General features: G+C 38.9%; 3 protein-coding genes across 3 annotated transcripts; 1 reads left to right on the top strand and 2 right to left on the bottom strand.

Annotated features, from left to right (window-relative positions):
* The first annotated feature begins 29294 nt into the window (after positions 1–29294).
* LOC143615644 (protein CURVATURE THYLAKOID 1A, chloroplastic-like) lies at positions 29295–30959 on the top strand. Its single transcript, XM_077088723.1, has 5 exons — positions 29295–29388; positions 30150–30244; positions 30337–30444; positions 30535–30606; positions 30717–30959. Exons 1-5 carry the CDS (start codon positions 29295–29297, stop codon positions 30771–30773), a joined length of 426 nt encoding a protein of 141 aa, XP_076944838.1. The 3' UTR covers positions 30774–30959.
* Positions 30960–31047: 88 nt separating this feature from the next.
* Positions 31048–34925, bottom strand: LOC143615643 (BTB/POZ domain-containing protein POB1-like). The gene is made up of 6 exons (XM_077088722.1): positions 34660–34925; positions 33644–33778; positions 33473–33579; positions 33313–33376; positions 32948–33227; positions 31048–32038 (listed from the first exon to the last, which is right to left on the bottom strand). The coding sequence occupies exons 1-6, from the start codon at positions 34862–34864 to the stop codon at positions 31225–31227; spliced, it is 1605 nt and encodes a 534-aa protein (XP_076944837.1). The 5' UTR covers positions 34865–34925; the 3' UTR covers positions 31048–31224.
* A 21623-nt stretch (positions 34926–56548) lies between these two features.
* Positions 56549–71292, bottom strand: LOC143615642 (transcription factor TRY-like). Its single transcript, XM_077088721.1, has 3 exons — positions 71165–71292; positions 70872–70959; positions 56549–56766 (listed from the first exon to the last, which is right to left on the bottom strand). Exons 1-3 carry the CDS (start codon positions 71223–71225, stop codon positions 56649–56651), a joined length of 267 nt encoding a protein of 88 aa, XP_076944836.1. The 5' UTR covers positions 71226–71292; the 3' UTR covers positions 56549–56648.
* Positions 71293–72089: the final 797 nt, after the last annotated feature.

Raw genomic sequence — 72089 nt, 5'->3', positions numbered from 1 at the left:
TTGTGTGAAGCTCCTGTTCTTGCGCTACCTGAGGGTAATGAAGATTTTGTCGTATATTGCGATGCATCCAACCAAGGTCTCGGTTGTGTTCTTATGCAACGAGGCAAGGTTATCGCTTACGCATCAAGGCAACTTAAGGTTCATGAAAAGAATTATACAACTCACGACCTCGAACTAGGAGCAGTTGTTTTTGCCTTGAAGATCTGGAGACACTACCTTTATGGTACTAAGTGTATCCTCTACACTGACCATAAAAGCCTTCAGCATATCTTTGATCAAAAGGAACTCAACATGAAGCAACGCCGATGGAACGAACTCATCAGCGATTACGATTGTGAGATCCGGTATCATCCTGGTAAGGCTAATGTGGTAGCCGATGCGCTCAGCCGAAAACCCTGCCAGCTTAACTGTATTCTGCCGCGCACGCAGCTTCACTTTGCGCCGATTCAGAGGAATCTTGAATCACGCATTCGCGACGCGCAGCGCGCATCCATCAGTAATGGTAACCTTCGCGCCGAGTTAGCGTGTGGCGCGGAAGCGTACTTTGTCCCTAATCTGAGTGGAATTCTCTGTTATCTTAATCGCATCTGGATTCCCTTTGATGAGAATCTTCGCGCTGATATCCTGAGTGAAGCGCACAAATCTCGGTATTCCGTTCATCCTGGCGCCGATAAAATGTACAAGGATTTGCGCATTACTTATTGGTGGCCCGGTATGAAGAAGGATATTGCTGTGTTCGTAGCTAGATGCCTGACTTGTTCTAAAGTAAAAGCTGAACACCAACGCCCATCTGGTTTGCTCGAACAACCAGAAATTCCTACGTGGAAATGGGAAGGTATAGCGATGGACTTTATTACCAAGTTACCTTTGACAGCAAGCAAACATGATAGCATTTGGGTAATAGTGGATCGTTTGACTAAGTCTGCTCACTTTCTACCCATTCGTGAAAACTACCGTGTTGAGCAACTCGCGCAGCTTTATGTCAAAGAGATTGTCTGCCGTCATGGTACTCCTTTGAGCATCATATCCGATCGCGATGGCCGTTTTATATCTCGCTTTTGGAAATCTCTCCAATCTGCACTAGGAACTCGCTTGGACATGAGTACGGCATATCATCCTCAGACTGACGGTCAGTCTGAGCGAACTATTCAAACTCTTGAGGATATGCTCCGATCTTGTGTTCTTGATTTTGGAGGTAATTGGGATTCACACCTGCCTTTGATCGAGTTCTCTTATAATAACAGCTATCATTCCAGTATTGGTATGGCCCCATTTGAAGCACTTTACGGTCGTAAGTGCCGCTCCCCGATTTGTTGGAGCGAAGTGGGTGAAACTCAAATCACAGGACCCGAACTTGTTCAAGAGACAACCGATAAAATCGCCAAGATCCGTGATCATCTGCTAACTGCCAGAAGCCGACAGAAGAGTTACGCAGATCGCAGGCGAAAGCCTCTCGAATTTCAAGTTGGTGATCTTGTTCTCCTCAAAGTGTCGCCTTGGAAAGGTGTTGTCCGCTTTGGGAAGAAAGGTAAGCTTGCTCCTCGATATGTTGGACCATTTAAGATTCTCGCGCGTGTAGGGAAAGTTGCCTACAGACTTGACCTGCCGCCCGCGCTCAGTAATGTGCATCCAACGTTCCATGTATCCAATCTCAAGAAGTGTTTAGCTGACGAGAACCTTCACATTCCACTTGATGAAGTTCAAGTTGATGAATCTATGCATTTCGTTGAGAAGCCTGTTGAGATTATGGATCGCGATGTTAAGCAAACCAAGCGCAGTCGCATCCCTATCGTGAAAATTCGCTGGGAGTCCAAGCGCGGAGCCGAGTTTACATGGGAAAGGGAAGATCAGATGAAGATCAAGTACCCGCACCTGTTCTCTGCGCAACCTACTTCGAGATAAATTTCGGGACGAAATTTCTTAAAGTAGGGGAGACTGTGACATCTGACCCGATCCGACCCGACCCAGGTACCCGTTTCCCTTATCTGATCTCTTTCTTTTATGATTTAATATTTATTCGTACTTATACTTTATTTTTAATAATAATAATATTTACCTTCCCGCCTCTTCCTCTCTTTTCCTTTCCTCCGTCCCGTCCCTCTTCTTCTCTCCGCCTTCTCTCTCTTGTCGCCGTCCCGCCCTTAAGCCTTGAACCCCTTCTCTTATTTTTTTGTGTCCTTTGTTTCTTCCCGCCTAAGGTTGTCTGCGCAGCTCCACGCGCCAGACTCCTTGCAAGGAAGCCTGCGCGAAGACCAGTTGTTCCTGCGATACGCGAGGCGAACTGTTCTCGCAGCGCGCTAAGAATTGTAGTTCTTCTCGCGACGCGCTAAGAACGGTAGTTCTTCCCGCGACGCGCTAAGAATTGTAGTTCTTCTCGCAGCGCGCTAAGAACGGAAGTTCTTCCCGCGGCGCGCTAAGAATGGTAATTCTTCCCGCGGCGCGATAAGGATATTAGTTCTTCCCGCGGCGCGCTAAGGTTTGTTCTGTCAGCCTTCGCCCTCGCGCGTGCGCTCGAGCCTTCTCGCGCTAAACCCTTTGAGTTTCCTTCTGTTTAATCTAGCCGTTTGCTTTTATGTTGTCCTATCTTCTGTGCTGTTGACCTGACCTATCTTATGTCTGAAAAGTTACTTTCGGCGTAGCATGCGCGCCAACCCCATTGGTTGACAGAAAAAGTGACTGACATTATCTTTGGAAATCTGCTTTTCCATGCTTGACCAGTACCTTTTCTGACACCTCCCATGCCTGTTTACTGTTCCCTGTCAGTCTTCCCTTTTTGCTTTTTCTCTTTTCCTGCAGCCGTCATATCTTTTGTTATCTTTTGGTTTGTCTTGTTCTGTTTGCCTTGGAGATCTTTTCCCCTTTTCTAGGGATTGTGTTCCCTAGGGTTTCCCTATAAATAATAATGTTATTTTCCTAACACTTCACACACAAACACTTATTTTAACCTCCTCCTTGATCTCTCTGCCGCCTCCCTCTCTGCCTCCGTCTTCCTCCCTGTTCTGCCCTGCTTTTCCGGTAATATATATCATATATAATAACTTACTTATTAATTATGCTAACTTATAATCAAGACTTAAATCAAATCATTAAAACAATAATCTTTAATTATAGGTTAACTTGTGCTTGTTTAAAGTTGGTTCTTGCTTTATCTTACACCGCACCGTTTATCAAGTGAGTAATCTCGTACCTAATCCCTTTTTATTTTTAATGTTTTGGGATGTTCATGTGTTCATACAAACTTAGAGTCTTAAACTTGTTTATGAACTTTAGTCGCGCAGTATCCCATGTGTTGAGGACGTTTACTTGGCTGTTTATTTGTATGTGTGTATCATTAACCGCTTTGTTCGGCCTATTCCGAAGTTTTCATGGATCCATTAGATGAACACGGGAGACCTATCGTTTACGGTTTTCTTTGTTTACACTTGCACAGATGTTTTCTCGTTTTTGTGCTCATTTGGGAGCACGGATTGAACTATGAACTATGAGCTATGATCTATTTAGGCTTGATCACAATCTGATTGCACCCTTGTTAAACACCAGACATACACGTGTTGCGCGCAGATTTATTGTTATCTATGTATTGTATTAAACTTGATTTCTCACCAACACGCAAGTGTTTGACGTTTTATTTTAACACATGTTCAGGTTTGCTGTAGCTACATTTGGAGCTTGTGGACACGTAGGACGTTTTTACTTTTGGACCTAGATTAAAATGTATCAAGACAAGTTATTGTTGTTCGAATATTCTGCCTTATAATATATTGATTATTGTTGTTTTATGTTATCTTCTGTCTACTTTGCGTGTGCGCGAATGAATGTATTTATTAAATATTGACACCCAATAGTGTCACGAGTAATGAAACAATATGTGGCGCCCCGATGTATAATCCGCCTTTGGTCGGGGTGTTACAACAATAACCGGAAGAAAATATGATGTTGCTGGAAAAATATATAACCTTGCCGGAAAATCATATAACATTGTTGGCCATTAGAGTATAATATATAACCTTACCAGAAAACGATTAATCTCGATCTACATTACCGGAATATAGAAGATGGTGGATGGTGGAGTTAGTAAGCCGAGAGAGATGGAGATTAATTAAAAACAAAAACGGAAAACAAAAATCTTACCGGAAAACCGTAATAACTTCAAAATATCAATTCAATCTTGGATTTTGATATACAACCTAAAGAGATTATTACAAAATCATATAACAATTAAAATAAATATAAAACCATATCGGAAAACCTTACCGGAAAAAGATATTACCTCGCCGGAAAATCAAATAACATTGTTGGCCATTAGAGTATAATATATAACTTTACCGGAAAACGATTAATCGTGATCTACATTACCGGAATATAGAAGATGGTGGATGGTGGAGTTAGTAAGTCGAGAGAGAGAGAGAGAGAGATTAAAATGATTTTGATGGAAAATATTAAGGTTTAAATAAGTTTTTTGGTGTTTGGTCAACATGACACATGACACAATATTAGAGCTTCTGAAAATGGTAATTTGATGACTGGATTGCACATGTGGACAGCCTAGTTGAAGGCCATGTGTCCACATTGTATTGCTTTAATAGTATTTAAAGATGTTTATAAAATTATACTAAAAATATTATGTTTTTCTCTCTTTTATAATTAAAAAATATTTTTATAATAGATTGATTATTATCTTCCCATCTTCATCTATTCTCAACAGTTTTTAGAAAATATTAAAAAATCATAAAATATGAATAGTGTAACTCAAATTTAACTTTCTCACAAAAATAGTTTCTCTCTCTTGACCTATAACCACTTATTATCATACTATATAATTCACAAAACGCACTCACATATTCATAAATATTTATAAGAAACAAGTTGGGAATGATTAATTTGTCATTGACAAAAGATAATTAAATAAGAAAGCTAAAAATACTAGTAGTTATAAACTTATAATCTAAAATAATTATCAACTAAACTTGTGATCTAATGGTAGGAGGTTTGGATTTTCCAATAGAGACAAATTCGAATCTCACTTGTGTCACTTTGTGTGGATATTGGCAATGAAGGATTTGAGTTAGACCTTGTGCAAATGTAGTTGGTTTGAACTCCGAGCCCACCCGGGGTTTCGTCCTACCGTGTGTTACGCCAGAGAGTTTTGCTCTTGTGATGGCACAACGATTATTAAGTGGCAGTCGATGGTATAGTTTCCCAGTGTACGCCCAAGCTAAACTCTGAAAGCCAGTGTGAGCTTGGTTAAGACAACATAGTCTGACCAGAGTAAAGAAAACGAGACTCTCTAAATTTAGATAATGCGATAGCCTAAATAAAAGAATTTTGTTCTTTGGAAAAAAAAAAGCTGACAAAAACAAAAGTCAAAGGAGGTTGTATTATAGAGACACGTGGAAGAGCCGTGTACAATGTGCTAACTGAGTTGGCCCATATGATACCATGCTGCCATTGTGTACTATCATGATGTCAACAATTACACTTTGCTCCTTCTTACATTTTATTTTCATTTCATTGCATTCTGATTTTTGAATATATTTTTGTGAGATTGAAACACAAACTGAGCATCAGATTTAAATGTAAAGTTCAAAACAAGCTAAAACTATAACTCTCTTAAACTAAATAATATTTTATAAACTATACTGATAAATATTTATTCATATGTGTGTGTTATTGAAAATAGTTAAATAGATTCAAAATAAGTTTAGTTTATAAAACTACTAACCACCAAACTAAACTTGAAACTCTCTTAACTTTGTGTAACTAGAGTTCAAGTTTAGTCTACCGCGGCTGATTCGGCTCGTATTTATAAAAAAGTTAGATGATTGTCTTAAAACAGTGTGTTAACAAGGGGACCACTTATGATTATATGTAGAGTTAGAGAGAGAAAGTGTATATATTGTTAAACTATGAGGTTGGTTTTGGAACAATAATGGGATCAAATGACGATTACACGTGTACGTTTGAGGATCAATCTACTAGTTATCAAATCTGGCCAGTCCATCCTCATGTGGCTTACCTGGCAATATTTCTTTTAATTTTATATTACTCACTTTTATTTATATAATTTATTATGTTTTTTTAACTACGAATTTTTTTTTAAATTTTTGTCGTTAATAGGACTTTAACACAAGATCTTGTAACCGTGTTTAAAAACATTGTTTTTGCCAATAGATCATCAACCCATCGTTTATGTATATAATTAGTACTTATAGAATTTAAATTACTTATTTAATACTATAAAAGGATAACATAATTCCTATTTATTTAAAATCTTTAAAATCCATCTTTATATATTAAAATCTACAAAAGTTTCTATAATATACTTTTTTTTAAAATAATAATTATACAATTAACTTTTATTACCTTAAAGAAATCAAAATTTTAGGAAGCGACATAGAATTCTATTTATTTAAAGTTACAAACTTTTATGAGTAAGAGTTTCACATCAATAAAATATTCTATATGACGGGTATGTTTGGCAAAACTAGCTGGTGACTGTTAGTTAAAAGCTGAAAGCTGAAGGCTGGAAGTTGGTAGCTGTAGCCACCTATAGCTTTTTAAATATATTAAGGTGTTTTACCGATCCTAACCGATAATCACGTAGTATGTTAATTTGTTAAAGTTAAAGAAGTATAACAATATCATACTCAAATTAAGAGAATAAAATGCTCGTCTTTATGATGTAATTTGTTTAAAAAAAATTTAGCGTTCGAAAAGTTAGGGCCCCTAAAAAAGTCGTGGAGGTAGTTAGTTTTGATTTTTGAATAAGGGTTAAATGTGAAACTATTATATAAATTAACAAAAGTTTATAGAAGTTCAAGTACCAAACTTGTAAATTCAAATGTAAAAGCTTGTAGCTAGCTTTTTCTCAAACGCTAGTTATAGTAGCGTTCAAATATGAAGCTTTTGCTACCAACCTAAAAACTTGAAGCTACTTAAACCAAACAAAACTTTTTATTAAATATGAGTTTTTTTTAAGAAAAGCTTGAAGCTATAAATTCTTAAAAAGACTTTAAAAGCTCATTGTCAAACATACCCGACATCCAATGTACATTTTATTTAAAGAATATTTTACATTGAAATGATGTGCTTTCTAATTATATTCAGCTTTAGAAAAAAATAACAGTTTTGTATCAAACAAATGAATTTTGAATGTTCTACACATGATTGATTCCTTTAGTGGCATATCACGTAACACAGACAAACTCTAGTGCATTTAGCATTAACTTTATTAACACACTAGTGATAAAGAACAGTACTGCTTGAATAAAGATACCACAAATAAAATAATTTCTATACAACAAATAAAACTATAATAAACTTTTAACTATTTACGAAATTCAGACTAGTATATATAGTTCTAGCTAACATATATTCTATTTAATGCTTTATTCATAATGTAAATATGTATTTGAGTTCATGTACAAGAGCGTCGGTTTTCGAATACAATATTACACACTAATTTGTTGCAAGGAGTGATGGGTTAAGCCAACATATGTCTCCAGTGAGTATCGTACCATCCTTAAGTATCTCCTTATAATTTCTCTATTCCCAGTTGATGAGATATGCTTTATTTGTCGCACGGCGTGTTTGGACTTGTATAGGGAGCGCGCGGTGCGTTGTAAAGAGCTCCTTGGGCTCAAATACCAACATGATTTGGTTATGGATGTGCTCTTTGACATATTCAGGCGTGACGGGAATTCTGTTAGAAGAAGCACATGTGAATTTCTCGATTGACCCAATGGACGGATGTTTAACTCTTCGACCGACTGACATTTTGATATTGGGATGGATTGTATGAAAACACGCGTGTGTGGATCTAACAGGGGTTTCCCCTTTGGTGGGTTTGAGGAGTAGTGGTTTCACGACCGTCCATGCTGCTCTAAAAAGCTGCTTCATGTAAGGTGACTAAACATGAGAAGACGTGTCTTGACAACCCATATGTATTTATATATTTTGCATTTGACACTTTTGGTATCCTCGTGCCTGAAGCGGTTGAGTTACTTACTCGAGTTCAATGGCTGCATAGTAATATTTCAACCCCAAGATCCATGAATGTAGTTTTTAAAGGATTGGGGGTGAGTTCAACGGGTAATAATATTTCGACCCCAAGATCTATGAGTGTAGTTTTTAAAATATTAGGGTTTTCAATTTAAAATAGGCTAGCGCTCGCAACTTGCTGCTCGTTTGTCTTCTGTATTGATTGTTACGCACAAATTATTTTATGATAATTCTTGTTTTAATGTGGCAATCTTAAATCTATATAAACGAAACATCCATACTTCTCTCAAGTCGCCAGATTGCTTTATTTGTAAATGAAGGCTTCTTATGCATTTAACTCGAATTCACAGGTATGGTTATAACATCTAATTAGATTAAAAATTAATCACATAAAATATTTGATATGAAAATCCTAGAAAATAGGGGATATACTAAAAATAAATATCTATTTTTTAAGATATTATTTATAATTAAGAAACAATTTTATAGTATAAAAAACGGGTCATGGGTCTCACCATACCCAGATAGCTTTTAAACCGTGTTATAACATCTCATTTATTTATGAAACTCTTTTATCATCTAAGTATATTATTAACTTCCTTACAGTAAATAAAATTAACATTCAAATAAATAAATAAATATTAGAAACGAATAATGTAAAATAACTCCGTAATACAGGGGGCTAAAAGCTAGTTGTATATATTATTAACCTTTCATGTGGGTAGGAATAGTGAAATCTTATTTAATGTAAGGCCCCGTTATCGGTGCCTCACATTTGGACGTTGGATTTACTCATCAACATAGTTCAAATCATCAGAGTTAATAAAAACATTCGCGGAATATAAAATTTTCATAAAACATTTCATAACAATCAATAACTTGTCTTAAACAAACATCTTGTCTTTCAAAACCTAAGTAATTAAACATAAAACGTTTTAAGTCTTCCGATGCCAGCATCTTATTCAATGCCACGTGTTCCCCTCAAGCGAGCTGCCTCATCCTACTCACCTGCGTGCATACTAAAAGTCAGCTACGCTGAGTGAGTTCTAGTTAATCATACAACATACAATACATACATACTTACATACTTCATTCATACTTTCATGTTTTTATCTTTACTTACTTACCTTCATTTCTTACGTTATAAAGAGCATTGCGCCCTACTTTCCTCGAGTATTATTAGGGTCCGGTTCCCTCTTACCTCGAGTATTGTTAGGGATCGGTCCCTCTTTCCTCGAATATTATTAGGGCTCGGTCCCTCATTCCTCAAGTATTATTAGGGCTCGGTCCCTCTTTCCTCGAGTATTATTAGGGCTCGGTCCCTCTTTCCTCGAATATTAGTAGGGTTTGATTCCCTCTTCGTTACCATGCAACCATACATCATTTACATTCATTCGTATATCATACATATCATATCATCATTTAACATAACATTACAACTTGGCAATACGTGCAATATCCGAAGATCGTTCACGTGCTGACAAGCAATCATTCATACTTTTCACATAATCACGTAAGGCATACATTTATCACTTAGGATAAATGTATTAACAAACACATCGAGTATGTACACAACCCCGAAAACATAACAAGGAAGTGGGGCTAGAAACTCACATGGATCCTGTTCCTTTCTCAGTTAATCGTTAATCCTTTCTTTTGTTGAGCTCTGCTAACTGTATATAAGTTACACGTATCAATACTCGTCTGATCTAATCTAGTGGCCTAGTATTAGCTTACTTTTACTTAGCATTTTTTTATGGTTTTCCTTTATTTTAACTCTCTTGTATTATGATCTCATAAGTCCTTACAATGCATGTCATCACGTGTGTACACATATATGTCTACATATACACCAGGTATCCGGGTCTTAATATAAGAAAAATTAAATATAAACGGACTTAGATATAAGCGAACTTAGATATCAGGCGAACTTATATATAAACGAACTTAGATATAAGCGAACTTAGATATCAGGCGAACTAATATATAAGCGAACTTAGATATAAGCGAACTTAGATGTCAGGCGAAATTATATATAAACGAACTTAGATATAAGCAAACTTAGATATCGGGCAAATTTATATGCGGCGAAGCTTACAGTAGGAGAACTTGTATACATGCGAACTTATGCGTGAGCGAACTTGCTCAGCGAACTTGTAGCAGCAGCTACGGATTCGTTCTTAACCCCCATAATCATCTCCGTTTCAACGTGTAACCCGTTGATATGATACTAACCAATCCCGTGAACATTCCCATGATCATTTTCGGTTAAAACTCGGCCCAGAAAAGCATAAAGTTTGGACCTTTAGGCTTAAAACGTTTAAAACTAGATCTAGGGGTTTTCTTTAACAAACCGTTCATAACCGCAGGTCCGTTAAGTTCATTTTTAACATGAAGTTTGCTACTTTATGGTTCGTTTTTATTCGATCTACCCTACGTTTAAGTTTCAAGGCTAACCGTTCTTAAAAACGTAAACTTTAATATGAAGAACATACCGTTATGCGGTCGTTTGGTCTTGGCTAGCTTGATTATGAACTTTAGATCTTGTATCTATCTTGTATAATGAAGATCTATCAAGAATCAACGTTGTTTGGCCTTGGATCTCTCTCTCACCCTCACGACCGAAAGTGGCTATGTGTGTGTGTTTGGAGTGTGTAGGCAAATATGGAATGATGGAATGAGGATTTAGGGTTTTACGGTGGGTTAAGGGTGTATTTAAACTCCTTTAAACCCATGGACCTAAGGCCCATCACCCATTGATCCATCTTTTAATATTCCAAGTCCATACTTCTTTCTTTATATTTAATGATTAAATATTTAACACACGTTTAACAAACGTAACTTTCTTTTATTTAATTATTATGAACTTTAGGATGTTACAAGTCTTCCCTCCTTAAAGAGGTTTCGTCCCCGAAACCTAACTATTACTTAAACAGATTAGGGTAAAACTTGTGCATCTCATCCTCAGCTTCCCAAGTAGCATCTGATCCCTTGCGGTGCTTCCATATAACTTTCACTAATGGTATAACCTTGTGACGAAGCTGCTTCTCCTTGCGATCAACAATCTCTGTCGGTTGCTCAATGTAGTTCAGCTGTTCATCAACCTCGATGTCCAGCAATGGCACGTGAGACGTGTCATCAGCTAGACATTTTCTCAGATGAGAAACATGGAAGGTTGAATGAATTCCTTCTAACTGATTGGGTAAATCCAGCTTATAAGCTACTTCACCCACACGATCTAAATTCTTAAACGGTCCAATGTATCTTGGACTCAACTTTCCTCTCTTTCTTAATCGAATGATTCCTTTCCAATGAGAGACCTTAAGCATCACATTGTCACCAACGTTAAACTCAATCGGTCGTCGCCGCTTATCAGCATACGACTTCTGTCTGTCTTGAGCAGCTTTCATTCTAGCCTTAATCTGATCGAACTTTGAAGATGTCTCTTGAACCACTTCCAAAATTCCCATTTCTTTCTGACCAATCTCTCCCCAACATACCGGAGTTTTACATCGTCTACCATAGAGTATTTCAAATGGTGGCATACCAATACTCGAATGGTAACTATTGTTATAGGAGAACACTGCTAGATGCAGATCATCATCCTAACTTCCACCAAAATCTAAAACACAAGCACGTAACATATCCTCAAGGGTTTGGATCGTCCTTTCAGACTGTCCATCTGTTTGAGGATGATACGCCGTACTGATGTTCAATCTCGTTCGCATAGCTTCATGGAACTTCTTCCAAAATCTCGAAGTAAACCGAGTATCCCTGTCAGACACGATTGATAACGACACTCCATGCTTGGTCACAACCTCTTTTATGAACAAACTTGCTAACTTTTCTGACGAGATAGCCTCTCGTATAGACAGAAAGTGAGCACTCTTGGTCAAACGGTCCACAATCACCCAGATGGTATCATGTTGCTTAGCTGTACGAGGTAGCTTAGTTATGAAATCCACGGTGATGTGTTCCCATTTCCATTCCGGTATCTCAAACGGTTGCAGTTTCCCATAAGGCTTTTGATGTTCGGCTTTGATTGTAAACAAGTTAAGCACTTACTAACATAATCCACCACATCATTTTTCATTCCTGGCCACCAGCAATCTCTTTTCAAATCTTGATACATCTTTGTAGCTCCAGGATGAATCGAGTATCTTGACTTATGAGCTTCATATAAGATTCGACCTCTAAGATCTCCATGAAGGGGAATCCACATACAGTCAAACCTAGTCTTAACACCATGCGTATTTTCTATCAATTCACCTTGCTGATCGAAAATCCTTTCTTTCTTCATTAGACCTTCATCTACTAACACCTCTGACTGTACTTTGATGATTTCTTCAAAAAGACTTGAATTCATAATCAGCTGGTATGACTTCACTGTTGCAATGACTTCCTCATTCTTACGACTTAGAGCGTCGGCGACCACATTAGCTTTACCAGGATAGTATTTTATATCACACTCTAAATCCTTTATCAACTCTAACCATCTTCTCTGCCTCATGTTTAGCTCTTTCTGCTCGAAGAATTACTTTAAACTTTTATAATCCGTGTAAATAGTACACTTGGTACCATACAAATAATGTCTCCATATCTTGAGAGCATGCACTACAACTGCTAGATCTAAATCATGCGTCGGATAAGTACTCTCATGGACTTTCAACTGTCTAGACGCGTAAGCTATTACTTTACCTCGTTGCATCAACACATAACCTAACCCACGATACGAAGCATCGGTACAAACGACCAAATCCTCGTGACCATCGGGTAAGGCAAGGATTGGAGATTGCGTGAGTCTCTTCTTTAATTCCTCAAAAGCTTCTTCCTGGAACTTACCCCAACTGAATACTACCGACTTTCGGGTCATACCGGTCAACGGTGCGACTATCTTGGAGAAACCTTCGATGAATCTCCTATAGTAGCCAGCTAACCCTAAAAAGCTTCGTATATCAGTCGGATTCTGTGGAGTCTTCCAATTCGTTATCGCTTCAATCTTAGCTGGGTCCACAGTAATCCCTTCAGGATTAATCATGTGACCTACAAATTGCACTTCTTGTAACAAAATCGCGCATTTCAAAAACTTAGCATACAACTTTTCTTCCTTCAGAGTCTCCAATACCTCTCTCAAATGCTCAGCATGATCAGTCTCGTTCTTCGAATAAATCAATATGTCATTAATAAAGACGATTACCGATTTATCCAACATAGGCCGACACACCCTATTCATCACGTTAATAAATGTTGCGGGAGCATTCGTTAGACCGAATGACATTACGAGGAACTCGTAGTGTCCATACCGCGTCCAAAACGTTGTTTTAGGGATGCCTGCCTCTTTCACTTTTAACTGATGATAGCCTGATCTGAGATCTATTCGTGAGAACCAACTTGAACCTTGCAGTTGATCAAACAGATCATCAATCCTTGGCAAAGGATATATATTCTTTACCGTAAGTTTGTTCAACTAGCGATAATCTATGCACATTCTCATGATTTCATCCTTCTTCTTCATGAATAATACTGGCGCGCCCCACGGGGAAACACTTGGTCTAATAAAACCCTTTTCGAGGAGTTCCTGCAGTTGGGACATTAATTCTTTCATCTCGGACGGCGCTAGACGGTAAGGCACTTTTGCGACGGGTTGGGCTCCTGGTACTAAATCTATCTGGAATTCTATCTCTCGCTCCGTTGCCAACCCCGGAAGATCCTCAGGGAATACTTCTGGGTAGTCACGCATGATAGAAACATCTTTCAATTCTTTTGCCTCGGTCGTAGCGTTGACAACATACGCTAGGTAGACACCGATCCATCGCCTTAACAATCCCTCGGCTTTTATCATCGAAATGACATTAAGCCCAGAACTTTCCTTATCACCATAAACTGTCACCACACTACTATCCAAGGACTTTAACCTTATCATCATACTCTTACACACTATCTGAGCCTCATAATCAGACAACCAATCCATTCCCAAAATCACATCGAACCCTCCCAAGGTCATAACATACAAGGTAACAGGTAACTCATGTCCCTCTAACTCTATCTTACAGTCCTTAACCATTTTCATTATTTTAACCGAAGTTTCACTAGCGGTTTCTACTATAAAAGTTTCAGACACTCGGCAACATTTCATTTTAGCATATTTACTAAATGGTGTGGCTACGAAACTTTTGTTCGCACCTGAATTAAATAATACTGAAGCGGAAATACCGTTTACTAGAAACGTACCTGTGACGACATCGGGAATCTGCTTGGCTTGTTCTTGGGTCAGCATGTAGGCTCTGGTCTTCGGCCTTGTTGGTTCAACATCTTTCTTTCCATGTCCTCCAGCTTCACCCCCAGTGCATTCCCTAGCAAAGTGACCTATCTTACCGCACTTGTAACACGCGAGCTTAGCATTGCACTCATGAGCATAATGACCGGCCTTTCCATATTTATAGCAAACATTCGATCCAACTCTGCATTCCCCAGCATGCATCTTTCCACACTTATAACAAACGTCAGAACCTTTACCCCATCTGCACTCACCACCGTATGCTTTGCCACAAGTTTTGTACGACCATTTCTCCCACACCTTCTGTTTCTTATCTTTTGAGTTCCACATCTGAGTACCGGGCAGTTTAACAGAAGCGAACCACTTCTTACCTTTCTTCTCTTCTCTCACCACAACATCATCCACAGCCAGGTCCTCATAAACCATCTCTGCGAGTTCAACAGCAGAGTCAAAAGTACCAGGTTTATTCGCCCTGACTAGTATGTGAGCATTCTGTGGCAATCCCCTCACATAACACTTGATTCTCTTAGCTTCGGTGTTGACCATATCGGGTACCAACCTAGACATTCGGTTGAACTCGGTGGTATACTCACGATGTGTCATCGTTCCAGCTTTCAAGTTTAGGAACTTCATCTCCGCCTTCTCAACCTCGGTGTCAGCACAGAATCTCTTCATAACCAATTCTTTCAGATCCTCCCATTTCATAGCCTTAATCTCCTCTGGACTCTTCCTTTGCTCAATAGATTCCCACCAATACATCGCCTCATCACCGAAAGACTGGGTGGCATAACCGACAGCTTGGTCGAGACGACACTCGCTAATGCGGATAACCTTGTCCATGGTGGTTATCCATTGAAGAGTAGCGATCGCGTATCCCAAACCAGTCAGCTTCAGCGGGTCACATCCCTTGAAGGACTTATAGTTGCACCCACCTCGGCCCCTCCTCTGATTATCAACCTTCACAGACTTAACTACACTCGAGGCCTCCCTCTCTCTTTCATCATCTTTCTAACCACCTCCACCAGCCCCTTCAGCAGTTCTTTCACGGATTCGAGCAGTCCCTTCAGGAGTCAGGTTCTTTACGAAAATAGCTACAGCTTGAACAATAGCTGCTTGGATTGCGGGGTCCAGTTGAACCCCTTCGTTTTTGCTCAGGTTTCTTCTAGTTGTGCTTCCTTCATCTCCGGTGTTGGAAGCTGTTTCAACCAAAGATTGTTGGACACGACGAAGCCTGCCACGACGTCCCGTGCAACCTCCAGCTCTCACGATTCCTCCAGTTCCATCCATTGTATTCTAAAAGGGTAAACACAAATGTCATCACTCAAGGAACTATTTAGTACAAGGATAGTAAGGCTAACAGGTAATAACAGTGGCCAACTGTGATTAGCTGATCATGTTACTTTCCGTGTCTTATACACTTCCTCTTATGAGTCTATTTGTGCTGATTCTAATCTTAAACAGTTAATCAATCAAACAATCAAGAAATCCTATCCATATCAATAACATATCCCTTCTTAAGTAATCAAGATATCTTTAACATTTATCATTTAACCATACGCTTTACCTTTACTGAGCTTGCTTGAGTGACACATGCCATTCTTGAACTGGCATCTTCTTACTTAAATCCCATTCTTTGTTCGAGTCTAAGCATGTAGGATTCTTAAATCTCTCGAACTTTGCTCTAATACCAACTTGTAAGGCCCCGTTATTGGTGCCTCACATTTGGACGTTGGATTTACTCATCAACATAGTTCTAATCATCAGAGTTAATAAAAACATTCGCGGAATATAAAAACTTTCATAAAACATTTCATAACAATCCATAATTCTTGTCTTTCAAAAACTAAGTAATTAAACATAAAACGTCTTGAGTCTTCCGATGTCAGCCTCTTATTCAATGCCACGTGTTCCCCTCAAGCAAGCTGCCTCATCCTACTCACCTGCGTACATACTAAAAGTCAGCTACACTGAGTGAGTTCTAGTTAATCATACAACATACAATACATACATACTTACATACTTCATTCATACTTGCATATTTTTATCTTTACTTACTTACCTTCATTTCTTACGTTATAAAGAGCATTGTGCCCTACTTTCCTCGAGTATTATTAGGGCCCGGTTCCCTCTTACCTCGAGTATTGTTAGGGCTCGGTCCCTCTTTCCTCGAGTATTATTAGGGCTCGGTCCCTCTTTCCTCGAATATTAGTAGGGTTCGATTCCCTCTTCGTTACCATGCAACCATAAATCATTTACATTCATTCGTATATCATACATATTATATCATCATTTAACATAACGTTACAACTTGACAATACGTGCAATATCCGAAGATCGTTCACGTGCTGACAAGCAATCATTCATACTTTTCACATAATCACGTAAGGCATACATTTATCACGTAGTATAAATGTATTAACAAACACATCGAGTATGCACACAGCCCCGAAAACATAACAAGGAAGTGGGGCTAGAAACTCACATGGATCCTGTTCCTTTCTCCGTTAATCGTTAATCCTTTCTTTAGTTGAGCTCTGCTAACTGTATATAAGTTACACGTATCAATACTCGTCTGATCTAATTTAGTGGCCTAGTATTAACTTACTTTTACTTAGCATTTTTTATGGTTTTCCTTTATTTTAACTCTCTTGTATTATGATCTCATAAGTCCTTACAATGCATGCCATCACGTGTGTACACATATATGTCTACATATACAGGTCGCCAGGTATCCGGTCTTAATATAAGCGAAGTTAAATATAAACGGACTTAGATATAAGCGAACTTAGATATCAGGCGAGCTTATATATAAACGAACTTAGATATAAGCGAACTTAGATATCAGGCGAACTTATATATAAGCGAACTTAGATATAAGCAGACTTAGATATCAGGCGAAATTATATATAAACGAACTTAGATATAAGCAAACTTAAATATCGGGCGAATTTATATGTGGCGAAGATTACAGTAGGCGAACTTGTATACATGCGAACTTATGCGTGAGCGAACTTGTAGCAGCAGCTACGGGTTCGTTCTTAACCCCCATAATCATCTTCGTTTCAACGTGTAACCTTTTGATATGATACTAACCAATCCCGTGAACATTCCCATGATCATTTTCGGTTAAAACTTGGCCCAGAAAAGCATAAAGTTTGGACCTTTAACCTTAAAACGTTTAAAACTAGATCTAGGGTTTTTCTTTAACAAACCGTTCATAACCGCAGGTCCGTTAAGTTCATTTTTAACATTAAGTTTGCTACTTTATGGTTCGTTTCTATCCGATCTACTCTACGTTTAAGTTTCAAGGCTAACCGTTCTTAAAAACGTAAACTTTAATATGAAGAAAATACCTTTATGCGGTCGTTTGGTCTTGGCTAGCTTGATTATGAACTTGAGATCTTGTATCTATCTTGTATAATGAAGATCTATCAAGAATCAATGTTGTTTGGCCTTGGATCTCTCTCTCACCCTCGCGGCCGAAAGTGGCTATGTGTGTGTGTTTGGAGTGTGTAGGCAAATATGGATAGATGAAATGAGGATTTAGGGTTTTAGGGTGGGTTAAGGGTGTATTTATTCTCCTTTAAACCCATGGACCTAAGGCCCATCACCAATTGATCAATCTTTTAATATTCCAAATCCATACTTCTTTCTTTATATTTAATATTAATTAAATATTTAACACACGTTTCACAAACGTAACTTTCTTTTATTTAATTTTTATGAACTTTAGGATGTTACATTTAACGCTTTTACCTTTCTTTCTTTCTTTACGGATGTCATGCTTGATTTATACTTACCGTTTGCAGCCCACTATTTGGAACCCATGGCCCATGAGTAATACTTTTGTTATGGGTTAATTACAAAAGTTGGTAGTTTGAGAGCATTCTTATTCAATTCCCTACCATATAGCCATATCTATCTATAATAATATATATAAACGAAAACATAAAAATCATATGTGTCACGATGTGGTCGTTCCCTCTTTTTTTGGAGTCATCAGATTTGCTTGATTTTTAAATGAAGGCTTTTCATGCATTTTACCCGAATTCACGGGTATGGGTCTCAACAAACCCAAATATTTTCTTAAACGGATTATAACATCTCATTAAATTAAAAACTAATCTCACCAAATATTTGATGTAAAATTCTATAAAAAAGTGAATGAAAACTTAAAAATCCTATGTGTCGCGATGTGGTCGCTCCCCCCTTTTTTGAAGTTACCAGGTTTATTTGATTTTTAAATGGAGGCTTCTCATGCATTTGACCCGAATTCATGGGTATGGGTCTCATTAAACCCAAATATTTCTTAAACGGGTTATAACATCTCATTAAATTAAAAACTAATCTCACCAAATATTTGATATAAAAATCCTATAAAGTAGTGATATACTAAAAAGTAATATATTTGCCCTTTATTTATGTATTATATATAGTATAGATATGAATATTATATTAAGTATATTATGCTTTAAATGTAAACATATATTAGTAATTGTTGTTATAACAAGATATACAATATATAATTGTTATACGTAAACTATGAAAACCAAGATTGTATAAATTACTTGCAAATTCATATAATTTCATTATAAAATTAATTTATTTATAGTTTAGCTTTTATGTTATTATTATTATTATTATTATTATTATTATTATTATTATGTGTATCAATCTATTTTTCTTTGTTCACGGGTCATGTTTATGGTGTTGAATTTCGACACTACAATAGACTGAAATTTAATTAATTAACATCTACATATACTGAACATTTGAATATATAAAGATTATTAATATATCCATCTATAATATATATAAACGAAACCTTTGAAAGTTCTCTGGTTGCTCCCTAAATTCTCTCAAGCCATCAGATTGCATTATTTGTAAATTGAGGCTTCTCATGCATTTGACCCCAATTTTACGGGTATGGGTCTCACCAAACCCAGATATTCCTTAAACGGGTTATAGCATCTCATTAAATTAACAATTAATCACACCAAATATTTGATATTTTAATTATATAAAATAGGGATATATTAAAAAATAATATTTGATATATTTAAAAAAAAGATATACATTATTTATAACTAAAAAACAATTTTATAGTTAAAAAAGCGGGGTCATGGGTCTCAACAAACCCAGATAGCTTTTAAACTGGGTTATAACATCTTATTTATTTGTGAAACCATTGTATCATAAGTATATTATTAACTTATATACAATAAATAAAATTAAAATCCAAAAAATATATAAATATTATAAACGAATATGAAAAACAACCCCCGTAATACGGGGGATAAAAAATAGTGTGTATATATATATAGTGAAAAGATCCAATACACTAATCCTTAACGTACATTAACGTACGCGAATCCCGTTTTTCACGAATCGATCCATGAAATCACATCCCAACATCTTGGAATCGTCAATACATATCCAATTAATCATTGGTTAACCGAAAAAAACAGTTTTGGATCGTTAATCGATCAATTTTTTACTTTTTTCACGAAGACCGTTTTTTGAGCATTTTCTGAACGTTTTAGGTTTTTGGCTGAGTGTTTAAGTTTTTGTGTGCGTTTTCTAGAGCGTTTTAGGTTTTTGCCTTTAAGCGACTCGCGTACCTCTCGTACGTTAAGGAATTAGCGTACAATATCTCTGCCCTATATGTATATATATATATATATAACTAGTTTGAGGCCCGTGTATTACACGGGTATTTGATGAATATTTAAATTTTAACCATTAAGTGAATACAGTCAACAAAATAATCATATATTGTTAATACAATTACAATTTACATTAAAATTACAGAATTTGCATAACTAAGACTACACAAATATGTTACAATTACAACTAAGTAAAAACTTCTTTGTATACTACATTTGTGATTGTATTGGTCGGTATACACTGTTTATCAAAAATCATAATCTTTAGTCCATGTCTGCTTGTAACTCTTAAAAAGGTAACATATAGGTTTGCTTATAACTCTTGATAAAACAACATATAGTTATCCGTGTGACAAATAAGGTTCTTCAAGCACATACCAACTCTAGTGTGACATCCCACATCGGTTGGGGAGGAGAACTAAGCCTTCTTTATTAGGAGGTGGATACCTTCGCCATCATAACGCGTTTTGGGCGCTTAATGGTAGTGGATGAGAGGAGAATTCCACAGTTAAGCGTGCTAAGGTGGGAGAAGTATGAGGATGGGTGACCACCTAGGCAACCAAAGCAAATCCGTAAGGCGATGGTGGTACGTCCCATGATGTGTTGTAAAATAAACTTACTTTCCTTATCGTTTTATCATGATTTGAGTATGTTATTAGTTTAATTATTAAGTTTTACGGCTTGTTTATGCTTAATTTTACAAAGATGAATGTTTACTTGTAGGTTATGAGATTTGGTGAAAAAAAGAGTGAAATTTGAAGACTTTAGGGGCTTATTTGGTCAAGTTTTAAATCTACAAGTCTAGGCTCGGCCCAAGCCCATAAATTAAAGCCTTTCTTGCTTATTATATTAATTAAAAAAAATAACAAAACCCTAACTCTAGGGCAGATTCTGATCGGACAGAAGAGAATGAAAGAAAAAAAGAGGTGGCGGCTTGTGGTGGCTGTTTGGACGGCTAGGGAAGAAGAAGGAAGGCTCGGATTAACTTGGTACAGCTTCTAGGTGCTTTATACACTCATAAACTCAGCATATAATCCTAAGTAATTCATTCATAAACTTTGTCTTTTGTTCAAGAACCCTAACTTATTAAGTTTAAGCTTTTTGTTAGATTGTTTTGCAAGTAATTTGAAGTTTGACTTGTGTTTGATTGTTCTTGATCATTGAATGAGTTTTATTATGTTTATGTTGATGTTTATGATGTTTATCTTAACTATATGTTGCTGTCCAAACTTAATGTGTAGCTAAGCTTGTTAGTTCTACCTAGGTTAGATGATTATTGTTAGGTTTTAGTAAGTAGTTTGGATTGTTGATGATCATGGCTTGAATTGTTAATGTAAAGTTTTTTTTAACATTGAATTATGTTGTGTTTAGTGGTTGTGAATTTGTTAATTACACTCATATACCTTTTGCTTTGATTAATTGAATGAGTTTTGATTGATTGTTGCTTATTAGGACTCTTTACTTAGTGTTTAGGGTTTGTTTGAGGGAAGTACAACCGTAGGGTTTAAGTGAGTGTATTAATTGAATATAATCAGCGGGTAGACACCTTCTTAGAGACCGAGAGGTGATAGGAAGTAAACTCGTCTCATGGCTTTTATTTGTTAGGATTAGGATCGCGCGAGAGCGGGTTCGGTTCTTGTCGGGTTTGGGTTTGTGAGCGATTAGTTGACCTAGTTTAAGTTGAAATAAATTATTCCTCTATCCTTGGTTGCGTAGTATTCGTCTCCATTAGGGTAGTGTGTTGGTGAGACCGAGAAGAGAGTCGGCATTAGAGCACATTAACAATACGTCACCCGGTTTGTTCTTAAAATCAACTAAGTGTAGGTTAGGGTTTGTTAGTGAGACCGAGAGGTAATCTAGCTTCCTGAGTGAACCTTAGTTGTGTCATCCTTAGGAACCGATGTCGTGAGATTTTACAATCCATTAGCTTACTATACCTTCAATAGGGTTCTTACCTAGGTAGACGTTTTTCCCATTGATAAATCGTATTCTCACAGTTTCGTCTAGTTTTTTTAATTTAAGTCTTTTAAGTTAAAGTAGGTTAGGTTAAATAGTTAATAATATAAAAATCATTTAAAAAAATATTATTCTTAGGTGAGTCTTATTTAGGGTTAAGTATTAAGTACATTTTCTCGTGTCCTTGTGTTCGACACTCGGACTTCCTTAGTGCTATACTATTAGTGATCGGTACACTTGCCGGTTTTGTGTGGCTTCTTTAGGAATTTCGTTTAATAAATTTAAAGCTTAGTTGTGAGAGCATCATTATACACACATCATCCAAGCCAAAGCGGACAATATTATGGTGCGGTGGTAACTGGGCTGTTACAGTTTAAAACCAATTTCTTTCGCAATGATGCACCTTTATTTTCTTTAATTTGCAATTACATATGAATTTAAAATTTTATTCTAACATGTCTGCAACTTCAATTTTGATATTTCTTTATTTCTTTATTTTATTATTTCACCAGTAATGTTAATGGATGAATCGGTTTGGATTTACATTTGACTAAAATAAACTTTAATTCATATATTGAAATGACTTAAAAGATAATAACCATATATTGAAATAAGTTGAGAAAAAGATGAGGAGGGCTATGAGATTGACAAGTGACAAAAATGGTAGTATTTTATTAGAGTAGATAGATATAACTACACAAAAACTCATTACATTTTCTCTCTTGTTCAATTAAATAATATTTTTTATATTTTTATCATCATCTTTCTCTCTCATTCACTCACAACCACTTACAAAAAAATATTAAAATATTATAAAGTATGAACAGAGAAACCATAAATTTAACTTTTTCATATAACATTTTCACTCTTATCTACTCACAATCACTCATAACCATACAATATAATTTACAAAACTCTCTCTCTCATAAATATAAGGAATATGCTTAGAATAAACATGATAATACAAACATCAAAATCATATAACTTAAGTATTTAAAATTAATATAATTATTGGACGAAAATGACAAATATTTAATTAGGATATGAGTCTTTTCAACGAATTAGACAATTAGTGATGTTGTTAGTTAAATGTTACAAACATTCCCATCTTCTATTTGAACAAAATGTCAAATGATGTGAATCTGTGATACATTGATAGAAACCAGAAATCTAAAGTATTGAAATTAAGATAATAGCCACATTTGAGATAGGCTTGATTCCAATTACAAGGCTAAAGACCCCTAATTATGATAAACATAAACATCCATGACTAATGAAACAGAGATAACCCCTATTAATACTAAACCTAATTAACGGTTCTAGAACATAACTGCCCCACTAATTTCTGCTTAAACTGTTCCCGCTTGTTTGGTAACATGGGTTTAGGCAAGAATAGATTCTATGGGTCCATGTACGTATCAATACTTCATGCCCGGTAAAACGACTTGTCCTTAAGTCAGGGGAAAAAATGACGCACCAAGCAATGAGCCATTCAATGGTTGCCAAGATTTGTGCCTCCAATAATCTTCGAACAATATGCTTCAAGAAATCACGAACTGTGGTCGAGATGAGACATATATTGAACCAATTAGTAACTTTGTTGTGTGCAAGTGGGCCAACCCACACTTGATAATGGGAAATGTAGCCCTCGTTTCCTTTCTTTAACACATCTGGATCATTCCAGCCACCAACTTTAGCTCATTCGTGAGTTTCATCAACCCATGAAGTCATGTGAGGAAGAGATAACTTCACGTGAGTTTGATTTTCTTCCAAATCCTCCAAATGTAAATTGGTATGCGATAACTTCACTGTATTTTGGTCTCTTTCCAAATCTTTGACCCGCAATTGAACATCCAAAACATTCTCAAATCGGTTTTCGGTCTTCAACTTAACAGCGTTTTATATATTCAATTGAGCATTATCTTCAATTTACAATTGAACATCGAAAGCAGGTTTTAGCCAATCTTCGTCTGGGGCCTCTTCTTTAGCCATATCCAGTAGTGGGCTGTGAGATTACTCGTTGACATTTATCCAAACTTCCTTGATCTCTACGATATCCTCCTTTAAGGCTATCAATGAGTCTGCAATGGCTGCTAACTGAGTAGCAAGAACAAACTGATTTGGTGATGGTAAAATTGAACGGTTGTTGGCAGCCATCTTCGATTTCCTGAAAATGGAACCAATGATAGAAACTGGAAACCTAAAGTACTGAAATTAAGATAATAGCCACATTCGAGATAGGCTTGATCTCCAATTACAAGGTTAAAGAACCCTAATTCTGATAAACATAAACATCCATAACTAATAAAACAAAGATAACCCTATTAATACTAAACCTAACTGACGGTTCTAGAACATAACCGTCCCACTAATTTTTGCTTAAACTGTTCCCGCTTGTTTGGTAAAATGAATTTAGGCGGGTAATATGAATTTAGGCGGGAATAGATTCTAAGGGACCATGTACATATCATACATCCTTTTCATAAAGGGTCTCTATACTTAAAACTCTTCCATACGATAATACCTTATTCAAAAAGAATAAAAATATATATATAAAAACCTAAAAAATTGGGTTGTCCAAAGTTATATCTACGTGGATTTGGAAATATGTTTAAAAAATATCTATACTTTAGTCCTTAGGCTATGTGTAGTGGAGGGGCTACAAAATAGGGCGACTTGTGACACGTAGCGCCCAGTCAGCAAATGGTGAGTTTTTGTTTTACAGGTGTAGTGGGGTGTGTGTGTATGTATATATATATATATATGTATAGATATGCTACACACAAAATAATATAATAATATTCTCAAACAAAGCACAACAACAAAAACTCATCCCCCTTATCACCCCTCTTATCGCCGGGGGGGGGGGGGGGGTTCTCCTTGAAATTGCCCCTTTACCGCTCGTATTGCCACCCACTACGTATTGCCTTATTAAGTACCTATAATATTATTGATTTTCGTCAAATCCTTATCATTGGGATATATATAGGAGTGGTGCATACTTTTTTTTCTTTAAGCGTAAGCAACAACTCTTTCATATATAGCATAACCTTTTTTGTACAACATGACATACATGATCAAGTCGGTTGTTAATGCAATACATATGTGACATTCGTGATTTCCGGTTCGCATTTGAACTCGTTTTTGTATTGTAAACCCGACTCGTTTTGGATTTTGGATCATTGAATATTAATAAAACAACAAACTTTTATGTTATAATCATGTTTCATACTTGTCGTTTTGTTCCAAAGTCTTTAACGGTGTTTAAAATATTTATTTTGTGCTCAAAACGACCTAAAACGAACTACAAGGACTAAAGTTGCCAAAAAAAACAAAGTTTAGCCAAGAACCCCCACCTCACGTGGCGCATAGGGCAGGTCTCAGCCTACGGTGTAGTAGCCCCCAGTGTAGTCAGCAAAACGAATTAGTTTTTTTAACGTTTTTGGTTCGTTTAAGCTCGTTTAAGGCCTGAACTCGTATTCTAACCAACCAAACCGACCAAGACTCAACCCATAATTATTCTAGAACCCTCCAAACATATTTTTATACCTGGTCATAATTTATTTAAATAAAAACCCATTTTAAATAAAAGAATCAAAGTGTACCGGTTATCCACCAGACAAAGCTTTTATCCAATCCTTTAAACCCTAATCTGTCCCCATAAATATCAACTCATCTAAGCCATTTTTCCGTGCATATTTTCATCTTCTTCTCCCAAAGTGTTTAAACTTGCAAGTTGTTCTAGCTAGTTTTGCTTAAGTTTGACTTTAAAAGTCGACTGAATCGAATCTTACATTTCAATTTGTTTCGGGTATATTTTTTTGTTACTTTCAGTTGTTATAAGTTAATTTATGTTAATAAAACCATTTCCATCTTTGTTTAAGGTTTTCGGACCTTCAAACACTTATTTTGCATTTTAGGCCCGTTTGGGTCGTTTTCGAGAAGTTTACCCACTTAACTTTCTTGTTTGAGTTTAGATCTGGAAATTTTACTTTCTTATCAGTTCTATGGTTTTAGACATGTGGTAACCATCCTCGGTCTCATACTGAGTCTAGTACCAAACCAAAACCGAACACTCGTTTTAACACTTTAATTAACTTTTGAACAACCATGTTGCATGAAAACATTCTAGAACTGAGTTTTCATTAATATTTTAGTTCTATGGTGTTGGACATGTGGTAACCATCTTCAGTTACATATTGAGTCAAGGACGGAACCAAACCGAACACTCGTTTAAGCATTTTATTTTACTTTTAAACAAAGATATTGTATGAAACACTTTAGATCTGAGTTTTTTTTTATATTTTAGCTATTATATGATTGATATGGAAGTGTAGAACAGATCTTGGCTTGAGCCCAAGTTTCGGGTAAAAACCGAGTAAAACTGAACAATTGTTTTAACAAGTTAGTCAATGTTCAAACCACCAAAAGTTCAACCTACCTTTTTAGCTATATTTTAATTTATATTTCTTATATTACTTGAGATTTTGGAAATGTTGGAACAAATTTTGGCTTAAACCAAGTTTCGGATAAAATTCGAGTAAAAGTCAAACTACTCGTCTTAACGAGTTAGTCACCGTTCAAACCACCAAAAATCATCCCAAACCTTTTTAACTCAATTTTCACTTTATATTATCTCTATTTCTAAGATTATGGTATATCGGAACCAAACTTGGTTTTATACCGAGCTCGGGCCGACTACACTTGCTTAAACCCGAGTTTGGGACTTAATAAAAATTCTTAAACTTGTTTAATATAATGATTTTATTGAAGTCATTCATATATTAAATGTTTTGGGAAGTTGGATGTGGATTTGTTGCTTTACCAAGTCCCGAACCGACTAAACCGAAAAAATCTTTAAAATTTGGATTTTGATGCTTACATTAGCGGGATCGTGCACAATAGCACTAAACCAACTCCCCTATGTAAAACTTAACAAAGGTTGAGTAAAACAAAACATCAAAGACCCGGTTTCATGTAAAACCCATTTTATGTTATACTTACTTTATTTAACCGCATTTTGTAAAGTATAACTTAAACTTCCGAAAACCCAAGCCTTGTTTTTATGCAATTTTATATAATTTATTTTTCATCTTCAAGACTCATTATTAACTCAAGACTTTCAATCTACGACACGCTCGTTAAACCGTCGGCTCGCTTTCTTGAAGATTATTATTATTTTAAGTTTTCTTCTTCGACGCCGCTTTGTCCAAGTGAGTAATTTCATTCCCGTTTTCGCTTTTATACTTTGGGGGTAGTTTGCATACTTACTTAAACAAAAATGATTTAAGACTTAGATTCTCAAACCACAACTATAGTTTATGTGTTACTTAGAATAATTGCTCGATTGTGTGTTATATGCCTCATATGATTAATTGCTAGATATTTATTGGTTTGTTGGTTGGCCTCATCCTCATCCTCATCCTCAATAAGTATAATCACACGCTCCTCCTTGTAGTTTGGTTTTTTTACCTATTAGAAAGGAGCCTTATTTAATTATAATTTATATACCGCAATTGTTGTTATTATTTAAGGTTTCACATAAGAATTGTGGATTTTGCCTCATATTATATATACAATAAACATGGAATTGCTCATCAACATTCATGTTGACAAAATATATTTTATGCAATGTTAAAGGTTTGATTATCGGTTGAATGAAGATTTGAAGACATTATTTTTATTTTGGACCGTTAAATTATTATTTAAATGAAACTATTTATTACCTTGTACTTTGTTTTATTTGTAATGAACAAGTTTTGTTGTGTAATGATATTAAATGAAATGAATTTGTTGTTTAAATATTCACACTTTAATAGTGTCGTGTGCATTGAAACAATCACGTCGCGCCCCAGCATTTTCCGTCGCTTTTGGTCAGGGTGTGACAACATATGTTATTCATGTGTTATCGTTCAACGTTTCAACAAGGGTATCAAGTTTTACCTAATGCGCGACATTAAAATAAGCATTCCTTCCATTTGGAACTTGTTTAAAACCTTTTATATGTACATACTTCAATAAGTCTCATAAACCGACTTATCTATATATCGATCTTTTTTCCTGCATATATAAAAATTCTCCTTGTTTTTATCAAATAACATTTCGTTAGCTTTTGGTTTTTAACGACAACTCACTCGCATACTCTTTGACTCTACTTCTGACAACACAGGGCTTGAACCCCTCACCACTTAGGAAGACAAAGTCTTATCAATTATCAAACATCTTGGAAACTGTAGGTAGAAACCCTTTGGTAACATTTCCTTAGCTAGTGGGACTTCACACTCTGAAACATGGGATCCCCTTCCTATTTCTATTGAGAAGTGTGTCATATTTGTACAAAACCAAGAAGGCCATTGCGCTTGTTGAAGAAAAGTCTGTTGCTCAGAGCTTCTGATACATGATCAATGGATATTAGGTATAACGTATAATCAAAGCGATGAGAAATGATATGCAAGACTACAAAGTACAAACTGTTAGCCTTGTGACACAATGAGAAATGATTTGTCAATGTGAAAACTTCAACATGAGGGTAATTTAACCTTATGTGTTGGTGAGGTGTATTTTATGCTTATATTTGAGTCTGACATTGCATTCTTGACATTTATTGAGTAACCCCATCACATATTATGCCATTTAAGTAGTCTTCATTGAGAATTTAAGTGGACACCCGAGCAATAAATAGACATTCGTGAAAGCACGAAGTTAATATCACCCAACATTCCTTTTCAGCTATATAGACAATCAAAGTAGCTACATATCTACTAAAGCGAGTATTATGTCACGACCATTGATAATTATAGTATACATGAGGATTCGTCCCCGTAGCTCCATAGACCCATTCAATGGTTTGAACTTTGAACTCATAGATCCTTCGGCCGATATAAAGCTGTAGCTCCATAAACAAATGTAACACTCCGAACTTCCAAGCCCATATGAGCTTATATTCCATATAATAATATGAACGGGATGTTATCCCTTCAATGCTCTCACTCATCACACATAAAGCTAACCCGTATCAAAGCTGAGCATGTAAAAAACACGTTCCTTTGAAATGTGACCCACAGTTTTAGCCCAACCTAAATAAGTATAAAAGTTAGCCCATTATAAAAGTGAAAATAATATTTATTTATTTGTTTGTTTAAATTCGGAACTAACATGTGAGGATAGGTAACATGAAACAACTGTTCATTAGATTCCATGTAGTGACGTGTCACCCGGAAAACACTTACATTTTTTCTTGAACAAACTAAAACCATAGATATAGGCATAGGCAAGTGTGGACGGCAAAATTTTATAACTTTTGAATTATAAAAAACTTTTTGCAGTGTCAGAATATTTTGTGTGTCTGCAGCTACCAACAACAAATGATTCTAACGACATCTACCTCGTCTTCAATGCCGTCTACTACTGTCATCATGTCACGTTGTACCACGTTACCTAACCTCCCACCTCGTCCGTTTATTCGAACCTCCTTCAACCGGGTTTCAGGTAATTAATTAGTCCAACACTTTTTGGGTAGTGGATAGATATACCTCGTCCGTTTAATATATATGATGTAAAGAAATGATTAGAAAGCTTTAGAACTTAGATTTTATGCATATATGTGTGCGTGCTAGACATTTATTATATGTCTAATAGAAAACAACTTTAGTCAATCAAAAGTAACTAATTTATCCAATTCATGGACATACTAATATCTTCTTCGCAATGGTTTAAATCAAATTCTATTGAATTTTCTATTAGTGCGCTAAGTGTTGTAAAAGTCTTTAGGTGCTAGTTGGGTACCAGTGTGACATCCCACATAGGTTAGGAAGGAAAACTAAGCCTTCTTTATTAAGGAGATGGATATCTTCTTTGTTATAACACGTTTTGGCGGCTTAATGGTAGTAGATGACAGAAGAACTCCACAGTTAAGTTAAGCGTGATCAAGTGGAAGTAATATCAGGATGGTTGACCTTTTGTTTGATCATTTTCTGTTGCTTCAAACTTGACCGGATTAGTTAGCGATTAGAAGGGTATTTTTGTATATTTAGAATTTTATAAAATTACTATATATACTGTGGAATCCGTCCTTATTATTGTATTGTTTGAAACCTTGATCCTGCAAGGATCTTCAACTCTTGTTGAATTATCAACATATTCGTATCAAGTATTATGTTTCTTTAGATTTCATTGCATTTTCTTGAGGACCATGAATTCTTTGTGTGTTGGGTTCATTTTCTTGGTTTGTTTTCATGATGACGCAGCAGGCTCAAGAAGATCGGCTCTGTTCTGTGTCAAGGCATCAGAAGATGCATCATCCTCCCTCGATTCAGACGAGTTGTTCAAAGATTTAAAGGAAAAGGTAAATTTTATACTTCAAGAATTCAAGATTGTATTTTTTTACTAGTAATGTAATTCTCATAATGGCATTTACAATAATATTGTTGTATATAGTGGGATGCAGTTGAAAACAAGCCAACAGTTATAATATATGGAACAGGAGGAGCTGTTGCAATTTGGCTATCTTCAGTTGTTATTGGTGCCATTCACAAAGTTCCATTGGTAACTTTCCTACTTTCTTGTATAAATAAATAATCATTCATTTATTACATGGCATTTTATATAATATTTATTTTCTTGATAAATCATCAGCTTCCTAATATAATGGAGTTGGTTGGAGTTGGATATTCTGGATGGTTTGTTTATAGATATCTTCTCTTTGAGGTAAGATTATGCTTACTAATGGATGAATAAGTTTTTAACTGTTATGTTAAAAATAAATAAAATAAATACTTACTTTTAAGAAAACTAATTTCACACCTATGGAATTCCAGTCAAGCAGGAAAGAGTTGGCTGCAAATATAGAGTCAATCAAGAAGGAGCTCTCATAGATGTAAACAAAATGGAAAATTTTCTTGTGGTTTTAAGTTGTGAATTTGATATAATAATCATGTATAGTCTAGAGAAGCCTTGTATGTAAGATACTAATAATGTGTGTATGTATCTCAACACATAATAATAAACATGTGTTTTTTTATATGATAACAAGAAGCTAGACTGGGTTAGCAAAGTTCTTATGTTTTATTAGTGTCGTAAACAGGTTCGGTTGTGTCGTAAACAGGTTAAACCCGTTGTTAAACGTTCATGGACCAGACTAAAACAATATCCAAGACAGTTGACTCGATTTCATTTACACCAAAAACGACTTGAACAAGTCATAAAATTAAAATCCCCAATACCGATTCACATTTCCCGAATCCAGTTTTAGTTAAACTAACCACTATGTCTTTAAACCGATTTATACCCTTGTAGCATCACAAAACCTTCTTGCCTGTTAGTTCCTCAGTGCCTAATAGTAAGCTCAGCCTTAAGGTGAAGAACACCATCAATGAAAAGAGCACTATCTTCGCCAATAAACGTCGTCCACGGTATCCCAAACAAATTCCGGTACCCGACCGCTTTACCACCCGTAAATACGTAAGTCCCTTTATATTTGCTAATAAACTCTTCAACAGGCTTTGACCGGGCCGAAAACTCATAGTCAACTGCAAACGAAACCGACCCTTTTTCCTGCATACCCAGAAAAAGCCCAAAACAGTGAAACGAGTTTTGTTGGTCCATGTTACAATGTGCTGACAAGAAGAACCCTTGACCGTTTAAATGAAACGCTTGAGAATAAACACGGCCCGATGGAAACAAACGTGCACACTTGCCATGTTTTAAATCCAAGTAAACAACACATTGTGGGCGCGGTTGTGTAAACTCAACCACCTTAATGGGCCAGTGCTTGTAGGCCCGTTCGGTGAACCGACGATTAAGATTAGAGTTTTCATCATTGATATAGGCACGCTGTTTATGTGGGGCGTCGGCTTTGAAAAACAGTGCTTCGATTACTACTTTTTGGGCAAATTCCGGGTCGAAGTCGGGGCAAGTCATGACTTTTTTAAGCTTTCTGCATGACATGTAAGGGAAACGAATGTACTTTGCGAGGCGGGCCCCTAGAATCTGACGGCGATCCTCCAATTTGGGATATTGAGCCCGGGCCCATTTAAGGACGAAATCGTAAACAATGTCTTCTGATGCTACTTGGAGATCATCACTGGATATAATCGCCTCCACACCAGCAAGTGGCAGTTGAAGAACCTCATCGTGAAACCTGTTAAATATACGTACATATTATAAGTATCGACTGTAGTAACAAAATTCAGTTAAAATGGCCACCACTACAAGGTTATTATAATATTCAAAAATAGTTATACATATCGCTAAGAGTGTGCACTGTGCACGGGTCAGTTTTGGGCTAAAACCAAACCAAAAACAAAAATTCGGATTTTGGGTTTTTGAAATCAGTTCGGATTTGATTTTTTAGGTTGGTTTAGGTTCAGTTTAGTTTTCTCAGTTTTCCCATATGGGCTTGAAACTTTTGGGTTGAAAAAAATATAGGCCGAAAATAATGATTTCGGGCTTATATTTTTTTTTTGTTGATTAAAAAGTAACTTTTTATTATACATTTGTGCTAAAATAATATGTATGCACAAAAACAAATTATTGGCCGAACATAATGATTTTGGGCTTAATTTCATTTGCTGATTAAAACTAACGGATTATTATACATTTGTGCTAAAATGCTTGGTATACACTATTAAATTCTTATCAATTACATTTAATTCAAAGTTAACAAAAAAAATCATAAGTTCAGTAAGGTTTGGCTTATCTGTTTTGTTTACATGAGAAATCAATTACCTAACCTAAAGTTCAATTTTATGAAAAGTTGAAAACATAAAACCAAACTGTCATTTTTGTTTTGGTTCAGTTATTTTGGTTTTTATGAGAATATAAAACCAAACCGTCAGTTTTTGCTTGGTTTCGATTATTAGTTTTCGGTTTTAATTACATGAAAGAACTGAAAGTGCGGTCTTTATAAAAACATAAAACCAAACCGTCGGTTTCTGCTTGGGTTCAGTTGCTTTGGTTTGGTGTTTTCAGTTATGAATCTGTTTTCCGGTATCATGCACAGCGATTAACGGTTTTAACTACATGTAGCATGTATTTTCAAGAATCTTACTTGGTTATGTCTTTATAACGAACAGCGAGAAACTGTTTTGCAGCAACGGTTAATGGTTTAACTGCTTCAGACATTAAAAGATAGGGAGGGAGTTCAAGATAAGATAGTGCAGATTCAGGCGTCATTGGCAGGTTTCGTAATAAATGGCTGCAATATCTCATGCACAAAGCAACCTCAAACTTGTTAGCAGCCATCAATACATCCAGCAGCTCACGAGGCGTTGTAACTGTCAACTGATTGTTGTACATAAAGCTCAGAAGTTCCATTAAAGCAGCTTCTTCTGTTTGAAGACAAAAAGTCAAAGTTAAAGTCAAGGTCAATGTTCAATGATCTATAAACAACATAACTAATGTAAAAGTACAAACCTGAGGCATTGATTCGCAAGATTGCATGACGCTGATCCGACTCTTTCATTCCATTTGAAAACAACTGCGAGAAAAAAGTAAAATAATAAATAAACAATGATTAAAATATTAAAATCATTAATTCGGAAAAAATAAACCAGCTTGAATATTGAGATATGACCTTGTAGAAAAACGGACTTCTTGCAGCTAAAATCGGTGAGCTAATATGCATGGTTTTAACTCTTATTATTGTTGAACACTCCATTGCCCCATTTGAATCATAGTCATCTGATATTAAAAGCAATTTATGTAAACGAAAATAAGATAATAATAGCTGATATGTGAGTGATACCTGATGGTGGTTCCTCATTCATTGCAGCAGGTTCTTCGTCTTGATTTTCAGTGTCTCTGTCGTCGTCATCATCAGGAAGATGATCAGGTTGATTGAGAGCCTGTTCTTCTGCAAACCCGATAGCAATGTCTACAGCTGTAAAACAAAGCTTGCAATCAGTCTTTGATCAACACAACATCATATGATTAAGCTATACATATAGCTGTTCAAATTGCTCAACGCTGACGCTCGATTGAAAAATGCTCGAAAAATGCATGTTCAATTTTGACTCAGTGTGTAAACGAGCCAAGCACGAGCAAAGGTGCGCTCGCTATATATACACAATTATATACCATTATATCTACCACTATCTAATTTTCTATACTATTATATCGGTCTCAATACTATAAATTTACTAGCCCAGCTAATTACCTAATTATCCAAGTCCTATATGTTCAAAACACTCAGGCACTCAGCTGCTCATGCCCGAACTAATTCATGACCTCAGTCTTCACATTTAGGCCTGTAAACGAACCGAACAAACACAAACATGGGCATGTACTCGAGTTCGTTCATTTCACTTTAAATGAACACGGGTACTTAATCGGACAAATATCTGTGTTCATGTTCATTCGTTTAAAATCATAAAATCAAAATGAACAGTTGATGAACATAAGTGAACATAATTGAACAAAGATAAAGGAACAAATGTAAACAAACACAAACGAATACAAATAAATGGATAAAACAAGCGTCCATGATCATTCGTTTATTATGTTCATGTTCGTTCGTTTATTAAATAAACAAACTTCCTGCCGAAAACGTGTGGTTCGTTTACAGAGGCCTACTCACTAATTGCTCGATGATCAAAACTCGCTTGATTCATGATAAAAAAAATGCCCTTTCGATTTCGGCCCGGTTTGTAAACAAGCCGACCAGCTCAATTCGGTTCATAAACAGCCCTAGTCAACACACACCAATTCTAAAATCCTAAAGTAATAAAATAATAATAATAATAATAATAGGAAGAAACTGACCGTTTTCTTTTTTAATAATATCTTCTCTGCGTCGTTTGCGATTGGTGTTCCAATCGGACAGGTTCGTAGAACTGTTTGTAGGGTCCTCGATGGTGTCCGAAATGATCTCGATGCGAAGAAGACGATCGGAGAAATTGACATCGTTGAACGCAAACCCGAAGTCGCTGGGTCCGTCATCCGCCGGATCTGAATTTGAATCTCTCATTGAATAATAATAATAATAATTTGGGGGATTTTTTAAACAAACCCTTATTTTGTTACACGATGAAGAAGAGGATGAAAGAAAGAAAGGGTGTGAATATTGATTGATATGAGTTTTGCTTGTACGGAAGGAGACAGTTTTTTCTTATTTATTTATTTATTTATTTATTTAAATATATTAATTATTATTATTATTTTATTTTCTTTAATGTAATTATACAACCGAATCGGGCCTAGCAAGTAACTAGCCCACGGCCCAAGAATAGCCACTACAAACACCAGAATGTAATTAGTATTTAGTAATTAGTATTAGAGAATTCTCAACAAATCCTCTAAAAGTATGTGAGAGGATTTTGCAAATTAAATGAAGAGAGAAAAAATAGTGATTTTTTTTTATAAATTTAGAGAAATTTGGTTTGCTATTTTTTATTTTTTAATATATATTGATTTGGTTGTAAGTAGAGGAGAAAGAAAACTGTAATGATAAAAGTATAAAACAATATTATTTAATTGAACAAAATAGAGAAATATAGTGTTTTTTAGTATAATTATAAAGATGAGGATGGAGGACGGGCTGAGAATGCTCTTAGTAATAGTAACGCGGTAAGGTGGTTAGGGTGGTTGATGGTTGTTAGCCGTTCAGGTTTCGTACCACCAATCATGTTGATGTTGTCGTTTCTATTTGTTACACGGGATTTATGTTCTCATCTTGTGTGTTGGCCGAAGTTAAAATAGCACATGGAACCCCCTGATACGTATAATAGGCCCAAGGGATTTTTGTTATAACAAAATCCAACTTCCTTACGTTGAATAACAAACTTCTATAAATAGATATATCTGCACTATTAGAAGAACCCCCTCCCCTTTTAACACGCACACACACACACACGAGCGTGCGCACACACACACATGATTTGTGGTTCATGATATGATATGTAATTATGACTTGAATTTTAGATTAAGAAGAGGTAAGCCGGCATAATGACACTGGAATCACTTTGTCTTATAAGATAACATTATGTCTTTATTCATAGTGTGTTCTTTTTTTACGACGTAATATTATTCTCCTCTTCATATAACTACTCGAGAAGTTGCATTTTGTTTTTTGCAAGAAGGTAAAAGGCCAGACTCAAATGTGGCATAGAGAATCAGAAAACAAAACAAAGAATAAAAAAATACTAGTAATAAACTACCTACGACAGATAACAGTAAGAAAAAACTATATAGTGATAGATAAACATTATACAAACAGAAAGAAAGAAGGTACCACAAATCCATGCGAAAGTGCCTATAGGCTCCCTATAAAAGTATACACGTGAAGAAACACTAATCGACCCCGGGCAGATTACGGATAATCTGGGGGTTAAATAGATGTTTCCCACGAGGGGTTATGTCCGGCAAAGATGGTTCTTCTGGTGACCTGCAAAACAGACACCGTGAGCTCGTCACTTAGAAGGGGGGGTACCTCCTTGTGACCACCCTCCGGCGTGAGAATCAGACTAGATTGCTCTTGAATATAAGTGTATATTAAGAGATTGCTAGAAAAGATAAGATGTGATCAGGTAATGTAATGTAATGTGATGTGTCCATACCATTTCAAGGTGTTAGAGTATTTATAGCCGAAGGTAGGTTTCCAAGCAGGTACAGCCGGCTGAATAGTATTCCTGTTCTGCCAACTGTGGGCTATGCACGTGCCATGCTGGTGGTTGGTGGGTAGGCAGCGGCTGATAGTGACCAGGCCGGCTGTGTACTATTCCTGTTCCACCAACTGCAGGCTATGCACGTCCTCCGACAGGTTGGTGAGTAGGCAGCGGCTGATAGTGACATACAGTACAAGAGTGTGCTGCTCGTCATACTGTTGTTAGTGAGCTGTCGTATCTTTGGTCAGATCATTTGTCCATACCTCGTCAGGTACAGTACAAAAGATCCTCCAGTATCGTACGGACTGGCTCATTTGTGCGGGAGTGTTCCCGGCTTTGTGCGGGAGTGTTCCCTGCTTGCTCACTCCTTCAGGTGACATTACTGAATTATTTAAGAGTTAAGTGCCTTGTGCGTGTAGCCTTGCTGCGCGGGTAGCCCTCCCTGATGGCTAGTATCCGTTGCTGCGGGAACAGGCGGAGTACGTCGACCATTGGGAGGCTTTTCCTGCGGGAACAGCTTGCGTACTGCGCGTAAGGACGTCACGTCTCTGAGCATGGTGGGTCATGCGGATCCAGTTGGTTTCTGCGCAGACGTCTCTTCAAGATGAGTTGCGAGTTTAGCCTTTGCGCAGACGTCCCTGTTGAAGTGAGTCTTGCGGGTTCAACTGCGCAGACGTCCCTCTTTGAGGTGAGTCTTGCGGGTCCAACTGGGCTCTGCTGGGACCTACCTCTTCAAGTCCCCCAGTCCAATGTTCTTCTCATGAATTGTTAATAAGTGAGATGAACTTTTGGACTTAAGCAAAGGGTTTTGAAAAGGGTTTAGTTTTAAGGTTTTCCATGGGGATTCTTCCCGCGGAAGTCCTAATGTCACGTGTAGAAATTCCCGACTTTTCTGCTTGATCTTTGGGTATGATGCGGGTAGGTCTGTAACCTCCTCGCAAGTTAGGAGCGTTGAGTTCCACTTGTATAGATTCTCCATGAGGTTTTGGTAGTTTTGAACATAGTGATCAATTATGTTAAAACAACCAATTCCATCTTGGAGCTTCAAACAATCTAGTTCTCGACGTTCCCGCTATGCGGGGATGTTATTTCCGTTTCCGCAAGCATGGCCCAGAAGATCCTTCTTGGTTTCAATTCCCTGTGGAGTGCTAGGTATGTAAAGGGTTTCGCCTTGACACTGTACCCGCACTCGTCTTATAGTTACTTTACTTCCAAGGTATTTCTGGCTTCAATTCCCTGCGGGTGCTAAGTATGTGAAGGATTTTGCCTTGACACTGTACCCGCACCCGTCTTATAGTTACTTGGTCGCCGAGGTATTCTTGGCTTCAATTCCCTGCAGGTGCTAAGTATGTGAAGGGTTTTGCCTTAACACTGTACTCGCACCTGTCTTATAGTTACTTGGTTGCCAAGGTAAGGGGTATAGTCCCGCTTACTTTTGAATCTTTTTGAATCATTTTGAAATTCGAAGAGTTGGTGAAAAGATAAGAACAGTCCAAACTGTTGAAACGTCGTCCGACGGTTTCTTCTGGCAGTGTCAGGACGTGCAGGAAGTTATGGCGACGTGACAGTATATGGTCATTCAAGACGCTTTTTCAGGCGCGTGGGCGCGAGTTTTCGGGCGCGTGGCCGCGAAGTTTACGGCACGCGTCCTGTCAACAGCTGTTGCCAGCTTGCTTTTTCCACGTGTCATAGTTTCATTGCACCAGTGTTTTCCTCTCTCTTCCGCATTAAATTCATCGCATTCATTGCGATGAGTATATAAAGGGAGGAGAGGTTGCATCTCAACTCACAGTTTCACCTCTCTTCTTCTTCTAAGCGATTTCCGGCGAATACTCTAACTTTTCTGTCGAGCATTCTCCTGAAATCGTTCTTCTTTTCATCCAAAACATGTCTTCTCATGATCCTGAGGTTACTGTCGAGGAGTCCGATGTATACCTCGAGAATCCGTCGTCCACGTCGGACAAGGATGACAAGAGTACTGCTGGCGAGTGCCAGTGTGCTCTTCCGGTCGACCTCTATCAGTACGTCGTCAGGAAGTTCATGCTCGAGCCTTTCGAGCCTGAGTTTCCTGCACCTCATCAGACGGTGTACGATGCCCCCAAGGGCAAGATAGGGGTGTACACTGCATTCTTCGTCTATGGGAATCTCAGGTTCCCATTGACGAAGTTCGTATACCGTGTTCTGGAGAGACACGGTGTGCATCTGACTGAGGTACACCCAATGGCGATCGCCAAGATCCGCCATTTCGAGTGGGTGTGTCTCATTCTGGGTGTGGAGCCCCATGTTGACCGCCTGATGACCTTCTATTCCTGGAGGTGCATCCAGGGGTGGTATACCTTGGTCAATCGGATCAAGGGATTGAAGATTTGTGCTACCGAGCGCAGTCTTCGGTCTTGGAAGCGGGAGTTCTTTTACATCTCTGCCTGTGTCGTCCCTTCATGCCTTCACGCCTCCAACTACCAGGATGCGGAATGGTTTGCCAAGATTTCCCAGATCCAATCTCCGGTTTACCGCTTTGCGGAGTCCGGGATGGTGATGCTCGGGATGAGCCGGGTGTGGAAGGAGGCGTCACAGATTCCCATCGTCCTCGATTACGGTTTGAACTCTGTCCCTTACGGTATGCTTCATATTATCCGTTAATTCAGGGTTTTTGTTCTAACCGTTTTTTCTTTTTGTTTTCAGAGGGAAACGACTTGCAGTCTCTCCTGCAGCCGTGGGAGAGTGATGGTCCCGCTCGGATGGGTACTCATGCTCTAGATGAGAACGAGTTGCCCATCCTTGAGCAAACGGCGGATCGGTTCGTGGAGGTCTACCCGCCAGGCCACGAGATCCTGAGCGCCAGGCGGCCAGGTAAAGAACTTTTTGACCATCGCCCTCTCAATGCTCAAACCTCTGCGGGAATTCCTCTAATTTTGTCATCTTCTGATGAGGAATCCGCAGATGGTCCTTTCTTGGCGAGGAAGAACAAGGCTGCCGGCGGGAAGGGGAAGGCGAAGGTTGCCTCCACTGCCGATCCGGTGAATCGGTCTGACTCAGAGACCGAAAGCGAGGAGATGGCGGGGAACCCTGGTGGTGTAGAGGTCACTGCTCCGGAGGTTGAGACGGCTGTCACCTCCGGACAGCCCAGTACAGCGACGGTGACCGGCGTAAAGAGGCCGGTTCCATCGGGTTCGTCCCCGCCTGTTCGTACCTTCAAGCTCAAGAGGACTCGTAAGTACAAACTTCCTTTACTTTTAACTTCATATCTTTTCGCCATTATACTTATATATCTTGTCTTCGTGTAGGCGTGGATGCTACCGCATTCTAGGGTGGAGCGGTGAGGAGCACCTCCGGACCCATGATGGTAGGTTTGGTCAACCTACCTGAGGCGATGACCCAGGCGGCTGCGCCTGCTTCAGTTGGTTCAGTTGCTCACTCGGTTGAGGCAACTGCTCCAACTGTGACGACGTCTCTGCCGGTTGTCAGTGCCATATTCACTGATTCTTTCACTGAGCCGGCGGTGAGTTTTTCTGTGGTCTCTTCCGCAGCAATGACCGCGGTTGTGAGTTCACCTCCGTTGGTCTCTACCACGGCGGCCTCCGCCATGCCTCCTCCGGCGCCGGCGACTACGGCCGGTCCTTCAGGTATGTCCGGGGTTGCGGCGTCTAGCCAATCTCTGCCTCCTTCCCATCTGCCTGACCTCTTGGATGGATATCCGTTAGGTTCGGGTGATGGGTTTGGCGGCTACAGGCCTGTCGTCGACCCTACAGGTGCGTAGGGTTATTTTGGACTGTTATGTTTTTTTTTATCATCTTTTCCTAACTGCTTTTTGTTTTTGCATTGTCGGATTCGAATGAGGTGTTTGTTCCGCGGTGGAACATCCGCCGGGGAACCACCCTTCGGACGGCTGTGGACTGCGTCGAGTGGGCGCGCCACGCCGCCCCCAGTGGTGCACTGGGAGAAGCTATGTCAAGCTACCAGGAGGGTAGGCTGACAAACGAGCTTCGAATTCTCCTTGCCCGGATGCAGCCGCGCGTCGAGCTGCTTTGTCGTGAAAACGACAAGTTAAAAGCAGCTCGTATCCAAGAAGTAGCTCAAGTGCGGGCTGTCCGGGAGGAGAACAGGAGGCTCTCCGTCGTTGCTGCGGAGAAGGAGAAGGCCTTCAAGGCCCTTGAGGTTGAAGTTCAGGCCCGTCTCGAGACCCGTTCCAAGGCTGCCCAAGCTGTTAACGAACAGCTTCGGTTAGCTAAGGAAACCACTCGGAACGCAACTGAAAGGGCCACCAGGGCTGAAGCTGTTGCTGAGCCTCTTCTCACCGAGAATGAGGAGCTCAAAGCCAAATTAGAGAGGCTCCAGCAGGCTCATGACGCCTTGACCATGGAAGACGCCAAGAAGCTTCAAGAAATCTTGGACCAGAGGGGTATGCTTGACCATACTGAGCGTAAGCTAAAGGGCGTTGAAGAGGCTGCTGCTAAGGAAGTGTTGCTTGCCAACCTTATCAAAAGTGAAGCCGAACGCGCCCGTAACCAAGCTCAAGCTGCCCTCCAGGAGGCTCTGGTTACCAAGGAATGGCTTCTACGAGAAGCGTTGTCGCAGGTAAGCTTAGCTTCATAATGTCTTCACGCTTTTCTTTATACTTAGAAAAGGTTTTGATACTTGTATTTTTGTTTTGTAGGTTGTGCATCGGGTCTTCACGGACATATCATATGACGATGCCATGAGCGCAGCCCTCAACGCTTCTCATGAGGATGGGGAAAAGGCTGGCTTCCTGCTTGGTCTAGGGTTCGTTGAGAAGGGCATCCCGCCTTCCAACTTCCCTTTATATGATGTGGATACTGAAGCTGCTTATGACCAAGCAGTGAACCAGTATGCTGCCTTCCCGCATCCAGTGGTGGAGAAGGTGAACGAAGTAGCTGCTGCTGATGATGGGTTAACCATTCTCAAAACCTTCCTTGAACCGCCACAGCCAACTGATGGTGCGGGTACAAGTGGGTTTGGAGGGAGTGGTCCTGAAGCTTGAACCTTTAGATCCCTTCCCACTGTTAGGATAGGTTTATGTTTTTGTATAGATTTACTCTTGTAGGCGGGTAGATACCTGGCCATTCTTGTAATACATGAATTTTTATGGAATGTAAATCTTTTGTGCGGGTAGGACCGTCACTCTTGCTTTATAAACATTATACGACTTGCTCATGCATATTATAGTTTAATTTGGCACTTGTTTTGCCGCATAAACAATATATGATTCGCTTGTGCATACTTTAGTTTAACTTAGCAATTTCTTAAGTACTTTGGATAAGTTAACCTTTCAACGTGGCAGATAATAGGTTAAAGTTTTGCTTCCTCTTTCGTGATTGTGCGGGTAAGACCGTCACTTTCACTTAGTAGGATGGCTAAACTTTACCTCTATCTGACCTGCGTGGAGGTTTTCCTCATTTTTTCCTTAAGAGATTTTCTAAGTGTTCTGAATAAGTTAACCTTTCGACGCGCGGTTGTCAATAGGTTAATATTCCGTTTCCTCTATCAGGATTGTGCGGGTAAGACCGTCACTTGCATTTAGTAGGATGACCAAACTTTACCTATGACTGACCTGCATGAAGGTTTTCCTCATCTTTTCCTTAGAAATTGTTGCCGTTTTTTGTGTTTATGCGGGTTTTGCCGCCTTCCACACGCAACGACTTCTCTTCACACTTATTTATGCGGTGAAAACCGGCATCAGTGTTTTGAATAAATAACCGTTCGACGCGCGGTTGTCAATAGGTTAGTTCGGTTTCCTCTATCATGATTTGTGCGGGTAGGACCGGCACTTTCATTTAGTGGGATGACCCAACTTTACCTATGACTGACCTGCGTTAAGGTTTTCCTCATCTTTTCCTTAGAAATTGTTGCCGTTTTTTGTGTTTATGCGGGTTTTGCCGCCTTCCACACGCAACGACTTCTCTTCACACTTATTTATGCGGTGAAAACCGGCATCAGTGTTTTGAATAATTAACCGTTCGACGCGCGGTTGTCAATAGGTTAGTTCGGTTTCCTCTATCATGATTTGTGCGGGTAGGACCGACACTTTCATTTAGTGGGATGACCCAACTTTACCTATGAATGACCTGCGTGAAGGCTTTCCTTATATTTTCTTTAGAAATTTGTCGTTCTGTGTTTATGCGGGTTTTTCCGCATTCCACATGCAACGACTTGTTTTCCCACTTATGTATGCGGTGAAGACCGGCATATCAGTGTGGAAAGTTTATTAAGTATAAATGTAAGACCATCAGCGTCAATGTGATAAGGAGAATCATTTCCATTAGAAGTGGCTCTAGGCCTTTTCTTTTACAAGTTTGGAATTGATCTACATGCAGACTGTGTAATTGAGCTCCCTTCCATGTTCTTGGGAGTGTCATCGAGCCTTTCGAGCCGATATGCACTTGGTTCGGAATCTCGTTGTTTACGCAGTATGTAGTCTCCGACATTGAAGCTGTAGTTTCGTGTTTTTCCCAACTGGGGTTCTACACGCGTTGGCCTGCTCAGCATCCTTTACGCCACGAGGTGTGCGAGTTCTCCATCTCTGACGAATGTCTCGATGATGTATTTCAAGTCTATGCATTCGTCGGTGTTGTGGCCTCTTGTCGTGTGGAAGTCACAGAATTTGCTCTGATCAGCGTTGTGACGCTCTCGGATTATTGGAGCCTTTGGCCATGGGAGTCTCTCGGTGTCGAATATCTCGGTGACTCTTTTGGTGAGTGGCGTCCATCTGGAGTTCCAGTTTGACGATGGCATGTTGTCCTTTCCGCCTAACCGAGGGTGCGAGCCGGATAAGGTGTCAAAGTTTACCCTTGACTGCCAAATGCCTAGCTTCCTCTTTTTGTTTAGTCGGGCGGCAAGGACATTGTTTTCTCTTGTTTTCTGAGTGTAGAGATTTGTGCTCTGGGGAAGATCTCTACCCAGTTGCTTTTCCGTTTCCGCGAAGCGTTTAGCTGTTGTCATGATGGCATCCCATGTGGATGGCATGCCATCTTTACCCGTTAAGGTGCGGATGAGCTCTGGGTCTTTTGCGCCCTGGATGAAAGCAGCGCGAACAAGATCTTCGCTAATACTGCCCAGACTTAGCTTCTTTGAATTGAAGCGCGTGATGAAGTCTAGTAAAGACTCATCTTCCTCTCGGATGCAATTGAGGATTGTCCATTGCTCTTCGGTATACTTTCTTTGTTGGCTGAAGTGTTGGCTAAACTTCTGTTGGAAGTCTGCCCAATCGTAGATGTGGTGGACCGGTAGACGGTCGAACCATGCTCTGGCTGCTCCAACCAGTGTCATCTGGAACATATAACACCACGTGGGTTCCGTCAGTTGCTGACGGTTGCCCCCGCTATGAATCTGTTCAAATGATCGTCTGGGTCGGATATACCATCATAGGTGCCGATGTTGGACATCTGTTTGGCACTTCTTGGGGCGATTGCTTCTGCAATGTCCCTTGCAAACTTGGAGGTTCCCGCATTTGCAGCGGTTGGTCTGAAGGTTTTAGAGAAGTCACGTGGGTTTCCACCCGCGTTTTTTGGTTTGAAGGTTTCTCCAAAATTCCTTCTTGGTTGGAAGTCCGTTTCCTTACGCTTCCCTTTCGCCCTATGGCGAGGGTTTGCGTCGGTGTCGGATTCCTCCGAATCATCGTCCAAGTACTCGCACTCATTGCTCATGTTGAACTGTTGTCGAGTGCTTTCGAATTCGTCAGCCTGTTGGAGTGAACGTAAGCGTTCATCCAACTCAGCTTGGAATTCCCTTTGACGTTTTTCCGCCCACGCTTTAACTTGTTCAAGTGTTTGGCGGGGGGGCCTCATCTGTTGTCTTTCCACCTGGGTATCAATGAATCCCAGGGGAGGATTGTTTACTGCACTTGCCCCAGCTCGGGTAACCGGGGTAGTGTTCGTAAAATTTGTGTATTCGCCGGTGTTCCCCCCAGTAGCTGGGGTTGTGGTTACCGGGGTTTCTTGGTTACTCCCTGGCCTGGGGACCGGAGTAACGTTAATCATCTTTTCGGAGGTTTTGAAAAAACTGAGAATTAGTTCTAGCTTTTATGCACGGATGGCGCCAATGAAGAAACACTAATCGACCCCGGGCAGATTACGGATAATCTGGGTGTTAAATAGATGTTTCCCACGAGGGGTTATGTCCGGCAAAGATGGTTCTTCTGGTGACCTGCAAAACAGACACCGTGAGCTCGTCACTTAGAAGGGGGGGTACCTCCTTGTGACCACCCTCCGGCGTGAGAATCAGACTAGATTGCTCTTGAATATAAGTGTATATTAAGAGATTGCTAGAAAAGATAAGATGTGATCAGGTAATGTAATGTAATGTGATGTGTCCATACCATTTCAAGGTGTTGGAGTATTTATAGCCGAAGGTAGGTTTCCAAGCAGGTACAGCCGGCTGAATAGTATTCCTGTTCTGCCAACTGTGGGCTATGCACGTGCCATGCTGGTGGTTGGTGGGTAGGCAGCGGCTGATAGTGACCAGGCCGGCTGTGTACTATTTCTGTTCCACCAACTGCAGGCTATGCACGTCCTCCGACAGGTTGGTGAGTAGGCAGCGGCTGATAGTGACATACAGTACAAGAGCGTGCTGCTCGTCATACTATTGTCAGTGAGCTGTCGTATCTTTGGTCAGATCTTTTGTCCATACCTCGTCAGGTACAGTACAAAAGATCCTCCAGTATCGTACGGACTGGCTCATTTGTGCGGGAGTGTTCCCGGCTTTGTGCGGGAGTGTTCCCGGCTTGCTCACTCCTTCAGGTGACATTACTGAATTATTTAAGAGTTAAGTGCCTTGTGCGTGTAGCCTTGCTGCGCGGGTAGCCTTCCCTGATGGCTAGTATCCGTTGCTGCGGGAACAGGCGGAGTACGTCGACCATTGGGAGGCTTTTCCTGCGGGAACAGCTTGCGTACTGCGCGTAAGGACGTCATGTCTCTGAGCATGGTGGGTCCTGCGGATCCAGTTGGTTTCTGCGCAGACGTCTCTTCAAGGTGAGTTGCGAGTTTAGACTTTGCGCAGACGTCCCTGTTGAAGGTGAGTCTTGCGGGTTCAACTGCGCAGACGTCCCTCTTTGAGGTGAGTCTTGCGGGTCCAACTGGGCTCTGCTGGGACCTACCTCTTCAACACGTTAAGGGAAAACAAAAGCGCCGGCAACAAAAAAATGTAGGAAATGCTAAAGTCCTAAGAAAAGGCTATGACAAATTCTCTATATATATTCCCCTTGGAATCCATAACCTTACTCGATATTTTCAAGAAATCATATACCCGATTGTGTTCTCAAAGAGGTGCAAGTCTAGCAAATTTACCCTAATTCGTTCATCGCATGTCAGTTTGGGTTTGACTCTGCTCATGCTTTTAGGGTCGTTTACAAAAATCTAAAATATTTTGGGCCGAAGGCGAAAAATTTTGGGCTTTAAGTAAAGGGTTTTTTTATTGGGTTTAAATGATTAAATTTTTAAATAAGTTACTTGGTTATGATTTGGTTTGTGCAAAAGAAAATTGTTTATAAAATTAGGCTTAAATGAGTTGAGTAATTGGATTTGAAAATTAAAAGTAAATAAAATTTTCTTAAAAATATATAAAAAAGTTAAAAAAAAACAATTTCGGGCCTAGCGGAGTGATCGGGCCGATAGCTGTCGACTACCCTGCCCTCCTATCGAATCCAGCAATGCATGCTTTCCACGATTGTGAGGGTTTACACGGCTCTTACACACCGTCATGTGTCAACTCTAAAAACCATCTCAATCTCATCACCCTTATTTTGATATGAGATACATTTCCCCTTCAGTTTTTCCACCTTAGCTCTCTCATCCCTGTTATCTTTAGCTTTCGCGCTTATGTCTTCTTCATAGACCATCAATACGCTTTAGATAAACATTTGATTCGTAACCTTACCAACAAATACTATCAAGTCCCGTTTCTTGTGTTATTTAACTATTTCTTAGGGATTTATGTTATAAGGTGTCACACCCCAACCTAAGGCGGAAATGCCGGGGCGTGAGTTGATTGCTCACAGCTCTCAAGGTACTATCATGCAATATTAAAAGGATAATATCATTTATTCCAATTCAAATAATCCAACAATTTCAAATAACCAAAGTACATAATTCCATAATTAAACAAATAAAACAAAATCCAAAATTTAATTCTTATATATTCTTCTCTAGCATGCAACCTTAAATTTCTTCAAACAAATCCTGATAATCATATCATACAGTGATCTGCATATGCGTTAAAAATACAATAATTTTGTTAACACGAGGTTGAGTAAGTAAACACCAGATAAATGAACATATAATAAGTATAGAAAAATGTGCAAACATGTAACATCCCGAATTTTCTAAGAATAATACTTAATAAATTATTTAATTATGATGAAAAAGTTTACTTAAGTTAGTAGAGAGATAATAAAATAATAAAGGTGAAAAGTTAAGTAGGCTAATTAGATGGAATTAAATATGGACCAAAAAGGAAAGATGGGCCTTAGATCGGGCTTAAGAGAGTATAAATACCCCTTAAACCCTAATCATTTCCATTTCCATCCATCTCTACACCATAGCCTACACCTTCAAAAACACACTTAAGCCAAACACTCTCTCTACTATATTCAACGATTCGAGACCAACCGAATGTAAGAAATGATTTATCTCAGTTGTACCAACATAGTAGAACCCGACACCGCAGTCCCGTGATGCCGTACAAGCCGTTTGGATCTATATCTAGCTTTATTCGGGTGTTTAATCAACCAAAAACGAGCTTAAGGACCACCTTAGATCAGATCTGGACACCCCGAAGCTACCTAGGACATAAACGATCAAACCCAGACCAACCATGGTGGATAACGGCGGCTGACGGCTCCATAATCGAAGAAAAACCTTAAAAAGCGTGAAAAGGGGGCTGACCTGCACTTATACGCCATATAAGTTTATACGCCGTATAAGTGCAGCGTGTATGTATGTACCGTATAAGTATGATGGACCGCATAAGTATGTTCAGCGTATAATATAGATGCAACGTATATGTAAGCCACATATATGTATGATAGCGTGTATGTATGACATACACGCTAGATCCACTTACACGCTGGAAGTACCTTATATGCTAGGGAGAACTTATACGCTAAAGAACTTACACACCAGTAGGACTTATACGCCAGATGGAGGACTTATACGTCGATGACAACTTATACTCTAACTTAAATGATTTTCTGAAATAAACGAAAGATAAACGGTGTATATGTACGTAAACGATAGGCATGGACTTATATGATGGTTAAGATAAGAATAAGTAAATAATTAATGATGAAAGGTAACGTTTAAAACGAAGATTTGATTTGATTAAATTTCAGTTTTCTGATAAGGTTTTTAGTAAAGACTTATTAATGAAAATAAGCTTTTTCCAAGCTGACCTGGCAGCTTAACCCTAGCCAGAGGCTCTGCCCCTTGGACCCCGCTAAGGCCAGCCACCCCTATAACCCCGCTGCCAGGGGCGTTGCCCCTGGACCCCCCGTAGATAAGGGTTACACTAACTTATAAGTAAGATATAGCTAGAAGTAGTTAATTGATACTATGATTAATACACAGTTAGCCGTGCACAGCTCAAGAAGGGCATACCAGTAAATTCAGAAAGGAATCGCCTACATGTGAGTTTCTAGCCCCATTTCCTTGTTATGTTTTCGGGGCTATGTGCATACTCGATGTGAATAGTTAACACACTTACCTTAAATGGTAAGTGTATGCCATATATGATATCTGTGATGGTTATGAGGTTATGAATGAATGCTTGTAGGAACGTGAACGATCTTCGGATATTGCATGTATCGCCAAGGAAGGTAAGTGTTAGAATATGTAATTGTGTATAAAATATGCATGAATGATAAAGTAGGGTATGTAGGAAATGAAAGTATGGTTGCATGGAAAGAAGGGTACCGGACCCTAATAATATCCGAGTATGGAGGGTACCGGACCCTAATAATATCCGAGGTATGTGGGAGAAATGCTCTTTATAATGAAAGAATAGTTATGGACGTATTGTGTATGTTAAAGAAAGAAAGTATGAAAGAATGAACGTATACATGTATGGAAGAATGATTAACAGGTTAAGTATGTAATGCGTACCTTCGGGCACGTGTATGTGTCTGTAAGTATGTTATTTAATTAACTAGAACTCACTAAGCGTAGATGACTTTTAGTATGCACACATGTAAATATACTGAAGCAGCTGGCTTGAGAAAAAACATGGCAGGAACTGAGGAAGCTAGCATCTGAAGATTTGTCATGATGTTTAAAAAAGATATTTTTATGTTATGTTTTTAAAGACAAGTTTGAATGTTTTGTGACGAATGATTGAAGTTTTATTTATTCCGCAAAAGTTTAGTTTAACTCTGATATTTAGAACTGTATTTATGAGTAAATCCAACGCCAATGTAGGGTACCGGGAACGGGGCCTTACAAGTTGGTATTAGAGCATAAGTTCGAGAGAATTAAGAATCCTACATGCTTAGACTCGAACTGAGAATGAGACTTAAGTAAGAAAAGTAAGAAAAGAAAGAAGATGTCAGTGCAAGAAAGCCACGTGTCACTCAAGCAAATCCAACGCCAATGTAGGTCACCGGGAACGGGGCCTTACAAAATTGTATCAAGTGAGATAAGCAATTTAACCGAATAAGCAAGTAAATATGTTGTCGGTAAACACGATGCCAGGTGAACTGGACGATGGCTACTACGACGGTCGTATGATCATACTATTATGAGATTATGATGGACTTCTCTGAAATGTATTCAAATAAATCATATAAGAATATAACACGTTAGGCATAAATTGTTAAACACACATGACTAACAGTTGCAAGTTGAGTATTAAATAATAATAAAATATTTAGAACGCATTTGTCCCCAAAACAATAAAAATGAGTTAAAAGAGGGGAGTGAGATACTCACAAGCTTAGATGCACCAAATTACAATGATGATGATGATGATGATGATGATGATGATGAGAATGATGAGCCCCTTCGTTATTTACCGTCAAGGATTCTTTAAATGATGATGCGTCGAAGGTTAATTGGAACGAAGAAGAGACGGCAACCACATGAATCAAAATGCGATATAGCATACCGATACAATATAATTAATTGTGGGGGTTGGATTCGTTATGTGAAGATGAAGGTGTAACATGGTTTAATTGAATTGAAATCAACTAATTAATGGTATCTGTTATAAAGATAAACGAGGGGTTTTGTAATAAGTTAATTCGTATATTACTGATCGTGTTTTCCTAATTCAAAACGTCGGTTGTTCCTTTGGTCATGAGGTAAGATATGCATAAATCAATTTTGATTATAGAAGAAGATTAAGGTGCAAAGCACACCAACGGGTTATAGGTTCGGGTTTGGATACGGGTTAATGGGTCCGGGCTGCTGATAGGGCACAATATAATATAAGTTTAATTAATTTGCAGATTAGTCCCTGAATTTATTGGAGGTGGATACATAGGGTGGTAATAGTTTTAGTTTGGGTAATTTTTGCCAAAATATGAAAGTTATAATTATATAATATATAAATAATTAAGAATATTATTATAAAAATAAATTAAACTCGATAAGTGCGGTATATTTATTGATAGAATTTCCCGAATATAAAAATAGGTCGAGTAATATAAATTGTAAAAACCGAGTTGTGACATAAGGTAACCTCATTTTGGGCATAATTCAACTAGACAACCCCAACTTTATTAAGCCCAATAACAAACTCTTATATATTGATGATGTATCAACATTATTAGAAGACCCCCGCCCCCCCCTAGCACATATGCACACATGATTTGTGATTCATGATCTGATATGTAACTCTGAATTGTGTGTTTGAGTACCCTAAGATCTATGACTCTTGGGTTACATAATGACCTAAAAAGAAATAAACCGACATCACTTTGTATTTTAAGATCACATAATACCTTTTAATCATATCATGCTTTTATTTAAAGAATTACTCTATAGAATAGTAACCAACATTAAAAGTTGTTCCAATCAGGTCACTGATAAAAACTTTTGTTCCAATTAGGTAATTGAACTTTCATTTTAGTTCCAATCCTAGATATTTTACTTGGATAGCAGGTAATCTAGGTTTTTTTTTTAATTTTTCAATATTTTTACTTTGCATAATAACTTTTAAAGGTTGCGAAAATTAGTAAAAATGCGAAATATAATTTTAAAATTCCGAAAATTTGCAAAAAAAAGTTCGGAAAATTGCAATAAATTGCAAAATATTGAAAAAAAATAAAAAAATGTTTAAAACGGGTCAGAACGGGTTAGGGTCGACATGTTCGGGTTAGAATGGGTCAAGATCGGAACTAGTCAAAACAGGTTTCGAGTCAGCTTTTTTTTTTTTACCAACGAATCAGCGCGTTTTCAACACGTTGCAACTCGTTTTAACAGCAAAAGCTCGTTTAAGAGATTTTTTCAGTTCGTTTCAGCACTTAACAGCTCGTTTAAGCGATTTTTCAGCTCGTTTCAGCACCTAACAGCCCGTTTAAGCGATTTTTCATCTCGTTTCAGCACCTAACAGCTCGTTTAAGCGATTTCTCAGCTCATTTAAGCGATTTTCAGCACCTAACAGCTCGTTTTAGCGATTTTTCAGTTCGTTTCAGCACCTCACAACTCGTTTAAGCGATTTTTCAGCTCGTTTTAGCACCTAACAGCTCGTTTAAGGGATTTTTCAGCTCAATTAAGCGATTTTCAGCTCGTTTCAACACCTAACAGCTCGTTTAAAGCGATTTTTCAGTTCGTTTCAGCACCTAACAACTCGTTTAAACAATTTTTCAGTTCGTTTCAGCACCTAACAGCTCGTTTAAGCGATTTTTCAGTTCGTTTCAGCACCTAACAATGATTTAAGAACGGGTTTCGGGTCGGAACAAACTGAAATATCGCTTAAACGAGCTGTTAGGTGCTGAAATGAACTGAAAAATCGCTTAAACGAGCTGTTAGGTGCTGAAAATCGCTTAAACGAGCTATTAGGTGCTGAAACGAGCTGAAAAGTCACTTAAACGAGCTGTTAGGTGCTGAAACGAGCTGAAAAATCGCTTAAACGAGTTGTTAAGTGCTGAAACGAACTGAAAAAATCTCTTAAACGAGCTTTTGCTTTTAAAACGAGTTGCAACGTGTTGAAAACGCGCTGATTCGTTGGTAAAAAAAAAGAGCAGACTCGAAACCCGTTTTGACTAGTTCCGATCTTGACTCATTCTAACCCGAACATGTCGACCCTAACCCGTTCCGACACGTTTTGAACATTTTTTTATTTTTTTTTAATTTTTTGCAATTTATTGCAATTTTTCGAACTTTTTTTTGCAAATTTTCGGAATTTTATAATTATATTTCGCATTTTTACTAATTTTTGTAACCTTTAAAAGTTATTATGCAAAGTAAAAATATTGAAAAAAAAAAAAAAACCTAGATTACCTTCTATCCAAGTAAAATATCTAGGATTGGAACAAAAATGAAAGTTTAATGACCTAATTGGAACAAAAGTTTTTACCAGTGATCTGATTGGAACAACTTTCAAAGTTGGTTACTATTATATGGAGTAATCCAATTTAACAATGAGATTTATTCCCTTCACATAAGAAGTTAAAAGGTCAAGACTCAAATGTGCATAGAGAACCAAACAACAAAACAAAGGATACTAAAAATACTAGTACTAAACTACTTATGGCATATAGCAGTGAGAAAAAAACTATAATATTGATAGACAAATGTTAGACAAACACAAAAGAAATAAAGAATGCACCACAATCCCCCGCGAAAATACCTATAGGCTCCCTAAAGAATTGCATGCTAAGGGAAAACAGAAATCATGGAAACAAAATATGTAGGAAAAACGAAAGTCCTAAGAAAAGGCTATGACAATCTCTCTATATATTCCCTAGAAGTCCATAATCTTCACTTGACGTTTTCAAGAAATCATATACCCGGTTATGTTCTCAAAGAGGTGCAAGCCTAGCAAATCCAGCCTAATTTGTTCATCACATGTTAGCATAGGTTTGTTTGTACACATGCTTCAGAGTCGTGTCCGAGAATCGTTAAAATTTTTTGGCCGAAAGGCGAAAAAAATTATGGGCCTTACGTAAAGAGTTTTTTTTGTTGGATTTAAACAATTCATTTTTTAAATGGACTTACTTTGTTATGATTTGGGTTGTGCAAATTTATATATATATATATATATATATATATATATATATAAATAGGCTTAAATGAGTTGGAGTAATTGAATTTAAACATTAAAAATAGATAATTTTTTAATTAAAATATATAAAAAAAAGTTCTTAAACTTTTTTTTCCTGCGTAGCTTGGTGATCGGGCCAGTAGCCGGCGACCACCCTGCCCTCCTATCCAAGTCGGTCATGCATGCTTCCCTCGATTGTAAGGGTTTTTATGGTTCTTAAAGACACCGTCATGTGTTTGCTCTAAAAACCATCTCAATGTCACCCTTTTTTGATGTGAGATACATGTCACATTCAGTTTTCTACCTTAGCTTTCTCATCCCTGTTATCTTCAGCTTTCGCGCTTATGGCTTCTTGATAACCCATCAATCTGTTTTATATAAACACTTGATTCGTAAAAGTTCCAAATAAATACTATCAAGTCTCGTTTCTTGTGTTATTTAACTAGTTCTTAGGGATTTATGTTATAAGGTAACCTCGTTTGCGATTCTTGGGCATAATTTAACTAGACAAACCCAACTTCATTAAGCCCAATAACAAACTTTTATAAATAGATGATGTATCTATATTATTAGAAGAAAATCCCCCCCCCCCCCCACACCTAACACATATACATACATTATTTGTGATTCATGAATAGATATGTAACTGTAACTATGACTTGGGTGTTAGAGTACCCTCGAAACTACAGATCTCGGGTTACATAATGACTTAAGAAGAAGTAAACCGACCTTACTTTGTTAGAGTACCCTCATATTATTCTTCCCTTCATAGAATGCTCAACAAGTTGCATTTTGTTTTCTTGGAAGAAGTTGAAAGGATTTGACTCAAATATGCATAGAGAACCAAGCAACTAAACAAAGGATACTAAAAATACTAGTATCAAACTACCTATGACATAAAACAGTGATAAAAATAACTATAATAGTGATAGACAAATGTTAGACAGACAGAAAGAAGGTACCACAAACCCACGCGAAAGTGCCTATAGACTCCCTAAACAAGTCTATACTTTAAGGGACAACAAAAACTCTTGCAACAAAAAATGTAGAAAAGGCTAAAGTCCCATGAAAAGGCTTGGACAATCATTCTCTATATACTCCCCTAGAAATCCATAAACTTTACTTGACGTTTTCAAGAAATCATATACCTGATTGTGTTCTCAAAGAGGTGCAAGCCTAACAAATCAAACCTAATTGATTCATCACATGTCAGTTTGGGTTTGTTTCCACTCATGTTTCCAGGACCGTCTCCGCGAATTATTAAAAATTTTTTAGCCGAAGGGAAAAAAAATAAAAATTGGTCCATAAATAAAAGTTTACTTTTTTATTTAAACAATTAAAATTTTAAATTAGCTTACTTTTTATGATCTTGGTTGTGCAAAAAAATTTTGTTTATAATAATCAACTAAATAAGTTTAGTAATTGGATTTAAATATTAAAAATAAATAATGTTTTCATAAAAATATAAAATAATTTATAAAAAATATCTGGGCCTTGCGAGGTGATCAAGCCGGTGGCCGTCGACCAACATTTGATTCGTAAACATTCCAAATAAACATTATCAAGTCTCATTTCTTGTGTTATTGATTAGTTCTTAGGGATTTGTGCTAAGGTAACCTCAGTTTGGGCATAATTCAACTAGACAAATCCAACTTCGTTAAGCCTAATAACAGACTTTTATAAATAGATGATGTATCCACATTATTAAAAGAAACCCCCCTCCTTTAACCACACACACATGATTTGTGAATCCTGATATGATATATAACTCTTACTTGAGTGTTAGAGTACCCTCGGAGTTACGAATCTCGGGTAACATAATGACTTAAGAAGAAGTAAACCGACATTACTTTGTCTTTTAAGATCACATTTTATCTTTTAATCATGTCATGATTTATTGAACAGTGGGATATTATTCTTCATTTTTTCCCTTCACATAATTGCTCAAGAAGTTAATTTTTGTTTTTTTACAAGAAGTTAAAAGGATAGGACTCAAATTCGCATAGACAACCAAACAACAAAACAATTAATACTAAAATATTGGTAGTAAACTACCTATGACATATAGAAGTGATAAAAAAACTATAATAGTGATAGAGAAATGTTAGACATACAGAAAGAAAGAAGGTACCATAAACCCTCACGAAATTGCCTACAGGCTCCCTAAAAGAGATCACACGTTAAGGGAAAACAAAAGCGATGGCAACAAAAAAAATGTAGGAAACGCTAAAGTCCCAAGAAAAGGCTAGGACAATCTCTCTCTCTATATTCCACCAGAAGTCTATAACGTTAACTTGACGTTTTCAAGAAATCATATACCTTGTCGTGTTCTCAAGAGGTGCATGCCTAGCAAATCCAAACACGTCAGTTTGGGTTTGTTTCTACTCATGCTTTAAGGACCGTCTCCGATAATTGTTAAATATTTTGAGTTGAAGGTGAAAATTTTTTTGGACCATAGATAAAAGGTTGTTTGTTGGGTTTATACAATTACATTTTTAAAAAAGCATGCTTGGTTAAAATTTGGGTTGTTCAAAAAAGTTTTGTTTATAAAAATATGCTTAAATGAGTTGACGTAATTGGATTTAAACATTCAAATTAAATATTTTTTCATAAAAAAATATAAAAAAGTTTTTAATTTTTTTTTCGAGTGTAGCAGTGTGATCGGGCCGATGGCCGTCAACCACCTTGCCCTCTAACCAAGCCGGCAGTGTTATTGAGATGTTATAAGGTAACCTCATTTTTGGTATACCCAACTTCATTAAGCCTAATAGCAAACATTTATTAATAGATGATGTATTAACACACGCGCGTGTGTCACATGATTTATGATTCATGATCTGATATGTTATTTTGACTTGAGTGTTATAGTAACCTCGAAGCTACGAATCTCGGGTTACATAATGACCTAAGAAGTAAATATGACATCACTTTGTCTTTTAAGATCACATTTATCTATTAATCACATCATGCTTTTATTTAACAGTGAGATATTATCCTTCTCTTCATAGAATTGCTCAAGAAGTTGCCTTTTGTTTTTTTCGCAAGAAGTTAAAAGGACCGGACTCAAATGTGCATATAGAACCAAACAACAAAACAAAGGATACTAAAAATACTAGTAGCAAACTACCTATGACATAGCGGTGAGAAAAAAAACTATAATAGTGATAGACAAATGTTAGACATACAGAAAGAAAGAAGGCACTACAAACCCACACGAGACTGTCTGTAGGCTCCCTCTTAAAAGAGTCTACACGTTAAGGAAAATCAAAAGCGCTGGCAACAAAAAATGTAGGAAAACCTAAATTCCCAAGAAAAGGCTAGGACAATCTCTCTCTATATACTCCCTCAGAAGTCCATAAGACGTTTTCAAGAAATCATATACCCTATTTTGTTCTCAAAGGGGTGCACACCTAGCAAATCTAGCATAATTCGTTCATCACATGCCAGCTTGGGTTTGTTTCTACTCATGCTTTTAAGGCCGTCTCCAAGAATCATTAACGTTTTTGAGCTGAAGGTGAAAAAAATTGTGGCCTTAAGTAAATGGTTTATTGTATTGAGTTTTAAACAATTAAAATTTTAAATAAGCTTACCTGTTTATTATTTGGGTTGTACAAAAAGAATTATTTATAAAAATAGATTTAAATGAGTTGAATAATTGGATTTGAATATTAAAATAAATATCTATTACTATTACACCTTCACTATGAGTATTCCGGACTGGTCGCTTAAAACTTTATTTTTTTTCTTTATAACCTACAAAATAACGGAAAAAAGAAAAGAAAAGAAATCTTCTTTTTCTTTTTTTCTCACTCTTTTATCTTCCACATTACAAGATAGAAAGCTCACAGAATAATACATGAATATTGTGTGTTTTCACAATTCACATCATAGAATCACACAAGATTTGTGCATCAAGTACCCAAAAAAAAACATACAAGATTAAGATTTGTTTTTTTGAATCCTTAAGTCACCGAAGACTTCACTATGTCTCATCAACCAAAACCTCTCAATTTCTTCAGGTTTTCGGCCAGGAATTCTGCCTGCGATCAGATCCCACCTGAAGCGTGGCATCGGTAAATCAGATATTTTTATAGCAACTAATATAACAATAACCAAGCAAAGTTCATTTAAATATTGGCTTTCATTCAATGAAGATATCTGCAACTTGAATTCAACTAAATAACTTTTTAATTTAATCTTTAAATTCCTACATTTTTTTTGTTTAGGGTACTTTATATTTACGAACAGTAGTTGGTCCAAAAATTCTTTCACGGTATTATTATTTTCGGTATTCACATTTTGTATGCCCTAAGGAGTTTTACCTGCTCGTTGGTCATGAAAGTTTGTTTCATGGTATCATTATTGTTATAGCATATAATATATCAATAACCAAGCAAAGTTTAAATACTGGACACTCTAAGATCAAGATATATATAAATTCTCAGTTTAGTTTAAATATTGATAAAAAAAATTAAACAACTCAAACTCCTGACTTCTTTTTTTTGGGCTTACATTATCCTCATCATCAAAAGATGTATTGTGTTATCATATGAACATACACATCTTTATGCGAATATAACATACATTCATACTTGACCCTTTTTCTACCACACATGTCTAAGAGTTTGCCTTCTATATCAATTTAAAAAAAAAGAAAGACTAAATTAATTCTAATTAAGTTAGAAAAATATTATTGCATGATTCATAAGTTAAAACTCAAAACGATATTAATATGATTAGGCTTTAAAGTGAACTTGGTGATATCATACAATTGGGGAGTCGCAAGTGGGTCAAATGTGGACGTTATTGAACTTGGGTACACCGCAAGCATTTCGAGCCACAAAACCTAGTTATTGTAATTAAATAATATTGTTTTTTTTTTTCTAAAACTACCTCTAATATTTTAATGTCAATTTTAAAAATTAAATGCTACCAGAATTACATAAAGCCCATCCGCATTATGAAGTTCTACTCAAGGCACTCTTTGGAGAACTTGTGACACTTAAGTCGTTTCTTTAATATTGTGATTTGGTCATAAATTGTATTTTTTTTATAATACAAGATGTATAACGACTATGTTTTACATGCCTGTGTTCGATACACAATCAAAAGAAAAGAGAAAAAAAAAAACTTGATAATATGTAATTCAGTTGTATATATTATTTAAGTGATTAACTCAGGCCCGGCTTCAAGAAGGCGAAAATTCTTTTGGGCCGTAGGCGAAAATTCTTTTGGGCCTTAATTTAATGGCGTATTTTGTTGGTTTAAACAATCAAATTTTTATATAGGTTTTACTTGGTTATAATTTGGGTTGTGTAAAAAAAAATTGTATAAAAACTGGATTAAAAATGTCTCAAATGAGATTAGAACCCATAACCTTTTTATTGAGAGTAATACCCATTTACCACTAGACCAAGCTAGTGGTCTTGTAACTGAGTTTAAACATTAAATATACATATTGTTTTTAATAAAAATATATATAATTTTTTAAAAAATAAAAATTCGGGCCTAACGGTAGGGATGGGCAAATTCGGGACTGGTACCGGTTGGTACCGTCGGTACCGAATCGGTACCAACATTTTGAGTTTCGGTACCGGTACCGGTACGGTACGGGACCGGTATTTCCCGAATTTTCCGAATTTTTACCTTAAATACCGGTACCGAACCGAATATTTCGGTACTGGTACCGGTACCAAGAATCCGCGATTTTCTGGACCGGGACCGGTACGGTCCCGATCTCATCCCCTACCTAACGGGGTGTCGGGCCTGTGGCCGTTGACCACCCCGCCACCCTATGGGCCGGCCCTGGATTAACTAACCGTACTTTAAAACTGTTCTTATGTTAATTTACCCCCAACAAAAAACATTTTTACATGCTTTGGGGCATTTTTATGTGGAAGTTTGCACTATTATAGAAAACGTATTAGATTAAAGGAGTCAGTTTCTTTATATAAGATATGATTTTGTAACCAAATATTATTGTATAGAATATGTACAAAAAATAATCACGTTTTAAATTAGAATGGCATCATTGGAGAAACAGCAAGGAGTTACGCGTATATGTGGACAAAAAGTATATGCCAATAACCATTACTTAAATCACTATCATAGTACAAATAATTGTTTTGAGTAATAGAACGTGAAGAACATTTGCGATAGAACACGGCGAACATTTTCTTCAGTTGATTCGTTTTTTTTTAAACTGTTGCTTTTGAAATTAAAATAAAAATAAAAATTCCCCTTTAGTGTAATTTCTTCTAATTTCAAATGAGTTAAATTATTACCATTAGAAATACATTTACTTACTCGCTTATTTTCTTTGTTTTTACCTACATATCCCTATCAATTAATTATTCGCAAATTATAAAATGAACCAATTTTTTATAAATGAAGTTAAAAATCACTTTTATTAAAAAGGAAACAAATATAAAAGTTAAACAAATAATATTTTAAAATGTAGAACGTTTAAATCAAGTGAAATACATTATGCATAAAATATGCAAGGCAAGTGGTTGCTTACTTTTTGTAATAAAAGTATAAAACTATAACCTATGAAATACCATGTGCTACAACATATTATGAAGATTTTGTAATAAAACAAAATAAAACATAAGGTTGAAACGTAAAATCAATAGTCATATTAATAAGGCAAAATAAATATAGAAACAAGATAGAATTACAAATTTTGTCATTTAAAAAAAACTAAATTATGGTTCGTGTCCTTTCTTTAGTTTCCTTGCAGGCGGTATCCTTTAAACATTTTTTTCCTAAATGTTATGTCATTTGTGCTAATTGAGTTAGAAAAACTCAGTTAAATACCCTCACGTGAGGCGCATGTGAGGGCATATTGATCTTTTCGTTTACTTGCAACTTCTTCAACTTTTTCTTCTTCTTAATAACACATGTCTTCTTCTTTTTGTCTATGCCACCACCATCACCATATCACAACCACTCCGGCCACCATACCCCCACCCACCCCGTTCCATTCCATTCCCACCGCCGCCGTCAACCACCCATCTACAACCACCACCACCGGGTCAATAGAATCGGAATGTCACCGGAGAATAATAATAATAATAATAATAATAAGACGCCTGGTTCACTCCCAGACTCTCAATCGGCCGAGAAGAAGACGCATCCAAACGTACAGATCTCTCCGACTCAATAACCTAAGATCTGGTGAAGTATATTGCAGATCTGGCGGACGACTTTGACGGATTTTAGTTCAGACTTGACGATCCGGTCATGATGCTTCCCGCAGACGAGCTGTTCTCCGACGGTAAGCTTATTCCGCTGCATTTGTCAGTTATTCGTCAGGAAGCTGCCACGTCATCTCGGAGACCCATGCGCCGCCGCCGCCAAAACCCTCAAATTCTACCTTCACTGACCCGGACCCGATTTTGATAAATGGATCGGGTGGTTTCTTTGGTTTCAGCTGCTGCTGTTGTTGTGTGGTTCATATTGGTGTGGTGGTGATGTGTTTGAGGAGTGGTTGTGGTACGGTGATGGTGTGGTAGAACATAGAAAGAAGGAAGAGAGAAGGTTGTGGTTGTGGTATGATGATGGTGTGGTGATGATGGTGGCTTAGGAGAGAAAGGAGAGAGAAAGGAGGAGAAGGTGTTATTAGTTTGCTGGTACAGATGAAAAGACCAATATGTCCTCACATGCGCCTCACGTGAGGGCATTTAACTGGGTTTTTCTAACCCAGTTAGCGTAAAAGACATAACTTGTAGGAAAAAAATGTTTAAAATATACCGTCTGCAAGAAAACTAGAAAAATGACACGAAACATAATTTGGCTTTTTTTAAAGGACAAAATTTGTAATTCTGTCTAAAAACAAAATTAATAAAAGTTAAATCAATATAGTCATACTAATAAGTCAAGATAAAATAGAAACAAAATAAAAGTAAAAAGGTTGAATCAATAGTCATATTAACGACAACATATCCTTCCTTTTTTTCACAACAGGTCCTCATCCACTAAATATTCATCAACTTTTCCCAAATTTCATTCTCCTCTTCCCCACCACAACCTTCTCCGCCGTCCTCCACACCACTCCGATCACCACCACCACTATCGTCATTAAATTCTTTAATTATTGGTGACTTAAACCCAGGATCTTTAGATGTAATTAAGACGCCATGCCACTTTTCTTTTCTTTTAAGATGATTTTAATTTTTGAGTCAATTCAAAATATAAATAAGTTTATTTGGTTTGGCGTGAATAAAAAAAAAAATGGTTCAGTTTACCTTACGAGTTAGGGTATAATCTCAAGGCAGATTACAAACTGTTGTTTTCCACTCCTAGAAAAAAGATTTTTATAACGCTACGTTACCTAAATAATAATAATACTAATTGTAATAATTTTAAGAAATTGAATAGTATAATACGTACTAATGACTAGAATACAGTTTTATATATATCAATATATAAACAGGGACCCGCAAGACTCACCTTAAACAGGGACGTCTGCGCAGAGACCAACTGGATCCGCAGGACCAACCATGCTCAGAGAAGTGACGTCCTTACGCGCAGTATGCAAGCTGGTCCCGCAGGAAATGCCTCACATGGTGAAGGACTCCGCCTGTTCCCGCAGCCTCGGATACAAGCCATGAGGGAAGGCCACCCGCGCAGCATGGCTACACGCACTAGGTACTTAGCTCTCGATCACAGTGTCACCTGAAGGAATGAGCAAAGCCGGGAGCAATCCCGCACAGAGGCGGGAGGGGGAATACTCCCGCCCAAATAAGCCAGTCTATACTGAAGGACCTTTCACTGTACCTGACGAGGTATGGGCGAAAGATCTGATCAGGGATACGACAGCTCACTGATACAGTATGGCGAGCAGCATGCTCCTGTACTGTATCACTATTAAGCCGCTGCCTACTCACAAACTACTGTCATACCACGTGCGTAGCCGGCAGTTGGTGGAAAGGGAATAGTATACAGCAGGCTTGGTCGCTATCAGCCGCTGCCTACCCACCAACTACCAGCAGGGCACGTGCGTAGGCTACTGTTGATGAACAGGAACACTGTTGCAGCCGGCCATACCTCCTTGGAAACCTACCTTCGGCTATAAATACCCCAAATGGTATGATCATCAAAACACAACATATCTTACTACATTATCATCATATCATACCTGATATCTGCTCTAGCAATCTCTTAATATACTTTTATATTTAAAGAGCAATCTAGTCTGATTCTCACGCCGGAGGGTGGTCACAAGGAGGAACCCCCCCCCTTCTCAGTGACGAGCTCACGGTGTCTGTTTTGCAGGTTATCAGAAGAACCATCTTCCAAGGGTCTAACCCCTCGTGGGAAACAGCTATCCAACCCCCAGGTTACCAGTAATCTGTCCGGGGTCCGGTTAGTGTTTCTTCATTGGCGCCATCCGTGCATAAAGCTAGAACTTTATTTTTCTCAGTTTTTTCAAACTTCTACAAAGATGGTTAGAGAAATTCCGGTAACCATAACCCCTGCTACTAGGGGGAATACCGGCAACACAGTTTTTACGAACACTACCCCGGCTACCGAAGCCGGGGCAAGCGAAGTAAATTTTACGAACACTACCCCACTTACCAAAGCTGGGGCAAGTGCAGTAAATGAGCGCCTACTGGGATCCACTGATACCCAGGTTGAGAAACGAAGACTCCCCCGCCAGACTCTCGATGAAGTTAAGGCATGGGCGGAGGCACGACAAAAGGAATTCCAGGCTGAGTTGGACGAACGCTTGCGTTCCGTACAACAGGCCGACGAATTCGAATACTGGGAGGATGACTCGGAGGAATCCGACTCTGACGCGAACCCTCGCCATAGGGCAAAAGGGAAGCGTAAGGAAACGGAATCCCAACCGAAAAGGCATTTTGGACAAGCCTTCAAACCAAAAAGCACAGGAGGAAGTCCACGAGACTTCTCTAAAACGTTCAGACCAAACGTTGCAAATGCAGGAACGTCCAAATTTGCAAGGGACATTGCTGAAGCAATCGCCCCAAAGAGTGCCAAACAAATGCCCAACATAGGCACATATGACGGTATATCTGATCCAGACGATCATTTGAACAGGTTCATAGCAGGGGCAACCGTCAGCAATTGGACGGAACCCACGTGGTGTTACATGTTCCAAATGACGCTGGTTGGGGCTGCTAGAGCATGGTTCGATCGTCTACCGGTCAACCACATCTACGACTGGGCAGACTTCCAACAAAAGTTTAGCCAACACTTCAGCCAGCAACGGAAGTATACCGAGGAGCAATGGACAATCCTCAAATGCATACGAGAGGTAGACGAATCTCTGCCAAACTTCATCACTCGCTTCAACTCAAAGAAGTTAAGTTTGGGCAATATCAGTGAAGATCTTGTTCGCGCTGCCTTCATCCAGGGCGCACATGACCCGGAGCTCATCCGCACCCTAACGGGTAAAGATGGCATGCCATCCACATGGGATGGCATCATGACAGCAGCAAAACGCTATGCGGAAACAGAGAAGCAACTGGGTAGAGATCTCCCACAGAGCACAAACCTCTACACCCAGAGGACGAGAGAAGACAACGTCCTCACCGCCCGATTAAATAAAAAACGAAAGCTAGGCATCTGGCAGTCAAGGGTAAACTTTGACACCTCATCCGGCTTGCAAAATCGGTTGGGCGGAAGGGATAATGTACAGTCGCACCGGAACTCCAGATGGACGCCACTCACCAAAAGCGTCACTGAGATATTCGCCACTGAAGGGCTCCCATGGCCAAAACCGCCAATAATCCGACATCGTCACGATGCAGATCGGAGCAAATACTGTGACTTTCACAAGACAAAGGGCCACAACACTGAAGAATGCATAGATGTAAAAGATATGGTCGAAGCATTTGTCAGAGATGGGACGCTCGCGCACCTCGTGGCGTAATAAAGGCTGAGCAGGCGGGTGCGTATAGAACCCCAGCTGGGGAAAACACGAATCAATTCCAGCTTCAAAATCGAGACTACATGCTGCGTAAAGAACGAGATCCCGAACCAGGTGCGTATCGGCTCGATGGCACTCCCATCCCGACAAGGAAGGGAGCTCATTTACACAGTTTGCATGTAAATCAATTTCAATTTGTAAAGAAAAGGCCAAGAGCCACTTCTAATGGAAATGATTCTCTTAAGAATATCGAAGCTGATGATTTTACATTTAATACTTTTCTGGACACTAATATGCCGGTTTTCACCGCATAATTACGTGAAGTCATTGCATGGGAAGGCGGTCCTACCCGCCCGAACCCAATAACGTGACAAACCTTCACGCAGGTCAGTTGAAGGGGAAAAAAAGTTCAGCACCCAAAAATGAAAGTGCCGGTCTATCCGCATGAATCATTAAGGAAACTGAATAATAACCTATCAACAACCGCGCGTCGAACGGTTAAAACTATCCAACACTGGTGACGGCATTCACATTACGTGAAGTCGTTGCGTGGGAAGGCGGTCTTACCCGCACGAACCCAATAACGTGGCAAACTTTCACGCAGGTCAGTTGAAGGAGTTCAATTATTCCATTAAATGAAAGTGCCGGTCTATCCGCATGAATCATGAAAGGAAAATGAACACTAACCTATCGACAACCGCGCGTCGAACGGTTCAAAACAAAATTCTTATAAAGGTAAGAAAAACCTACACGCAGGTCAGATAAGGGTAAAGTTTTGCCATCCTACTAAGTGCAAGTGACGGTTCTACCCGCACAATCACGAAAGAGGAAGCAAAACTTCACACCTATTATCAACCACGTTCAAAGGTTAACTTATCCTCAAAAGGTAAGAAAAACCTACACGCAGGTCAGATAAGGGTAAAGTTTTGCCATCCTACTAAGTGCAAGTGACGGTTCTACCCGCACAATCACGAAAGAGGAAGCAAAACTTCACACCTATTATCAACCACGTTCAAAGGTTAACTTATCCTCAAAAGGCAAGAAAAACCTACACGCAGGTCAGATAAGGGTAAAGTTTTGCCATCCTAAGTGCAAGTGACGGTTCTACCCGCACAATCACGAAAGAGGAAGCAAAACTTCACACCTATTATCAACCACGTTCAAAGGTTAACTTATCCTCAAAAAGTAAGAAAAACCAGCACGCAGGTTAGATAAAAGTTAAAGTTTAGCCATCCTACCAAGTGCAAGTGACGGTTCTACCCGCACAATCACGAAGGAGGAAGCGAAACTTTAACCCACTATCAACCACGTTCAAAGGTTCTTATTCTAAACACTTGGAAAATTGCTAATTTAAACTAAGTATGCAAGTCATAAGTTTATAAAGCAAGGAACCCAAAGAAGGAAATAACAATCTTATACGCAAAAAGATTAATATTTCAAGAATATATTACAAGAATGGCCGGGTAACTACCCGCCTAAAAGAAAAAATAAAAAACTATACAAGTCTTAGCAATGGGAAGGGATCTTCAGGATCAAGCCTCAGGGCCGCTACCACTTGGACCCGCTCCGTCAGAACGGGGTGGTTCGAGGAACGCTTTGAGGACAGCTAACCCATCATCAGCAGCAGCTACTTCGTCCACCTTCTCCACCACTGGATGCGGGAAGGCGGCATATTGGTTCAATGCTTGGTCATAAATGGCTTCAGTATCCACATTGAACAAAGGGAAGTTGGAAGGCGGGACGCCTTTCTCAACAAACCCTAGACCAAGCATGAAGCCGGCCTTTTCCCCATCATCATGAGAAGCGTTGAGGGCTGCGGTCATAGCATCATCGTAAGAGGTCTCTGAAAAGACCCGACGCACAACCTACAAAGAAAACAAGTATTAGAACCTTTTCTTACAAAAGAAATGCGTGAAGATAAATCTAAACATACCTGAGGCAACGCTTCTCGAAGAAGCCATCGGAGGGCAGCTTGAGCTTCGGTATGGGCGCGTTCGGCTTCGCTCTTGTTAAGGTTGGCAAGTAAAACTTCCTTAGCGGCAGCCTCTTCGACGCCCTTAAGCTTCCGCTGGGTCTGGTCAAGCACCCCCCTTTGGTCCAGGATTTCCTGGAGTTTCTTGGCATCTTCCATTGCCAAGGCATCATGAGCGCGTTGGAGAGCCTCTAATTTGGCCTTGAGCTCCTCATTCTCCACACGCAAAGGCTCAGCAACGGCTTCAGCCTTGGTAGCCCTCTCGGTTGCGTTTCGCGCAGTCTCCCTGGCCAACCGAAGCTGTTCATTCACAGCTTGGGCAGCCTTGGAGCGGGCCTCGAGTCGCGCCTGAACTTCAACCTCGAGGGCCTTAAAGGCCTTCTCCTTGTCGGCGGCAGCTGCCGCCAGCTGTTGGTTCTCCTTCCGAAGAGCACGCGCCTCAGATATGTCCTTGGCGTGAGCTGCTTTCAACTTGTCGTTTTCACGACAAAGCAGCTCGACGCGCGGCTGCATCCGGGCCTGGAGAACCCGAAGCTCATTAGTTAGCCTACCCTCCTGGTAGCTAACCATGGCTTCCCCCAACGCGCCCGGAGGAGCAGCGTGGCGAGCCCAGTCCACGCACTCCACGGGTGTGCGAAGGGTTGTTCCTCGGCGTATGTTCCATCGAGGAACATACACTTCATTGGAATCCGACACTGCAAAAGAAACAAAAGCAGTAAGGAAAAGATGATGAAAAACATTAAGGGAAAAAGAAAGGAACCCTACGCACCTGTAGGGTCAATGACAGGCCGATAGCCGCCAAACCCATCACCTGAACCTAAAGGAAATCCATCCAACAGGTCAGGCAGACGGGAAGGTGGCAAAGATCGGCGTGAAGCCCTGCGCGTACCTGATGGTCCGGCCATTGGTGCCGGTGGCGCGGGCATGGTGGCAGCCGCCGTGGTCGCCGTCGTTGTCTCCGCCGCGGTCGCCGCCTCCTTAAAAGCAGCAGTAACCGCCGGTTCCGTGAAGGATGCTGTAAAAATCGCACTCACGGCCGGCGGTGACGTCATCTCGGCCGGAACAGTTGGCTCGACGGAACGACCAACTGGACCAGCGGATGCAGGCGCAGGCGACTGGGTCGACGCCTCAGGAAGGCTGACCGAGCCTACCATCATTGGCGAGGAAGTACTCCCCTGCGTTTCACCCAGGATTGCGTCAACATCCACGCCTGCACAAAGAAGAAAGTGTTAAAAGAAAATTATTGACAAATCTACAAAGGCATTATGATTATACTTACGGGTTTTCTTGACCCTGAACGTACGGACGGGCGGGGAGGAACCCGATGGAGCCGGCCTCTTGGTACCGGTCACCGTCGTCTTCGTTGGTTCTCCGGAGGTAACGGTCGTAGCCTCCGGAGCAGTGGTCTTCTCACCACCGGGCTTCCCCGCCACCTCTTCACTATCTGACTCCGTGTCAGATAGAACCACTGGATCAGCTGTGGCCTTCTCCTTCCCCTTCACGCCGGCAGCAGTCTTTTTCTTCCGCACCAACGGAGGACCTTCTGCGGATTCCTCAGAAGAAGAAATGTCAAGAACTCCAGCAGCAGGCACAGCATTGAGGGGTTCAGGGTAGAAGATAGGCTTACCAGGCCGTCGGTGGCTCAGGATCTCTTGGCCCGGCGGGTAAACCTCCACGAACCGACACGCAGTTTGCTCTAGGATGGGCAACTCGTTCTCGTCCAGAGCACGAGTACCCATCCGTGCGGGACCATCTTCCTCCCGCGGATTCAGGAGCGACTGTAGGTCGTTCCCCTCTGAAATAAACAGGAAAGTTAGAAAAAAGTCAAAATCAACAAAAAGAAACAAGACATACCATAAGGGACAGAGTTCGAACCATATTCAAGGACAATCGGAACCTTCTGCGCATTCGCCGCCTTCCACACTCGGCTCATCCCCAGCATTACCATCGCTGACTCCGGAAAACGGAAAACCGGGGATTGGACCCGGGATATCTTCGAGAACCATTCCGCCTCCTCGTAGTTGGGGGCGTGAAGGCTCTGAAGTGCCTGGCCGTTCTTGAACTTCATGGCAATGGGGATGGCGCGAGCGGATATGAAGAAGAACTCTCTTCTCCACGAGCGAAGACTCCGCTCGGTGGTACAAATCTTTAAACCCTTAATCCGGGTTGTAAGACTGTACCACCCCTGGATGCACCTCCAAGTGTAGAAGGTCATCAGGCGGTCCACATAGGGCTCGATGCCCAGAATCCGGCACACCCACTCAAAATGACGAATCTTGGCGATCGCCATGGGGTGCAGCTCGGTCAAATGAACGCTGTGCCTCTCAAGAACACGGTACACAAACTTTGTCAACGGGAACCTAAGGTTCCCGTAGACAAAGAATGCAGCATAAACCCCGATCTTGCCACTAGGGGCATCGTACACAGTATGGTGGGGTTCAGGAAACTCAGGCTCGAGAGACTCGAGCATGAACTTCCTGACGATATACTGGTACAGATCGACAGGAAGAGAACACTGGCACTCGCCAGCAGTCTTCTGATCGTCGGCATCATGAGAAGACATTTTTGCAGAAAGAGAAGTGATTTCGGGAAAATGCTTGCCTGAAAAAGGGGAGTATTTGCCGGAAATCACTAAGAAGAAGAAGAAGAAAGGTGAAAGTGTGAATTACAAATAACCCTCTTCCCCTTTATATAATAATCGCAATTAATGCGGTGAATTTAATGCGGAGGAGAGAGAAATCAAAGGTGCAATGAAACTATGACACGTGGCAAAAAGCAGGCTGGCAACAGCTGTTGAAAGGACGTGTGCCAGTAATTTCGCGGCCACGCGCCCGAAAAATCACGCCCACGCGCCTGAAAAAGCGACTGGAATGACCATGTTCTGTCACGTCACCATAACTTCCTGCACGTCCTGACACAGTCAGAAGAAACCGTCGCACGACGTTTCAGAGGTTTGGACTGTTCTTATCTTTCCACCAACTCTTCGAATTTCAAAATTCAAAATTTAAAAAATATTAAAAAGTAAGCGGGAAAATACCCCTTACCCCTTGGCAAACAAGTAACCGTTAGACGGATGCGGGTACAGTGTAAAGGCAAAACCCTTCACATACCTAGCACCCGCAGGGAATTGAAGCCAAGTAAACCTTGGCAAACAAGTAACCGTTAGACGGATGCGGGTACAGTGTAAAGGCAAAACCCTTCACATACCTAGCACCCGCAGGGAATTGAAGCCAAGTAAACCTTGGCAAACAAGTAACCGTTAGACGGATGCGGGTACAGTGTAAAGGCAAAACCCTTCACATACCTAGCACCCGCAGGGAATTGAAGCCAAGTAAACCTTGGCGAACAAGTAACCGTTAGACGGATGCGGGTACAGTGTAAAGGCAAAACCCTTCACGTACCTAGCACCCGCAGGGAATTGAAGCCAAATATTCCTCGGCAACCAAGTAACTATAAGACAGGCGCGGATACAGTGTAAAGGCAAAACCCTTCACGTACCTAGCACCTGCAGGGAATTGACGCTAGGAATACCTTGGAAGTAAAGTAACCGTAAGACGAGCGCTGGTACAGTGTTAAGGCAAAACCCTTCACATACCTAGCGCTCCGCTGGGAATTGAAACCAGGAAGGATCTTCTGGGCAATGCTTGCGGAAACGGAAATAACATCCCCGCATAGCGGGAACGTTGAGAACTACGTTGTTTGAAGCGCCAGGATGGAATTGGTGGTTTTAACATAATTGATCACTATGTTCAAAACTACCAAAACCTCATGGAGAATCCACACAACTGGGACTCAATGCTCCTGACTTGCGAGGAGGTTACAGACCCACCCGCATCATACCCAAAGACCAAGCAGGAAACTCGGGCATTTCTGCAAGTGACAAGGACTTCCCATGGAAAACCTTACAAAACCCTTTTCAAAACCCTTTGCTTAAGTCCAAAAGTTCACCTCACTTTATTAAACACGCATGAGAAGAACATTGGACTGGGGGGACTTGAAGAGGTAGGTCCCAGCAGAGCCCAGTTGGACCCGCAAGACTCACCTTAAACAGGGACGTCTGCGCAGAGACCAACTGGATCCGCAGGACCAACCATGCTCAGAGAAGTGACGTCCTTACGCGCAGTATGCAAGCTGGTCCCGCAGGAAATGCCTCACATGGTGAAGGACTCCGCCTGTTCCCGCAGCCTCGGATACAAGCCATGAGGGAAGGCCACCCGCGCAGCATGGCTACACGCACTAGGTACTTAGCTCTCGATCACAGTGTCACCTGAAGGAATGAGCAAAGCCGGGAGCAATCCCGCACAGAGGCGGGAGGGGGAATACTCCCGCCCAAATAAGCCAGTCTATACTGAAGGACCTTTCACTGTACCTGACGAGGTATGGGCGAAAGATCTGATCAGGGATACGACAGCTCACTGATACAGTATGGCGAGCAGCATGCTCCTGTACTGTATCACTATTAAGCCGCTGCCTACTCACCAACTACTGTCATACCACGTGCGTAGCCGGCAGTTGGTGGAAAGGGAATAGTATACAGCAGGCTTGGTCGCTATCAGCCGCTGCCTACCCACCAACTACCAGCAGGGCACGTGCGTAGGCTACTGTTGATGAACAGGAACACTGTTGCAGCCGGCCATACCTCCTTGGAAACCTACCTTCGGCTATAAATACCCCAAATGGTATGATCATCAAAACACAACATATCTTACTACATTATCATCATATCATACCTGATATCTGCTCTAGCAATCTCTTAATATACTTTTATATTTAAAGAGCAATCTAGTCTGATTCTCACGCCGGAGGGTGGTCACAAGGAGGAACCCCCCCCCTTCTCAGTGACGAGCTCACGGTGTCTGTTTTGCAGGTTATCAGAAGAACCATCTTCCAAGGGTCTAACCCCTCGTGGGAAACAGCTATCCAACCCCCAGGTTACCAGTAATCTGTCCGGGGTCCGGTTAGTGTTTCTTCAATATCAATGGGCTGTTTGATCATTTTTGGAAACAATAAAGTTCATGAACGGTCAGTTATCTTGAAAAACGTCATTCCCATTTTAATGAGATGCTAAGGTAATTAGGGTATAAAATAGAAGGTCACGGGTTTAAAATCTGTTAGTGTAATATTTAGCAAGCAAAAACTAATAAACTACTACACATACAAGTTGGTTATACTGTTGATGTGGTTTTCCTTTTAAGGTAGTTATGTATTAAACGCGTAACATCTCTATTAAAAAAAAGAGAGTAATATTTGCTGGTAAATATCACATATGAGGATTCAAAATTGTATTGCTTACCTGTTACCGACGAGCTTGTGCATCCTGTAAACCAGATCTTCTTCTTGTTCGCTCAAGTTAACGAACTCCCATTTCCTACTGCTCACCTCTGCCAAATTCCAACATTATTTTGAGTTTTAAAACCATTTAATAATTAATCTATATAATAAAATCACTGCATATGTGGAGGAACAAAGACACAGCGTTTTGACACCAAATCCGTCATTAGTTATTATCATTAAGTTGTTGAAAATATATGTTTATTGGTAAACTTTGAAAAAACATGTAGGGTAAATTATGTAATATATACTGACCTTCAAACTCATTACTGTGGTTTGAGGAGGATCGATTCTTCTTCCTCCAACGTTTATCCATTAAAGGAGGGAGGAAGAGTAGACTATAAATTTATTTGGTGTGGACTTTCTTGCCTTCACAAATTACAATTAATGCACGTTATATATATATATATATATAGGATTGATTTCTTTTGAGAATCGCTTTAAGTTTTAAGAACTCGAATAACTCAACGTAACAATTTTTTTACACATGTGTAATACGTAAGTTTAAGTAATGTACAAAAAATTACCGTAATTTTTTACATACCGAATCGACTTTTTACACATGTGTAACTAAAGTTTAAACTTGTGTAATCAACAAAAATCTTTATTCTCTCTCTTGATTCATTTTTTAATCAAATTTAATCTCAGCCACATATTCTAACTCATTTAATTAAATGTGTGGTCCAAAATTGAGTTCTTAAAGTTCTGACAACTCATCAAGTTCTCAAAATATCCCTCCCAATATATATATATATATATATATATATATATATATATTGGGAGGGATATTTTGAAAACTTGATGAGTTGTAAGAACTTTAAGAACTCAATTTTGGACCACTCGTGGCTGAGATTAAATTTGATTAAAAAATGAATCAGGAGAGAGAATAAGTATTTTTGATAATTACACAAGTTTAAACGTTAGTTACACATGTGTAAAAAGTCGATTCGGTGTGTAAAAAAATACCGTAATTTTTTGTACATCACTTACACTTACGTATTACACATGTGTAAAAAAAATTTCGTAAAAAAATTGTTACGTTGAGTTCTTTCGAGTTCTTAAAACTCAAAGTGGTTCTCAAAAGAAATCAATCATACATATATATATATAGGTGGGTTATAATAAAAAAACAGTTTTCTAGTAAGAGTATAAATAATTTAGGTCATTGGATTTATGATCT

The sequence above is a fragment of the Bidens hawaiensis genome, unplaced genomic scaffold (genome assembly GCF_021521415.1).
Source record: "Bidens hawaiensis isolate Kalapana, Puna unplaced genomic scaffold, B.hawaiensis_p1.1 tig00043661_1, whole genome shotgun sequence".
NCBI classification, from domain to species: Eukaryota; Viridiplantae; Streptophyta; class Magnoliopsida; order Asterales; family Asteraceae; genus Bidens; species Bidens hawaiensis.
Note: the sequence above shows the minus strand (reverse complement) of the source record. Positions and strands in the feature narration are given on the sequence as shown.

Bases quoted from the DNA above. Each gene is read 5' to 3' on its own strand.
- LOC143615642 (XM_077088721.1), bottom strand. From the start codon at position 71,225: ATGGATAAACGTTGGAGGAAGAAGAATCGATCCTCCTCAAACCACAGT. The intron at 70,960-71,164 runs GTCAGTATATAT...GGAATTTGGCAG, and splicing joins CCACAGTAATGAGTTTGAAG to AGGTGAGCAGTAGGAAATGG. The intron at 56,767-70,871 runs GTAAGCAATACA...GCCACGCTTCAG, and splicing joins CACAAGCTCGTCGGTAACAG to GTGGGATCTGATCGCAGGCA.
- LOC143615644 (XM_077088723.1), top strand. From the start codon at position 29,295: ATGCCGTCTACTACTGTCATCATGTCACGTTGTACCACGTTACCTAAC. The intron at 30,245-30,336 runs GTAAATTTTATA...TGTTGTATATAG, and splicing joins TCAAAGATTTAAAGGAAAAG to TGGGATGCAGTTGAAAACAA. The intron at 30,445-30,534 runs GTAACTTTCCTA...ATAAATCATCAG, and splicing joins CCATTCACAAAGTTCCATTG to CTTCCTAATATAATGGAGTT.
- LOC143615643 (XM_077088722.1), bottom strand. From the start codon at position 34,864: ATGAGAGATTCAAATTCAGATCCGGCGGATGACGGACCCAGCGACTTC. The intron at 33,580-33,643 runs GTATCACTCACA...TTTTAATATCAG, and splicing joins GAATGAGGAACCACCATCAG to ATGACTATGATTCAAATGGG. The intron at 33,377-33,472 runs GTCATATCTCAA...TTTTTCTCGCAG, and splicing joins GAAGTCCGTTTTTCTACAAG to TTGTTTTCAAATGGAATGAA.